General features: G+C 33.8%; 3 protein-coding genes, 1 long non-coding RNA gene and 1 pseudogene across 4 annotated transcripts; 2 read left to right on the forward strand and 3 right to left on the reverse strand.

Moving 5' to 3' along the window:
* The first annotated feature begins 10,779 nt into the window (after positions 1–10,779).
* Positions 10,780–15,074, forward strand: LOC122296785 (annotated as a pseudogene).
* A 6,139-nt stretch (positions 15,075–21,213) lies between these two features.
* On the forward strand, positions 21,214–22,354 carry LOC122296329 (basic leucine zipper 63-like). Its single transcript, XM_043105930.1, has one exon. It carries the CDS (start codon positions 21,420–21,422, stop codon positions 22,044–22,046), a length of 627 nt encoding a protein of 208 aa, XP_042961864.1. The 5' UTR covers positions 21,214–21,419; the 3' UTR covers positions 22,047–22,354.
* Positions 22,355–23,630: 1,276 nt separating this feature from the next.
* Positions 23,631–29,093, reverse strand: LOC122296330. The gene is made up of 5 exons (XM_043105931.1): positions 28,877–29,093; positions 28,678–28,751; positions 25,145–25,248; positions 24,033–24,087; positions 23,631–23,948 (listed from the first exon to the last, which is right to left on the reverse strand). The coding sequence occupies exons 1-5, from the start codon at positions 28,982–28,984 to the stop codon at positions 23,816–23,818; spliced, it is 474 nt and encodes a 157-aa protein (XP_042961865.1). The 5' UTR covers positions 28,985–29,093; the 3' UTR covers positions 23,631–23,815.
* Positions 29,094–41,395: 12,302 nt separating this feature from the next.
* On the reverse strand, positions 41,396–44,630 carry LOC122297679. Its single transcript, XR_006238853.1, has 2 exons — positions 44,188–44,630; positions 41,396–44,107 (listed from the first exon to the last, which is right to left on the reverse strand). It is a non-coding gene; the product is annotated as an uncharacterized LOC122297679 (long non-coding RNA).
* A 25,476-nt stretch (positions 44,631–70,106) lies between these two features.
* On the reverse strand, positions 70,107–70,643 carry LOC122296786 (double-stranded RNA-binding protein 1-like). The gene is made up of 2 exons (XM_043106579.1): positions 70,616–70,643; positions 70,107–70,522 (listed from the first exon to the last, which is right to left on the reverse strand). Exons 1-2 carry the CDS (start codon positions 70,641–70,643, stop codon positions 70,107–70,109), a joined length of 444 nt encoding a protein of 147 aa, XP_042962513.1.
* Positions 70,644–72,089: the final 1,446 nt, after the last annotated feature.

A 72,089-nucleotide genomic window follows, 5' to 3' on the forward strand; every position in this document is an offset into this window, starting at 1 on the left:
AGGTGTTCAAGAGGTAAGAATTTTGCAGGGTCATTCACTTCGCATCATCCTTGTTGCACTGGATCACCCCGGCCGTAACAATCCAGTAGAGTATTCATTAATTAGGTTAAAATATGAATAATTTTATTTTGCCTAATTAGGTTTAATATAAGCCAACATATAATCATTTATTTATATTAACAAAAGATTTTTAATCAGGCCTAAATGGTTATGTTAAGGTCACATGAGGTTTATTGGATAATTCTGAAGAGGCCACATGCCCAAAATTTATTATGATGGATTGATGATTTTTATTAGACCGAATAATTAGATAAGTCCATTTAATATTAATGCAGCAAGTATGTCACGATTTATATCTTTTTTCACAATCTTTTAAGTATTTTCTTATAGGATATTTTCTCAAACTTTATAATATCACCTATCATTTTTTTCTTTCACTTTTTCTGTCTTATTGCATTTTTTTATGTCATATCAAAATTTTTCCATTCTATCGATCCCTCTTATATTTATTTTTCTGTCTTAAAGCATTTTTTCATCTTTTATTCAAGTTTCTTCCCTATATTCATTTTTCCATCTTATTGCATTTTTTTGTCATATCATTTTTCTATCCTATCTTCATTTTATCAGCAAGTACCCGCCCAATAGCAAGCACATTCTCTCTCTATTTCTCTCGCCAAGGTGGCAAGTTTTTAGCTTTCTGAGGTGTCCACCCTAGGTATGAACACTTTGCTTTCGTTGTGTTGTTGCTCATGGCAAGCAATTGTATCCATAATACTTGCTTGATGGTGAGCATTTTGCTTTTGGTATTGCTCGCCTGCCACTTGAGCTCTATCTCTCATTATGTTCCTCACCGATATGGTCACTATCCCTCCCTAAGTTGCTCGCTAAGTGGCAAGCAATTGTGCCCCGTAATGCTCGCCTAGCGGCGGACACTTTGCCTACGATATTTTCTCGCCTACCACCTAAGCCCCTCCTTATATTCCGTAATACTCATGAGCATTTTACATGAGTGATTAATATTGGCTAATGGGAGAACATATGCCAAGAAAATCGTGACCGATAAAGAAGATGTATTAAGCAGCAAAAGTGAATTGTTCCTTACATAGCAAAATGACCAAAAAAAAGGTTATAAAATGTTTTTCAACATAAGAGGATTATAATACAAAGCAAAATCATCCACTCTTTTGGACAGTCATGATGCTGAACCTATCCTTCTTAAGGATAAACTCTATGCAAATCCCCATCCTCATGAGACAAGTCCTCCATAGGAAAGTTTGAAAATTTATTTCCTCATGTAAAGTCAAGAACCACTATGGCAGTGCTATTGGGGATTGATATATCTCAACTATTAGGAGGTTAGAGGAAAACATTTCCTCATATGTTTTGTCATTTGTCATTAATTATTCTTGGACAGAGGTTGTCTATACATGAAAAGACTCGCAAACTTACGTTGGGAATTTGGGATATGATTATCTATAATAATAGTGACTACCGTACTTGAAAAGCTTTTAGTTGTGGTTCTACTCTGAAGTGTCATCTATAGAAAAGTAAAGGGGAAAGGGTATGTTCAACAACTTAGTAAGTGGAAGAGATAGTTCAACAGATGAGCAGATTATATTGAGTAGATATTAGTGTACAAATATATTCATCCGATAATAATGAATGTGCAACAACGAACTAATACACATTTAATATGTAGAAATAAGCCTTGCAAATAAAGGTATAATACTACTAAATGCAGTTATATCATAAATTAATTATATTTCTTTGAGCTATGATTACATAAAGATAATACCAATTCATCCAACAATTATCAACTGGCTCAGTTTTTATTTTTATCTTGCCTTATCCAAAATTTCACGTTTAACATTATTTGTTGTTTACGGTATCCTAAAACCTGCATGCTTGGTTTTGTTGGGATTATTCCACATCGGTTTGGAAGGGATTAATGATCAGTTTATAAGTATAAGGGAAAGTCTCACTCCTTGAGCTAACTTTTGAGATTGAGAGAGGCCCAAGATGACCCAACACTGGTATCAAAGACAAGTTTACCAACAATCCACGAGAAAAACGAGTTGTCACTACTTTGACCCAAGGCATGAGCAAAATTTCTGTCTGCACCTTTTCTGCTCACAAACTAGACTCCACATGCAACCCAACAATCTTCTACTTGGAGACTGGTTCTCCATATGCCAGCCACTGTTTCCAGCACAAGCACTATCATCTCTGCAGCTCATAGCTCCCGTATTCAAGCTAGAATACGCACTGAAGTTTAGCCAGACTTCTATCTCTCACGTGCATCACCGTCAGTCAACATATCAACTAGGCAACTCACAACTCCCATTGCACTAGAAATATCCGGTCAATCAACCCTGGCAATCTTAGCCAACTTCCACTTGCTAGATTTCCCTTCTTGCAAGATTTTCTTGTTCTTCCATGGCTCACAACCTTTTGTTAGCATGATATAGTTCAAGGCAAGTGTCCACCGTGGAGGTCTGATCTTCTTGGCAAATATGAGAGTATCAATTATAGGTGTAGATGTTCCTGGAACACTAGATGCTTTGCTCCCATGTCTCACACCTCTATTCTGCACTGTGGTCTTGGGAGATTTCCTCAAGCTTACATGAGGAATAGCAAAACTAACTCCCTTTTGCTTCCCCCATCTAATTCACAATACCAAGCCTACCTTTTTGCAGTCTTGTATTTTCTTACACATCACAGGACCTTGATATCAAATACAAAGTGTTAGATCTCTTAATACTCACCAGGACCAGTGCACTCTTTGTGACCTTCCACGCTCCTCCAAAAAACGCTAATGTATGACCGCTGTCGTCGAGCTATCCCATAGAGATTAGGCTTTTCTTCATATCTGAAACTTGCTTGACTTGCCGCAAAGTCCACAAGCTCCTATTCAAAAGTGCAATGCACACATCTTCTACTCTCACTACATCCAGTGTGTCTCCATCAACCGTATACATTTCTCCAAAACCACCATCAATATAGTTTAGCATGATCTCTCGATGTGAGATGCTACAAAGCCCCTGAATCCAACACCCAATCTTCAACCGAACTATGCACTGCAAGAATTAGAGTGTCATGTATTTGTTCAGCCATTGCATTCACACCATCATCAATAATTTTCTTATTCCAACAGTCTCTCTTGATGTGCTCGGCTTGCCACAACTCTAATAAGTGATCTACTACCCTGACCTCATCCTACTCCAACCCTTATTCTTGGACCTGTCAAGTCCTTGGCCTCGATCATCAACACTTGAGGCCAAAACCATACCAAAAAAATCCCCAAAGTCTTTCCTGCGTACCTCCTTAGCAAGAATCATGTCACATATGTCATCATAATTTAGTTTTATCTTGCCAACTGAACTACTCACCGTTATCTTCATGGCCTCCCAACTATTTGACAACTATGCTAATAGAATCAACGCTCTAATCTCATCATCAAACTCAATTTCTACACAAGATAATTGATTTGTGATTGTATTAAAGTCATTCAACTGTTGGGCCACAAACATATCTTCTGACATTTTCAAATTGAATAACATCTTCATCAGGTGCACATTGTTATTTGCCGATTGTTTTTCATACATACCAAACAGAGCCATCATGAGATCCATTGTGGTCCACCCCTTAACAACATTGTGTACAATCGATTTTGACAATGTTAGACAAATAACCCCCAAAACCTAATGATCCAACAAATTCTACTCAACATCATCCATACTCTCTAGCTTTAGTCCCAACAAAGGAAGGTGGAGCATTTTCACATTGAGATAATCCTTGATCGGCATCCTCCAATATCCAAACTTAGTGCCATTAAATTCCTCGATCCCAAGTGCTCTCACTTCGTCTCCACCCATTATTTTCTCTTAGAGGCAAACTGGGCTCTGATACAAGTTGTTGTGAAACCAATGATGACAAATAAATAAAAGTAACAATCACACAACACAAAATTAACATGGTTCAGTAACTTTCATATGTCTATAGAGATGCAAGGGATTTTATCCTAAAGGATATTACAATCACATACAGTGAGTTACAAGAGTACCACTCTAGCTACTTGCACAATCTCAATTCTCACTCTCTAAGACTTTGTCTCTCTCTTAATATGCTCTCACACATTTGCCTCTCTTTGTTCACTTTGATTTTCTGGACATATACATAAGAGGACAAATATTACATATATATAGTGAACACAATGCTAGAAACCCTAAATAGAAAAATTGGGTTCTTCGCTCAAACAGGTGTTGAGCGCGCCTTGAGCAAACAGCCAATCAAATATTGGCTCAAACAATTTGTCGAGCGCTGCTTGAGCAAACACTAGGGTTAGTGCTTCGCTCAAGCCCAGCATCGCACGAACCTTAAGTGAACAATCTATTTTATCTTCACTTGAGCCCATTGTCGAGCACACTTTGAGCAAACTCACAAGTTGACTGCGCTAAGTCGAGCGACAATCGAGTGAACTTTCTGCTCCACATGCAACCCAACAAGTTTCCCCCCAAGTAGATTGTGCATCCTTTACTCACTTCATCATCTAGGGTTGTTCTCTCATAGGACTTAGTGGTCTCCTGCCACGAGGTGTGCATCCCCCCAAGAACTACACCCTACATTGAGTTTATTGCACTGTCCCATAATCATGTTTATGATAAAACAAGATTTGAGATTTTTAATAATGCTTCCATAGACTTTCTTTTGATATTATAAAGTACGTTTTATTTTATAAATTGAATTTTTATGCTTGATACTTCATTAAAGAAGAAAATTTTAAAAGCAAGTCACATTCATGTCCCTCTAATTTCTAAAATTGACATTATTCTTAAAGGGACTAATTGTTACGTCACCACTCTTTGAAAGGTTTGAAATTTAGAGTCATTTACACAATTACTTCTCTTATATACAAGCCCTAGTGATTGTTCATCAAAATAAAATGGATTACATTTCTTTACACAGTTTAGTGATTGAAATTATTACGAAGATTCATAAAAAAATCCGTGGCATTTTTCTGTATTGTACATGCTTACATGGGGTTCTACCAATTCCAAGGAAAGACCGCATCGTTCTTCTCTTCCATTTCAAGTGTTCGTACCCAATATGTACAGGAAACTAGCTGTTGCCGTCTAGGGACTCGAAATGTTCTGGGGAGTAAAGACTTTGGGATGTAGATTCTACTTGAAACATGGGGCTCTAGTATTTCAATTTGGCGTTCAAACTTGGGGATTCGAATAAAGGAAAGTGGCTACGACTTCGAAAACAGAATCACATGGAGGCCACAATTATAAAGAAAATGCAATTTAGCTAAACTATTTTTATTTAATAATTAAGAAAGTAATTATTAATAAAATTATTATTTTTTATTTTTTTAATTGTCAAAGATATTAAAAAAAATATTTTAAAAATGATAAATAAAAAAAATTACATACTTATACATGCAATAGCCCAGCGGTAAGTGCTGGCCGCCCGTTACCACCACCCAACCCAATTATAATATCCATATTTTATACATATCAGTAATGAACACTATTTTCCATTATCAGCACTATTTCTTTTATGCTTAACTCTATGACATTATATTTAATATTTAATATAATCATGATATTTAGAGAAATATAATATTTGTAATTTTAAGATATATAAGTTTCGTATATTGTTTCGTATACTTGTAAAAATTATTTTTTTAACAATAAATCCCACCTTTTACAAAAAATGTACACATGATCTTAAAACTTTATCTAACATTACTAATGTATTTATATTTTTTCTTATCAAAATATTTAAATGTGGCAGCACTAGCATGCATGTGAATGGTGGTTGCGAGGAGAAATTTTTAAGTTTGCAACTACTCAAAAGATGGCTCTATACTTTGGTAAGAGTATTCACATTGGGTTCTCAATAAAATTTCCTATAATTTAATTAAAAATGACATTTCCTAAAATATTTCTCTAAATTTTACTAATATTTCAAAAACCCCCTACATCTCATTTCCTATCATTTCTCTATTCTATTAAAATAATATTTCTCTATTCTTTCTTTATTATTTTTTTCTTTCACTTCTATTTACAAATTTAAATGCTCAATATTTTTTCTTATGTTTTGAATTATTACTCTAGTGAATATTTTAAACAAAAATTTAAATTATTTTTTGTGGGTATGAAATTATTTTTTATAAATAATTTTTTTATATTTTCGTAATTATTTAAATTATTTTTAAAATTATTATTTAAAACTATAATAAATATGAGTATGATAGAAAATATAGATGATTGAAAGTAGATAAATATAATACAAAATATAAATGATTAGAATAAAATATTAATAAAAAATAATTTAGAGATATACAATAATTTTTTAAATATGGGAAATCACTGTACATTCCACAAATACTTTCTTCAAAATAAGGATTCAGATGTAGACATGATTTTAAACAAATCCCTAAAATTTTCATCAAATTATGAGGAAAAAATATCATTTGCAGTACCGGTTGGGGATGCTCAAGAGAGCTGGTTTTATGCCTTAGAGCACTAGCTAGTTCAATCTTTACCCGTCATTCTTCACCATTTAGACATAATTGTATTTAGAGAAATGATAAAGTCATAAAAAATTTGTACACATATTTTAGACCAAGTTTTTTCTTAATTGTCTTTTTTTATATACTTGGTAGTTAAGAAAGTGTTTTAAAATATTTCTTATTTTTATCATTTTTGGCTAAAAGGTTATAAAAATTAAAATTCATATGTTATTCTCAAAACTTAAATGTTATATTAAAACTATCAGATTAATTATGTTTATTGTTATGCCATAAATCAAATATTAAGACTTTTAAGATTAATTTTATATTATATCAAATGTACGTTATTTTAATTTTATCTTACCAGATTAATAAACGTGAATAATAGAATTAAAATCTCATGTTATATTAATTAGTAATTTAACATATAATATAATATAAAAATTATAAATAATATTTTATACATAATATAAAAAATTAATTAAAAATCTCTATACCGATCCAGCTCTGTTTAAATCAGTTTTCAAAATATGAAAACTGGTACGGAACTCGTATAGAACCAATTTCGGTTATTAAGAGCAAGTTATGGACCGGAACAGTTATGAACTGGACTAAACATAATTGTTCGATCCGGTTCGACCGTTTACCAGCCCTTTTCTACACCCATAGTGCTGGCCACTTGAAGTTATTAGAACGATTCATCTACCATTCATCACAAATTAGAGCTATGTTTCTCATTATGTAGTTATGTATCATAAATATATTTCCCCAAATTAGGGATGTGCTAGCTGCTAATATCAATTAGGATACTTGGCGAATGTCATCAATAAGATGAAATGAGAATTTTGTAAATGATAATAATAATATAATTTGTAAATAATAGTAAAATAATTTGAGTTAAGTATTTTTTTAAAATTTTAAAAAATGAAAGAGAAAAAGCTGAACAAAAAAATAATAAAATTAAAATATTTTTATAGTATAATTTTTTTAATATTATTTTTGTATGAGATTTGAGAAAGTTAAATTATTTTTTATTTTTTTTTTGAAAGTTTGGGAAAGTTTTAATAATTAATTTAAAAAATTGTCCTGATTAATTTGAAAATATTTATGTTTAAGTGATATTTAAGAGGTAAATGAGATTGGATGGGATATGATATGGAAAGAGATGAGATGAAAAATATTTCTGAACATCGCCTTAGTTTTACCCCTATAAAAATCATGCTAAGACTTAACTACAAATGATTGGGAAATGAGATGAGATGAGAGTTATAAATAATAATAAGATAATTTGTGAATAGTTTAAGTTGAGATATTTTATAGAGTTTTAGGAAAGAAGAGAGAAAAACTTAAATAAAAAATAATATTATAAAGTTAAAATATTGTTAGAATATAATTTTTTTAATATTATTTTTGTTTTACAATTTAAAAAGTTGAATTGTTTTGTGTTTTCTATTTAGAAATTTAGAAAAATTATAATAATTAGTTTGAAAATATTGTAATAAGTAGTCTGAAAGTGTTTGTGTTTAAATAATGTTTGGAAAGTAAATGAAATAAGATGAGATTAAATAAGATGGAAATTGTTTCCAAACATCCCCTTAGGCTTGATTTGGTTTCACAAATCTTTCATCTCATCTCATCTCATATCACTTTATCACATCTCATCTCAACATCCAAATAGCATTCAAGCACAAACACTTTTCAATTTTAATTTTCAGGTTTTCATCTAATTATTACCTAATTATTACATTTTTCTCAAACTTCCAAACATAATACAAAAAACAATTCAACTTTTTTAAATTTCAAAATAAAAATAATATTTTAACTCTCTTTTCACTTTATAATTTTTTTATTCAGTTTTTTCTCTTTCCTTTCCCAAAACACTTTAAAACATCTTAACTCAAATCATTTTATTATTATTCACAAATTATCTTATTAATATTCACAAATTTCTCATCTTATTTCATTTGTGTAATCAAAAGAGACTTTAATTACCCATATAACAATTTTGCAATCTAACCTTCCACAATGCCTTTCTCACTAAGTTTCCTAGCCGAAGAATATATATATGGAAAATGCTTATTCCACCAAGGAAAGCCATCGAAAAAGGCTATCCATGGTAGTTTTTTTTAAATTAAAATTAAAAAAAAAAACTTAATGGTTAAGGAAGTATTTTTTAATGAGTTTATGAATTTTTTAAAAAAAAAATGTTTAAAGGGATTTAAGAAATGCTTGAAAAAAAAAAATACACCAAATTAAAAAAAAAAAAAAAAAAGTGCATATTACACTTCTCAGTAGAAAATCTCGAGACCACTTCTCGGTGGCCTTAGCAATCCCCATATACTGAATGATAATCAGAATTACTTAAACTGAGCTTATTGATATCAGATTATTCAGAGGATTTTAATTCTAAAATTCGAATAAGTTCATCGCGATCATTGTTATCAAGTTTTAATTGATTAAGCTTTTTTTAAATTTATTGGATTTTTTGGTGCATTCTTCAAAGAAATGACCAAATTATTTTAAAAAGTGTGTGTGTGTATATATATATATATATATATACACAGAGAGTGAAGTCCACTCAAGATGTTGGACGTGTATTCCGCAACAACCATTTCAACAATGTTAATATAGAGAACTATATTAACTATCTAACTCTAGATTGCAATAAAAATACCAGTATGGGGGCAACCCCTTAACATCATGCCAAGAAACATGATGTGAGGGGAGTTATTCCTGGAACCGCAGGGCCTACAAGCCCAGTGGCCAAGAGGATAATATGTGCCGACCCAGGAAGCCCAAGAGAAGAAGTGGTTAAGCAACCCATGCAGGTCAAGCATTGGAAGGCAGATATTTTTGACACCACTACTAACCGACAACCCTAGCGTGTAAGTTCAGGGACAATCTTTATCCCTAAACCCCGACGGCTGGACAAACCTAAAGAGTGGGCACACTTAACCTAGGCCACCCCACATTTAATGAAGTCCAGAGGTGGGCACACCACAACATAACTCCTGGGTTGTCAATGGTCACCATGATCGAGTCTGGTAGGTCTTTTGCACAGTAAAAAGTTGGTACAAAGACGCAACCCACGTACAGAGCGACATCTCCACGATCTCATTTCTTGAAATTGCCCTAACCAGGTATATATATCCCCCCCTTTTGTGAGAGAATGAGAGAGAAACACTTTTTACACTCAAGCTCCTACAATTCCCAAACAGAAAATCACATATTAACTTAAGCATCAGAGATGTCTCCCACCATCTCGAAACTTTCATTTCTTCATAGTTGCAAGTGTAAGTTGGGCCCTCGTAGAGTTGCTCGGATAGCAAAGCACAACATCAACACATGAGAACAACCCAATCTATTGGGAACCATTTTTATTTGTTCATTGTATATTGCTTTCTATCAACTTAGGGCTAATGAGATGAGATGAGAAGTTTTTAACTTTTCATAATTTCCATCCAAATATCATTTAAATATAAAATACTTTTCAATTTTGAATTTTTAACTTTTTTCATCTAATCATTACAAACTTTAAAATAAAACACAAAAAACCAATACAACTTTTCAAACTTTAAAAGGTAAATAATATTCAAAAATTATATTCAAATAGTTTCTTAATTTTATAATATTTTTATTTAACTTTTTTTTTCTTTTTTAAAAATTAACAACTGCTCTAATTTAAACCAATTCATTATCATGCACAAAATTTCCAATATATAAAAAAAGTAACACTAGCATGCCGCTTGCAGCTTACAACTACAAGTGATTGCTAGTGTAAAATTAGTATTTTCTTTTTATTTAATTTTTTATTCACATTTTTTTTTATCATTTTTAAATACTTTTTTTTTAAAATAAAACAATACACTAAAATTCAATTTTTTAATCATTAAGTAAAAAAATTAAAAAAAAAATTCGTAAGTGGTCGAATGGAGCAATAACTATTGGGCGACATGGTAGCTATTTTCATATAAAAAATATCCAAATGAGCCTTTATATGGGTTTTCTTGAACGGTTTCCGTCTCATAATTTGCAGTTTCTTCTCTATTTAACGAAGATATTATCTTGCCCAAAAAGAAAGTCCACTAGACTTCCAACTGAATCGAACTGTATACAGGCCCATAAACGACTTCTAGCTGGGGAGGATTCCGAGAACATGTACTCTCGAACGTCTCAAATGCAAATAGAGCGACTGATGGCTTCCCTGTAAATATTGCTAACTCTATGCCCTGTTGCATAATTTTACCTTCCCTAAAATAATACCAACTTTCATTTCCCTCCCGCCAAATCGACACAACCCTCACCCCAAGAAAATGGACCCAAAAATCCCCGCCAGTCCAAGCCGAACACATCTCCAAATCCGCCATGAAAGTCCGGTCAGTGAAGCTCAGGGATGCTCACAAGTTGGCCGCAAACAATGGCCGCGGCTCCTTCTGCTCCGTCCTGTGGGACGAGCAAGCCCTTCACCTCGTCACCTCCTCCTCTTCCGATCCTTCCATCTCCATCCACGACCCTCTTCTTCCCCCCAGTGCTCCCAAGATCCTCGGCCACCACCGGGATGGCGCCACGGCTCTTGCAATTAGCCCCAACTCCACCTGCCTCGCTTCTGGATTCGTGGATCACTCCCTCAAGCTGTACAATTGTCCCGGTATCCTGTTAGTGTTTTCATTTCTTGCACCGTGTCAGATGGATTGGATGGGTGAAACGATTGTATGGTTTGGAAAATAGGTTTGCTTGTGTTAGCTTGACGTCTAAAATGATGGATTTGCTGGGTTTGAGCTTGTCTAAATCTTCTTTAAAATATGCATTAGACATCTACTAGGTGATCTGTATTGAAAACATTACTAAATTCCAAATATATTAGACTACGTTTTCCTTCATAACGGTCCCATGGAGTGCAAATAATAATATAAGATGCACCAGACCACTAATCATTCCCCTATTGTACATACTCTATCATGGTCAATTGTTGGCCTGGAGTCTTCGGCCAAGTATGGTCATTTTCAAGCTTTATTTAGCTTGTTTTAAAACAGCTTGATGAAGACCCTCTTAATTTTCAGGTGGAGAGTTTGAGACAAATATTACTAGATTTACTCTGCCAATACAACGCTTGCATTTAATAGATCAGGTGGCATGTTGGCAGCTGCTGGTGATGATGAGGGTATTAAGTTAATAAACACAATTGATGGTTCTATTGCAAGGGTTTTAAAAGGACATAAAGGACCTGTCACTGGCTTAGCTTTTGACCCTAATTGTGAATACTTGGCATCTATTGATTCCACTGGGAGTGTCATATACTGGGGGCTCCATTCTGGAAGAACATCGCACACTCTTAAAGGCATAGCTCCTGACACTGGTTAAGACCTTTCTGTCATGAATGTAGTTAGCTGGAGTCTGGACGGGGAAACCTTGGCTGTCCCAGGTTTGAGAAATGATGTGGTGATGTACAATAGAGATACATCTGAAAAGCTATTTTCATTGAGATGTGATCACATACAACCTATTTGTTTCTTGTCTTAGTCACCAGGTACTGATCTGGTTTAGACAAGCAGGTACTGATCTGGGATGTTGATTGAAAGAAGGATATTGACAGGCATAAATTCGACGAGACTATATGCTGCATGGCATGGAAGCCAGTTGGCAATGCACTGGCTGTTATTAATGTTATGGAAAGTATGGTGTATGGAAATCAATTGTTCCTTTGTCAATGAAATCACCTGATGAGGATGTGCCAAATTTACAATCAAAGATTGGTAATGGGCTCCCTTTGTTTTATGAAGAAGAAGAGGGTCTTAGTGCATCTGGTAGCCTGAGTGATCTTGGTGAAGATGGTCATGGTGAATCTGAACCTCCTAAAAGGAAAAGGCTACGAAAGCAATCGGCATATGAGGAAACTTTTGACGAGGATGGTAGTGATGAATGGAGCTTGACTCCAAAGGTTGAATCCCGTAAGAAAGTGAGTCATTTTCACAAGGTCGGCTTGCATAATAGGAATGATGAGCTAAGAGGCTTAATGACAACTGCTAGGCTAAAAATGCAGGAGGCATTTCATCCAGGTGCTACACCTGTGCAGCCTGGAAAAAGACACTTTTGTGCTATAATATGGCTTGAAGTATAACCACAATTGAACATGATGGATACTCCCATATAGAGGTAATCTATGCCTTTGGTTGTTTAATTTTCTGTTTGATAACTTCAGATTTGAGTCTTTCCTTTTTTTCCTTATTCCTAGTTTACACTCACTTTTAGTATGAAGCATGTATTGAGCTGGGAGGGCCTATGCTTTGCTCTAATAGTTCAGTGATTTTGGATACAGATAGACTTTCATGAAATTGGCAAAGGGCCCTGAGTTCCATCAATGACTGATCACTTTGGCTTTACAATGGCTGCATTAAATGAGAGAACGTAAGTGTTTTTCGCAAACCCTTGCAAGGGTGAGAAGAACATGAGTACTCTTATGTATCGCCCTTTTAGTACCTGGGAAAATAATAGTGAGGTATGATGGCAGTTGGCTCCCACTCTTCAGGTTCAAGATTCTTCTATGAATGTGGAATGACTCTAACTTAAAATATATTATTTAATGATGATTTGATTTTGCAGTGCTAATAAAGAGAAGTTAGATGACAATTATCGGGTGGTTGGGTTAAATGCAAGCAAGCTGTTCTGCATTGTTTGCAAAAATCCAGACTTGTTCCCGCAGGTATAATAGCTCAAGAATTCTCCTGCTTTATCATTTGTCTTTTTTTTTTTTTTTTTTTTTTTTTTTTTGGCTAGGAAAGTTTTTTGAGGGACATCAGCTCTAGTAGTTTGGGGGTTTGAACGCCCAACCATGGACCCAATGGTCTCTAAGGACCATGGGTGGTGCCATTAGGCTAGAAGACCATTGGCTTTGTCATTTGTCAGTTATTGACTTGCTCCCCCTTTTTAAGTGATGCCCAAGCCAGTTCTCCCTCTACTAAATCTTTCATTTCCTCTTGCCTCCTTGGACCTTGGAGCAGATGCCCTTGAAAATGAGTTTATCCTCAATAATATGCATCTCTCACAGGTTTGTCCTTTCTTCCACTTCATGTTTAACAGCTTCTTTTCATACAGTCGCCATTGTCAATTTATATTAGAGTTTTGTGTGTGAGAAAAAACTGTGCGCTTTATATTCTAGATGATTGGGTTTGCTTCAAGATTTTTTCCATTCAGAAGGTTATGTAAAATTTATCTGCAAATGCTATTCAGCTGCTGAGGTTTTCAAATGTATATACCTTGTAGATTCAAATGAGAATAGAAGAAATGACCGGTGCTGGTTTGGACACCACTTCACTTGATGATGAGGCTTTTGGTCTCGAAGTAGCTCAAGATAGATGCATCTTGAGGCTTATTGTGTCCTGTTGCAATGGTGAGTGTTTACAATTTATGATAGCATCCAAAGATAATTCTTTGTTTTTTGTCACCTAGGCTCTTCTAGCTTTTATATAATTAAGATTCTAAAAAATAAAATGAAATATCATAGCTGTGCTTACTTGTGGTCATTTTGTCAGGCGATAAGCTTGTACGGGCTACGTAACTAGTGAAACTTATATCTATGGAAAAATCTATGAAGGGTGCAATCAAGCTTGTTACTTCACTGAAGCTTTCTAACTTGGCTGAGCGGTTCAATGGCATATTGGAGGTAATCATTCATTGTCTGAAGGAGTGCAGCTCATTATTGGTCAACGGATCGTTTCAATATTCATCTTATGCTTCGCTTATAACAGGAAAGGTTGCTTAATGAAACTATAGGGATGAAGGAAAAGCCTCTCCCAAACTCAATGGCTGATGCACGCATGATGGCTGATATTGCAGTCGGCAAAACCTTAACTTCTGCTGAAACTAGTAAAACATCAGAAACTGTAATTACTTTGTTGTCACCAAAATTGACTGCTCCTCTGTTTACTAAGAAGGCCAAATCACAAGAGGTTGCTAAAGTTGGAACCAAGAAAGCAGAACATGACCAAATTCCGGTGTTAGGTGAGCTTGGAAAAGAAAAAAGAAAAGACCATAGAGGAGATAAAAGTTCTGCGGAATTGAGGAAGGCAGGGGAAACATCTCAAGTATAACCGAATCGCTCATCTAATCCATTTGTGAAGTCATCAAACAAGCAGGAAATGACGAAACTAGGGGAAAATCAAGCGCAATCTCATCGCCCATCTAATCCATTTATAAAGTCATCTATCAAGTGAAGTCCTTTTGTGTTTGACCCTTCCTATTAAGCCCAGAAGAGCGCTGTCACATTGAAGATAAAGATCAAACCATGTAATCGGGCTTAACCCCAGCTGGAATTTCCCACACCTGCAATTTTTCTTTCATTCTATTTCAGCAACTATACTCGGGAGGAAGATTGTTATTAGGCACTATAAAACGGAGTACTGTGGAATGCCTTTTTTGTATTTATGTATCTGAGAGATATACGGGCTTCACTGTCTCTTGCTAGTTGCTGCCCCAACAATTCATGGTTTCATTGTATCATGACAAGCAATTTATCGTATTGTATATAAATTCGAATGAAAGTGCAGTCACTTTTGAATTGTTGTCTGTATCAACTGGTCTTCTATGGAATTAGAAAACTGATATATCTAGTTAGAATGTGATAAACATGTTGGCTTGATTAGCCATTACCTAGACCTCGACTAGGCTCGGGTCTCCGGTGAATAACCTGCATGATGGATGGAGTGAAAAGAATGGCAATGAAGGCCAAGGTGGTATCCCAACTTGGCATGACGCCTAGGCTATCGCCGTCATGCATCAGTTGGTGCTTATAGCTTCGATGCTGTAAAGCCCTTGTGGATAAGAAAAAGAAGAATGGATGGTGTTCTTCTACAAGATCAAACGTCTTTTATACGATACTGTCTATAATGAAGTGTCCATATTTCAAAGAGTCATAGATGTTTTTTTGTTACGACAACTAAAGATTCTTATTGTCAAGGAAAAGATACCGGGAATGATGGTATTTTTGTTACAACGTTCTCGGCTTTTTACGAGGGAACAAATTCTATAGTGGAAATGCATGGCTTGTAGCAGGGGTTGAAATTACGTGAAAAATTAAGATTAAGGAATAGATAGAAACAGATTTTGGTATGATCAATTATTGGTGGAATGGAACAGGGGGTAACGAGGGATTATTGGGACCAAATAAAGGTAGTTGCACAACTGTTTTCTTTAAGAACGTGTCACGCTTCCGTACATTTACAAGACCAGACCGGACTGAACTCATTGTGGGCTTTAAGTTGGGATAAAAAAGACTTAGAGGGTTGGGGTCAGTGGCTTTATGGGCTGGATGTACTTAATTTTTCTGTATTTCTTTATATGGGCTAGGGTTGTGTTAGTTAATTCCAGTTGTTTATATCCTGTATAATTATTGCTAGCTTGGACTTAAAAGGCCCATGGCCTCTATTTAGCTTTCCGTAGGGTCTCTATATGTACTGAGTTGGATAGTGTAAAGAATCATTATGGAATATTAAAGAAACCTCTAATTTTATATACATCTTCTTCTCTCTCGTTTCTATCTCAGTCCGTCCAGAGAAGCTCTCCTTGAAGAGAGCATAACAGAGTTGTTTTATCAAATAGTGAGTGTGTTACACAATGGAACATGTATATAGGGAAGTTAATCAGTTTGTGGATCTATTGGCCAAGCAAGGTGCACGAGGAAGAACTGAAGAACATGTGCGAAATGGTAACAGCGTAGTTTATTCACTGTAGTCTGATCGCCTCGTAATCATCTCCACACCTCCTCGCTACGCACATCCATTGCCATCTTCACTCTTGTTTTGTTCGCCCATAGTATTGGGCTTAGCCCCTACTCAACGGGCCGATCAGGTTCAAGCCTGGTTGCGAATATGAGCATTAATCCCGACAAACTTAGAAGCACAATTCTACTCCCCATTCTAACCAATATAGGAATTTGCATTTTGAAATTTTCCTTATCGTTGAAAAAAAGAAACAAGCAAAGAAAAATAAAAATTCTCATTAATGGTTGAAGAAGCTGCATTCGTCCTAAATAAAAAATAATTAATTAATTAATCGGCAGTTAATGATTCTGCAACCAGCATGCATAAAGCAAATATCAAGCTTATTAACTCATTTTATATACAAGGCAATGCTATACATGGGAAGAAAGGGAATGAGAAAATGTTGCCTTCACTCCTAGCCTACGTAAATGATCCGAAAAGGGAAAAAAATGCAAAATCTAAACACCACTTTTACATGTAAACACCCGTATCCACAATCAAGGTAGTGGTGCCACCGCCATTGCCAAACATGGCACTGGATTTGCCCAGAAAATAAAGCATCCTTCTTGCATAGATTGCAAGCTTTCCAACATATACTCTCAGTCATAAGGGGCACATTATACTTCTTAGATTAGGACTGTTGGAAATTCTAGTCAGGATGTTAGGTAGATCAGATTGAATTTTAGATCAAGATAGACAGAGTATACAGATCTTACGAGATTTAGGTTGGGTTTGGGCAGTGAGTTAATATCAAATATTTTGTGAATAATAGTGAAAAAATAATAAAAAAGCAATGATCATAAAATATTGAATAGTAGTATAGAATAATAAAAAGTAAGTAAAAAATAATGAATAGTAATGAAATATTCTTAGAAGACTTCACTACCCAAACTAGCCCTTTTGAGTATTTAATTTTGTCAAAGAGACTCACACAAGCGTTATAAGGCTTATACATCATGTCTATGTCTCAATAAATTCTACGCAGATTTTTGGGTAGAGAACTATCGAGAGACTAATGCTACATATACATTGGTAAAATACATAAGCATGGCCTAATCGTTTTAAAAAAGAATATGGTCCAATATTAAAAAGTTGGTTTTTTTTTTTTTATGTGAGTCTCATATTTATTTACTTTTTATAAAAAATTATATGACGCTTATATACTTCACAACTATAAATATCATTTTTCTTAAAAATAAAATGACTATATTAATTAACATTTTTCTAAGTTCTATATATAGCTAGTGAAGTGTCCACATATATACATTTCCGTAGAGCTATTAATGCCTTTGTCTGCCCCATTGTTACGAAGTGTCTGCAGCGATATTGTTACTTTTACGTAATCAACATAATAAATTGGTGAACTTAATATCACCAAATTAATTGTGTAGGTACGTAGCCATAAACTTAAGCCTTTACTTCCTTAAACGAGAAGGTTTTATATCGGATAGGGTAATATTAATTCAATTTTTATGCTTATGTAACAAATACGAGCTTAGAAAGATAAACCCTTTTTCTCTAAACGAGTAATGCTGCATTTATAAAAGAATTGCACAAAAGTAATTATACAAATTAATATAGTTTCATCTGATCGGTTAGATTTATTTTATAATAAAAGTAATTTTTTTAATCTGACAAACTACATAAAATCACATTAATTTGTGAGATTATTTTTATATAATCCTTCTGTGGTTAGAGTATTTCCCCATTACTTTCATCATTCATAAAGAGCCATAAACACAAAAGCAAAATATATGTTCTAATTTCTATGGTGTCATTTTGGATCCTAATTTGATACATCTTCTAATGTTTTGATCTACCATATACTCTTGCTTACCATCGATTGAAGTACCAAATATCATTAACATTTGAGTAATAGCCATTGTGTACATAAAGAAAAAGGAGCAACTCCTAGTACTTACGTTAATGAATGTCATTAATGGCAATCTTCAATATGAGCAACTCCTATATACTATATTTTCATTTTATGTGCTAATATAGCTAGCACTGTCTATCAAATTTTAGATCCAACTCCAATTTTTTAAAATAATAAATTCAACGGTTTATAAATAATACAACATTAATATAATGAGATGGATGTAGCGCAATATCTCATACTAATAATGATGAATGTAGGTTGTGTTTGAGATCCCGCATTATTTGAGAGAGAGAAGTCATTGCTTTTTACAATGATGCCAATGAGACTCCAATTATAACATTGATTAGTTATTGGAATACTATGGAATCAGATGTGGCTTGAGTCTCTCTTGTAAGATAATAGAGTAATACTATGTACAACCGTATAATATACAAACGTTATACAGTCGTTTTGAAAAAGGTGCTCGATTATTAAAAAAAAAAAAAATTTATGTAGGTCCTATATTTATTTATTTATTTTTTAAATAACTGTATAACACTTGCATACTCACAACTACAGGTCTGGCTTGCCTCCTGTGCATTAAAAATAAATAAATAAATAAATAAAATAAAATAAAGGACATCTCCTGTTTAAAGAATTAATGGCCAGGATTGCTTGATGTAACCCACCCTCCTAATTTTTTCAAAACCGCTTATAAGCGATCAAGCTGTAAATCGCACAAAAGCAGCCTTCTATTCAACTGTTACCACGTAAGGAAATGTATTGTAATTAGAATAGGCTCCACCATAGAGAATCAAGAGGAAATATATTCTAATTTTGTAGCCTTCTCTTCCGTCTTCCTCTTCGAGTATGCCCCTCTCTTGAGTCTCTTCTGTCTGTTTGCAACACCCCAATCTCAACCCAACGCCGACGAAGCCGTCATCTTTTCCATCTTCCTCTTCCTTGCTGCCCCTCTCTTCCTTCTCTTTGCACTACTCCTCTCTTCCTCGCTGCCTCTCTTTGCACCACCCCAATCTCAGTCCAACACCAACATATTTACATTCCAAGCAGTTTACATTCTAAGCAAAAATAGAAATCCAAGAAATTCGAAACATAACCTACAAAATGAAAAGGCATAGCTTTGTCTCCTTTATAGAAACTAAAAAGTGTTGCAGACATGTTTGGGATTCAAAGGCAGCCAGACTGCATGAAGAAAACAACAACAATAGCACAAAATACAAATTTATTAATAAAATTTACAATTATCTATATATTAAAAAAAATGGTGGTTGGGTTACTGGCAAACTCTCAACAAGCATAAGTCTACTGAAAATAGAAAACCTCACATAAATAGCCACCAAATTTGCATAAACCCCAATGGTTGCAAAAGAAAAATAAAGAATTATGCAGCATATACATAACTGTAGAATAGAAAAAAAAAAGGGTAGATATGATTTGAACAAGAATGAGGAGCTGAAACTTAAAGATGAAAACATGTGCCCCAAATATGTTCAATCATGAATGTCGTAAAAAAAGCTTGGTGCTTGATACAGCTTCTTCACCTATAAAGGCTATTTATTTAGTCTGAGGGTTACGTCTGAGGGGCTGAGCTTTATCACCGATGCGAAGGGGGCTGAGCTTCGAGGGGGGTGCGAGGGGGTTGAGACATGATGTCGACGCGAGGGGGCTGAGCTTCAATAAGGGGCTGAACTCACAAGGGGGGCCGTCGTTGTTCTGAAGAGGGCTGCGCGAGGGGGGCTGACGTTATTGTGAAGGGGCAAACTTGTTTATGATGTGGTGTGGGTTCAATGTAAATATGGTGGAAGTAATATGTGTCACTTAACTACTGGCAGGTTGTTCTCTGGTTAATATTAGCCCGACCAGTTTTAAGGAATTCTCTAATTTTTTTTTCCTATTTTCTTCCCTCACTGTGCATTTGCATTCATTTCAATGAAATCAAAATCTTGCCACTTAGTAACTTTCATTTCTGAAGTGTCCAACATATTTCATCCCCTCTAATTTTAGAAATTATATTTACTGTTCTAATTTCAGGATGTATAAATCTTGCACATTTTTTAAAAATACATAGATAAATTTAAGATTTATTTAAAAAAATACATTTTTAATATTAAAACTCATTCTTTTAAAAGGAATATGCGAAATTTGTATACTCTAAAATATACCCAACATTACTCATATAGTTGTTTTGTGAAATTTTTATTAAAAATAAGTTTAAGGATACCAATGAGAATGCACTAGCATTTGTTATGTTATTTATTATGTGTTGGTATATAATATATTATTTATTATAAATATTATAAAATCAAAAGATACAAATATATTTAATACAAGCTATTATATTTAATGAATAAATATGTTTGAGGGGATGAAATGTGTTAGACGCATAAGAGATGTAAGTACTTACATCTGGTCATTAATTCTTTAACCAGACTCCATAACTGCAACTATCACTTCTCAAGATATTAACATAATAATATAGTATTTTTCTCTTAGTTACTTAGAGACCTTGTAGCCAAATGTATGTGTGAATTCATTTACCCGCCCAAATTGTGGGTCCTAGTTGAAAGATCTCTAAGCTAGACTTGGACATTTAATGAGAGGTATATCATTAAATTATCTTATTCTTTCTCATGGGTATCATTTGACGTTTTGTTTTGACACTAACCAATGAAATAACTCGTTGAAATGCTCTCATATGATCATTGTCTTAGAAAACATCTTCGGCTAGATGAACATAAATTACCGGTTTTAGAATAATGTCCATCGATATGAATACAAACATGATTGGTCAGAAATTAAGAAGAATAATCTTGTTTGGTTCTGGCCTTTCTGCAGCAGTCCAAGTTCTAATCCCAGGTTTGGTTGGATTAGTTGGGTCTGAACTCGGAGTATAGGAGCAATCCAATTTTCTTTTCTTATGAATTGGTAGATTAACATGATGATGAAGAGGATTTTGTCTCTTCAGTTTCTCCAACGTTGTGTTTGCAAAAACCTATAAAAGGGTGCCTAATGTTGGTATGCCTGCAAATATTGAACTACCTTGAACATGAGATGGCAAGAAACTTTCTATCTTTTTCTCTTTTCTCTCAATGCATCTCTCTATCCTCCCTTCATAAAGCAACTTTTTAAGCACTACACTAATCTCTTAAGCCAGCTGTAATTTTCTTTATTTTTGTCATGACTCCCACTTAAATTCCATCTATAAAACCCCCTCTTCCATTGTAACTCTCTCTCTCTCTCTTCAATTCACCTGAAAATTTAAGCCATGGAATCAAATGAAAGCAAGGGATTCCATGATCTACCTCATGCAAATGTCCTTTTACATTTCCAGAGTCTTTCTCACAACCACAACCACAAACACAATCACATCTCGAGCCTCCTGAACATGCAGCCAGATGAAGCTGAACATGACCATATCCTATCCCATGCAAACCTATCTCGAAATCCAGAGTCCATACCATTTTTCGTCACTAGATTCTTCCCTGACTCTCAAACTCATGCCCCACTCCATAAATTATCTCCAAATGCATCATCTCATCTCAGTAATGACACCACTTCTGACAAAGCAAAAGAGCTCCAACAAAGCACCATCAACGAGAGGAAGCTCAAAAGAATGATATCTAACAGAGATTCTGCTCGAAGATCGCGCCTGCGGAAAAAAAAGCAACTTGAAGTGCTCCAATATCAGGTTCAACAGGTCCAAATTTCGAATCAACAGCTCTCCCAAAAGCTTATCCAACTCTTTGAGTGCAACCAACAAATCCTCCAAGAGAATGCTCAGCTCAAGGAAAAAGTCTCTTCCCTTCAACTAGTCCTCACCGGCGTGCTAACGCCTCTAGGAAATGTGGGAGAGGACACTTGCAATGCAAATCGATCCACCACTGATATTTGAGAAGAAAACTGGTCTGGAACATATATTCTAGAGGTACAACATAGTAATAGCCAAACAACATCTTTGAAGGACATGATTTGGATCACTAACTTTTGTTGTGATGTTTGTGATCATTTTTAGATATATAGCCTAAAGATATCTTAGTGATTCAGAGGAACATTAGCTGTCTGTGGTGTATGTATCTTCATTTGCTTGGTGCATATATAAACACTTCGCAGTTATGTGGGTATGAATTATGAGGTCTCTGCTGTCCCTTTTGCCAACCCTGTTTTGGCTTCATCAAAACATTTCTTTTGTCTCCATCAAAACATTTCTTTTGTCTGTCGATTTGGGTGAACGAATAGCTTTAATCATTGAGGTGATTCCAATGGAATCTTGATTACGAAAGAGAAGCAAAATTCAAGAAAAGCAAGGGACTATCTTGCAAGTTGCAATAGCACAGGTAGTTTGTGAGAATAATATTTAAAAAGTTGAAAAGATATTTGGATCCTCAAAATCTTTACCCTTTGAACATTGTTAATGTGGTGTAATATATACTGACGCATGCATTGTAGATGCAAGATTAGCAAATTCATAGGCTTAATTGCTTGATACAAAATATAGATTTTGATGCCTTTTTTTTCTCTCCCAACTCCCTAGAGATCTCTCGTTTTAGCTTTCGCAATTTGTACTTTTCATTTGAAAAAAAGGAAGGATTCCAAAAAAATGATCTTTCTATTGATCGTTGAATCTCTTGTTGATTGATCAATAAATTATATTTCGGATCCTAATTAAAAATTAGATCGATATGATTTCTAGATTGATTAAGAACAATCTTTCAATTGGTTAAAATTTATTTCTTTAACGAAATTAGATCTTGACCCAAGGCCAACGTGCATGAGGAGAGGGTATCACCCCCTCCGATGTGGCGTGATGCCGTTGAACTATTCTCTTCCCGTTCAGCAAGTTGCCCACACCTCTCCCTCCATCCCCTGGGTTATATATGATAACAAAAATCTTCTGAAAACAACCAAACACAGCAGTTTTAAGAATTGTCTTTCGTCCACCACGCTTCATCGTGTAAATCATGAAATCACGTCATGGGTCCGATTTGTTTGCTTGTTTAATCGATCAGGTACTCAAAACTCAAAAGCTCCAGCGTCTCTCACCCACTGGAAGAGATTAAAAAGGTTTTGGAAGAGAGATTAATATTGCACCATATAGAACAGAATCATTCTTTATCAAATTTGAAATTCAGACACCCATACGAAAAATGAATCTTTTCTTTCAATTGTTTTGGTCAGGAGACCCACCTACAACTCAAAATGGATTAAGAACACAACTCCTACAACTGTTGGCCTTCTGGTCTGTCAAAGGTGAATAATACAGGCAATCTAAGCAATCTTTTTTTGAATTGTTATCCAACTATTCAAGTTCAGCAATGCTAGAACTGTGTCATCGACATGAAGCAAATTTGGATGCTTTATATAAGCAATATAGCCATTATTATGCTAATGTGTATGTTAAATATAATTCCTGCCATATTTCTCATCAATTTGCAGCCTTCACCCTTTTTAAGTGTTCATGATGGCTAATAAGCTCAAGTTTCTGGAAGCAAATGGATTGATAATTGCATAACTGTGTACATTGCTTACATTAAGTGGGAGTCTGAGGCAAAGTTGTGGTTCATTTCCGCCGGTAGGTTCTTTCGTCCACAACATGCATTCAAGCATACACAATACCATATAGGTAGGTCAAAATGGCTGGGAATAAGGGAAACAGATCTATCGTTAGCCATTCTTCTTCAAAGGGTGCTTCCCATTGGAGATAGTGGTTGGGGATTCATCTGAATAAGCTGAACCTCTGCTTCTTTGATCTTCGAAACCCTGCACAGGGTCTGCATATGATCGAGTGCAAGGCCACCTATAGGGACTAAAATAGATCAGCTTCTGCTACCCAACAGGAGTAAGTTCAAGTTCAGAAACACATGGTTCAATTTAGGAGTACCTGCTTGACTTTATGACCTCATCATCAATTGTTATATCCCCATCATAAATGTTGCCTGTAAAATGACAGAAAAAACTCAAAAACAACGAGAATGACAAAGATAATATCAACTAAAATGATAAAACATAAAGAAATTTATGTGCAACATAGTTTTCCACCGCAGTACAAAAGAATTGAAGTTTATCAAAATAACTTTTGGCTGTGGTATGGAAAACCTATAGAAATTGAATCATTGTCTTGTGTTCTAAATCTCATTAGAACTGAATCGTTGGTATTACAATACGAAAAACTTACATAATATGACGTCAACCTAGAATTTTTTTTTTGCAAGTAAAAATAAAGATAGCATGAAACAAATATCAGAGAGAAATGACTATCAGGAAGATGCTGTACTTGGCTTGAAATATGAGAAAAGTAAAAAGATTGCCCACTGGCCTTACCTACACTAGAGAAATTGTTGCAACAGCAGGTTAAGAAGATAGCCAATACATTGTATGATTTCCTATGTGATGACTAATAATGAGATTTTGATACAGGTTCAGAAAAAAATGGCTAAATCATGGTTATGTACAAAATGGTGCAAAAAAAAAAAATAGGTCTATATAAGTAATATGCAGTTGGATAGTGTTCACAAAGGTATGTGGTACAGGGTGCCAACCATATGGCATGCAATAAGCCAATCATACAAATTTCAAAGTCCTGGGAGATAAAGTGAGCAATTTTTACAGTTTTTTAAAACCAGAAGAAGATTAACAGGGAAAGAAATTAAGCAGAAAAGATGGTTAATAACATAAAACTTTGAGATGCGTCTTAGATTAATCAAACGATATGTACAAGGGAAAGGATTAGCTATATTAAAAGTACACAACAGAGAGCAAGATAGAGAGAGCTGTTGTATTGATAAAAGGCGTATAAGAAAACTGGCCATCAAGAGCATCTTCTTGCTAACAGATATACGGAGAGAACTCAAAAAATGCAAACCGCTTGCCAAAATCTCAATATAAACAAGTCATATAAAGTCCTGCAAAGCACATGAGTATACGAAAAAAACACAGAATGATCCATATCAAACTTTTCAGAGAAAGGTAGCAGTTATAGCACACATTGCTTACCACCATAAAGATTCTTCTTTGAGAAGTATTTTGCCATTAGCCGACAAGTATAGTCAGCTTCATATTTCTTGAACCTCTCAATGTATTCTGTGCTGTCAAGATACCTGACAAAGAGCAAGGTCTATCTATCATCTAGCCTCTGATACACATCTACAAATGGTTACTCTATTTCTCTGAAAATAAGTGTCCTCATTGAAAAAGGCCTCTTTTCTTGAAGAAGAAGGATCAACAAATACATTGATAACACACCTTTTTGTATTTTATTTTGTAATTTCAATTTCAAAGGTCTAAGAGGATAAAACATATATTTCAAAACAGCGGATAATATAAAAAAGTGCATAGTTGTATGCATTTACTTATAATAATGGGCATGTTTTCCTTTAAATATAATTCAATAGGAAAACAAAGGGGGGCATCTTTTTATTTTACAGAAAAGAAAACAAAATAATAACATTACGATATCACTTAAGCACAAAGATGTAAGTAGAATACCATGGAGCAGAAAAAGCATTTGCTATCATTCTATAGATATCCTTGAACTAACAACTGAATCTAAGCTATACTGAATGGTTCCAAGTAACTCCACGTTCCAATTGCAGGATAGACAACTCATGTAAATTATCTAAAGTATGCCATTTCTATGTGCTTACCTGCGCAACATTCAATCACCAGCATCATCTATAAATGTAATCAAAAGAAATCCCTTGTGGGCGATATCAATGATTCCAACTAATGGATATGATTGAATTGCAATCGGAAACAATTTTGCCCAACCTTAAATATAGGTTAAATCCCAAGGAGGAGCACAAAGGAAGATAGTTGATCCCCAACCAATCTAAAGCAGAGATCAAAGGTAACAAAATCATTGAAATCTTAAACCTAGAGGTGACAATTAAAATGCTTCAACCATCTTTTGAAGAACAAAGAAATTCCCATGTACTGAGATTGGAGACAGCTTAAGTTTTAGTAAATTCTATGTAGATTTCCAACCTACACTGCCTGTTTGGCATTTTCGGCCAGTTTGACAAATAATTGTTGAACAGTTTAATGCGTACATTTGTCACATTTCATTAGAGTCAGCATGTCGGATACCTTTATTTATTTCAGAGCCACACTTAAAATGAGGTTAGCTGGTTCAAAAATGATCTACTTGTCTAAGGGGGGAAGATTAACTCTAATAAAAAGTACTTTGTCTAACCTTCCCACTTATTTCTAATCTCTTTTTCCATTGCCAGCAAGGGTTGAAAGAAAAATTGAGAGTTTCTTTCGGAATTTTTTATGGGGTGGTAAAAGAGTTGAAAAAAAGTTCCATTTGGTTAGTTGGAAGAAGGTTTGTCAACCGATTGATTGTGGTGGGTTGGGGATAAAAAATTTGAGATTGTTTAATAGAGCATTACTTGGGAAATGGCTTTGGTGATACCACTTGGAAAGTAATGCCTTTTGGAAAAATGTTATTTATGTAAAATATGGTAGTTTGTGGGGAGTTTGGTGTTCTAAAGATACTAGAGGTGTACCTATCAAAAAAAAAGATACTAGAGGTGCGTATGGGATGAGTTTGTGGAAGTTCATTAGAAAAAGATGGGGGGTATTTTCAAATCATATTAGATTGAAGGTGGGAGATGGGAAGAGGATACTTTTCTGGCATGACTTCTGGTGTGGGGATTCTTCACTTAAGCTGGACTTTCCCTCTCTTTTCAGAATTGCAAGGGATCAAAATGCAGCTGTAGGAAATTCTTTCTATTGCATTGACAATAATATTCAGTGGAATGTTATCTTTATCAGGGATGTTAATGACTGGGAAGTGGATGATGTTAAGGCTTTTCTGGAAACACTTTACTGTTCAAAGTTGATGCTAGGTAGAGAGGACAGCATGCTGTGGATTCCTGCGGGAAATTCTAAGTTTTCAGTCTCCTCTTTAAACAAAATATTAACCAAGCACAAGAATTGTGAATTTCCCAGGAAAAACATATGGAAAGTGAAAGTTTCTTCCAAAGTTGCTTTTTTCTGTTGGGTGGTATCCTTGGGCGACGTGTTGATCACTGAAAATCTTACAATGAGAGGTATGTACACTGCTGATTGGTGTGTCATGTGCAAGAAGGATGGGGATCTGTTAATCACCTCTTTCTTCATTGTGAAGTGGCCAGGTTCTAGTGGAATGAGGTTTTGAATCAGACTGGTTTACTTTGGGTAATGCCCAAGGAAGTGGTGGATTTCTTGGTAGGGTGGAAGGGATTGAATGGTAGCAAGAATACTGTTCATGTTTAGAAGATGATTCCTTCGAAGACAAAGAACGTTCATTGGGAGAACTTAGGGATTTTTTCTTTAGTACTTTGAGTTTGTAGGCTAAAACTTTTGTAATGGAAGATAATTTCCAGAATCTGTTTTAGTTTTCCTTTCATTTTTGGAAAGTAGTAGGTATTTCCTTTGTATACGTCCTGTGTACTTGGGCTTATGCCTATTTCTTGGGAATTAAATCTTTTAATACTTATATAAAAAAAGTTGCATCACCAGCATATTTCATAGATTCTAAGAGGTTTACCACCAAAGTTTTTTAAACATTGTTTAATTACAGTCATGTCTATCTACTGTCATGGTTCATAAAGATTTGACCCACATATTATTTGTTGAGCAAAATAACAATGCTCGATCTTACAACTTATGAACGACTCAATCTTTGTATTTTTCACACAACACACTTTCTAGTACCATTGATACACATAAAAGGCTGTTTTCACAATTTAGTTTGCAGACACATACCATTCAAATTAGTTAGTTTCTCATTTCCCTCCCTTCAGTAATCCAATACAAAAAAGGCATTTGCATAAGTTTATTTCCCTGAATCATTATAAAATATATTAGTCAAGCTTGTTTTGTGGGCTTCCTCTATGATCCATTTGTTTGCTCAGAATGATAGAAAAGCAACGGAACTCACGTCCTTGAACATCAGAATTTTCACTATTTGAGAACCTTTATAAGTATTTGAATATACTCCTATGCAATAAAATAAAACAAATGCTACTTGGTCAATATATGTTTTAAGGCTGCATTTGGATGCTGACATAATTTCAGATTATCTGAATTGATTTATGAATAGTAATATTTTATAGGTCCCATTAAGATCTGTTTGAATATAAATAGATTGAAATATGTGTTTAAATAAATGAAGCAGATGAGTTTACATTTTTTATAAGAAGTTGAAAAGGTAGTAAGTCTCATCAATGATTGGGTTGAGATGAGTTTAACAACCAAACACAACTTGAGTGGGTTAAGGCAAATTCTTTATTTTGTCCCTACGCTTGCATTGATTTCCTGAGAAACCAAATAGATCTTTAAGTGAAACCCAGTTGCATATGAGGTCTATTCTTATTTACACCACGCATAAAAGAAAACGAAGAATGTGTTCCAGACGGGATTAATCTTAAAACCAGGAAAAAAAAATATATTCTTCCCAAAACTTTGTATGGATATAATTCAATAAATGAGAAAGGAAAGTCCGACAAGTAGAAATATAAGTACAAATATAAGACACTAACTCGAAGTTCTCCGGCAAGTCAGGTTCTTTCTCGTCCACAGTAAGAGTTCCTCCATTATTCGTTGCTCCCTCAACCTTACAAAGAGAAGAAGCCCTAATAGAAATCATTACACAGAACACAAACATACTAAATAAACACACAGAGAGAGAGAGAGAGAGAGAGAGAGAGAGAGGGGGGGGGGGGGAGGGAGAGAGAGAACCTGGGGCTTCTGTGTGTGAGAGGTGGTGGGGCTGGTGGCGGAGTTCTCGGAATTGGAGGCTGAGGGAGGTGACGACGGAGGAGGTGAGCCCGATCTCACGCTGGCCATTGCTTCAGATTTTGGAGGGCAGAAGTGTAATGGGTGACTGCAAATTCCTTCTTTTGTTCCACGTTGTCTTTCTTTCCATATAAAAGTCAGACCGATGAACGGAATTACAGATGGAAATTTATAAATGAGATTTTTTTATTTTTTATTGACAAGTACACGGTGATGGTGCGGATATTTGTTTAACAATAAATTCTAAGTCTTAAATATATAAGTTTTCTATAGATTTTTTATATAAAAAAAATGTTTGAAATTTTCATAATAGGTCTTGAGTATTTCTTTCGATTTTTTTTACCTTAATAATTAATATTTTTTATTAATGTTGTGAAGTTTTTTCTAATATTTAAGAGTATTTTAAAAATATATGAAAAAATTAAAAATAAAAATTAACTCGTTGGGATCCAAATTTGGTTCTCAAGTCGGTGGTGTAGAGCTAAAACTGTTCACTCATGTTCCTGCCCGAGAATTTGGTATATCTGGACCAGAATCCGAGTTTCAAAATCATGCTGAAACTCGAACTTGGTTAACTCAAACTAGAACGAGAGTTCTGGCTTGCATTCGATTTTAAAAAAAAAAACAACTCATAGCCTTTATGTTCAGATAATTTTTTTTGGTTAATGGTAAATTTTATTTACATAATTTTTATCCCAGTTCAAATGAATTCCAACTTATCATCCATCAAGATTCATGTAATTATATTTAGAATTTTGCTACATACAAGCAAAGTCGTGTATTAATCTGCGTACAAATACTGATTTATTCATATTTAAAATTTAAATTAACACTGTTTTCAATAAAATTTATTTTTTGACCAATCACATCAAATTGGTATATAGATTAGTTCACAATTATGCTTACAATTATATTTTTTCATATGGAGATATCATAATCCTTCAGGGTAACAATAACAGAATCATAAAATGTTAAATAGAAAATAACTTAGATCTTTAGGGAATATGCAACCCCATTAAATAATTCTTTTTGGGGACATAAAATCGAAGGATTGTTGCTTTTGATGGATGCTCAACTCCCAAACCAAAGTATGCAAGGTGCTGTATGGATCCGAAAACCAGAACTGGATAGGAATTTGAGAAGAGAAGTGATACCCTTAGAGCATTGGCAATGGCCTCGCCATTGCCATATGTAAGTCTAAAATAGCCAGCATTTATACAATAATCATCTACAATGGTCTAGTCAAACTTTAAAAGTTTGACATAAATACTACAGTAATTGTTGGGTCCTCACCAAACTTGAAGAGCTACTGTACCGAGTCCATTGTATAGTTTATTATTTTTCTTCTACCGGCTTTCTCTTCTTTCTCTCGGTTTACCGTTTTCCCCCAAAATCACAATATTTCCTCTGCAGCTTCTCTCGAACGAAGTGCTCCCCCCATTCGGCCTTCTTCGCCCTGTAGCCTCGAATCAGGTCCACCGGTTGCCTTCTCCAGCAGACGCCGTCGTCTCTGAGCTGTCAACGATAAGTTTCTCTTCCTCTCTCTTCCTCTCTCTTCCTCGCTCTTCTCTCCCTCTTCTCCGATTTACTGAGTATTTTTTCGTGCCCTATTTTGCCCAGCCAGGTTTAATCACTTGACCGAATATCGGCTTGCTCCACAATTGGAAGGCATCGGTTTGCTCCACCATTCACGCCGGCGGTTCGAAGACCCACGAATCCGACGCTACCGCTGCCACTGTTTGGGTAATAGAAATAGTTTTTTTTTTTTCTTTTTGAAGATAAAATCGTATACGATAGTCCACATTGCTTGTGCTCTGCATTTTGGGATTTCGATTCGACACTCTCGGTTTTCCTTCTATTATGTGCATGTTTTGTTACTCAGAGAATTTGAAAACATAGGCTATGGAACTCCACTTTGGAGAACGACTGAATTAGGCATCATTTACTGTTTTTATATTGTTTATTACTTATTATTTCTGGTGTTGTTTTAACGCTTTCTTAGCAGACAGTCTGAGTACTGTTGAATTTTGACCATGTATGATTTTAATAATAAGAGATTAGGATTTATTCTAGTGATTTGAGGGTGCTTTGGACTTCAAAATATCTGGATTGATAAGTTCTTTAGCATCACCCTTCTAAACTGGATTGGTTTCTAAAGCATGACAGTCGAACGTGGATGTTGCTGCAAAATGATTATATACATTTTTTTTCTAAGAGAAAAAAAAAATGTAGATGATTATATACATTCCTATTTGATTTGTTTTGGATTATGTACATTGATTAATCTATTTTGTTTGCTTGGACTTTGGTGCATCTTCAGATGAGATGTATTGTCTTATGTGATAAAATGTTGTCGATGATTTAGTTTTGGTTATTGTCATACTTTTGGTTCCTCTCTGATTTGATCTTTAGTTTTCCTTGTTGACCCATTTTTCATAGATAGCGAAATACACTCATCAATCGTGATGAAAAGGTCATGAGGGCTAAGAATTATGTGTGATATGAAATTATCAACATGTGGAGGATAAATTGGTGCCAGCATTCTCACGTAATTTTTGCATTCATAATCTGTATTCCTAACTCTCCTTTCGACTTATTGTAGAATGCCCCTTACTTGTGTAGAAAAGATGGCATTGTTCTTCACTGCTCGCATGTAAGTTAAAGGACTTTCTTTGGTCATTTCTTTCCTTCAGTTCACATGTGCTTGTTAATTTGTGCAAAATGTATATATAATTTCCTATGTTTAGGTCAAGGAATCTCCTTCCCTCTGGGAGAGTTGGGCTATCTAGCGTTCTGGGGTTTATGGGATATTTGGAATAGTGTATTACTGGGGTTCTGAGGTTGGAGATCTGGTGTGCATGTTGTTTGCCCTATACATTGAAAATCCATTATGACAATATGTTTCTTTTATGCATGGGTTGAGTTTGTAACTCTACATGACTGATCATGGAGTAAAGAGATGAGTTGGCTGAAATATTTAATTTGAACTCGGATTTTACTTCATTTGTTCGTGTAGAAAAGATCAGGATGCTATTCTCTCTTCCCTTCATCTGATACCCTAATCAAGTTTAGCTCCTCTTTTACTTTTCAGTTATATTCCTTTGTATCCTAGCAACTTTCTTAGCAGGATTCATCAATATGATTGAACAGATTAGAGCAGCAAAGCCAGCAGCCTTTTTTGGGTATGAACTCTTTGAAGGAGACCTCAACCACCTTAGAACTATCAAAGCCACACGAACTCAGATTGGTCCATGGATTGATCATTCCTCTCTGAAACTTAAGCATATTGGCCAAGGGCCCCTTTGGTGATGTTTTCTTAGCAACTCCGCAGATTGTGTTGGGAATTTGTAGACTGTGTTGCTGCTGTGTGTTGCTCAATATTGTGTTAGCAATGTGATAATATATATAATTGCAAATCTCAACTGCTTTGATTCAAGAAGTGTATTTGCTATGTATTTATATTTGCTTTAAGAAGCGTATTTGTATATATAATTAATAAAATATATACTGCTTTGCTTTAGAAAGTGTATTTGTAAAATATCAAAAAAATAATAATATTATTAAAATATATAATATTATATTATTATTTTACCTTTAAGATAGCTAGTCCAATGTGGACTCATCTAGCTAAAACTTGATAGTATAGTCAAAAGATAAAATTCTAGCTAAATTTTAGACTTGGCACTGGCTAGACCATTGCCAATGCTCTTACAACCGGTTCACCATCTATTTACTACTCTTAATAATATAATATTTTTTTAATATTTAAATCAATCAAATCAAAACAAAAGTCAAATTAAAATTTAAAAAACATATTACTTTAATCTAAAATTGTAAACAAATTGTAAAGGAGTTGGTAGTCTATCATTTTTCATTTGAGAAACCTCCAACTCCTGATTAGTACAGCTTCCAATAAAATAAAAAATTTTTAAAAAAAAAAGGTGTACCGAGTCTTAAATCGGGATTCTGAGTTTAAAACCCGGTGCCCAAACCGGGTTTCTCTATGTGGGTACCGGCCCAAAATAAACTTGTAACCGAAACCTTGTTATCTAGTTCCAGATGAACAGGCCTATGTAGAGCCACTATTTATATAAAAGTAGATGCCATATAAAAGAATGTTTTTATTTTTTATATTTTTTGAGGTGAAATCTACTTTTTTATTTTTATATATAGAGAAATTGCACAGAATTTATCTATTTAAAATTGATACAAATTATTTCTCTTACTACAAAAGAAAGTCATGAGCTTTTTTTTTTTTTTTTAATTAGATAAGATGGGTTTTTTTTTTCAGTACCATAAAGTTTTCCTCTAAATTTGAATGGAGGCTTTTTTTTTTCATCCATAAAAATAATAAGTGAGCATAAAATATGTGACATGCACATGTTTCTTTTAAGTAGGGCTGTTCATCCGGGTTCCGACCCGGAAATCCGGGTATATCATTTCCGGGTCGGAACCCGGATTTAAAATCCGGGCCGAAACCCGGATCGGATTAATCCGGGTAATATCCGGGCCGGAACCCGGATGAATCCGGGTTTTGTAAAACCCGGATTCCGGGTTCCGGATTGAAACCGCTTTTTTTTTTTTCCCTACTGTAAAACACGGAGCCGTTACTTTTGTTTGTGTTGCTCACCATCTTCTCGAAGTTGACGTTACCGTCTCCGTCGGAGTCGACGAATCTTATCATCCGTCCTCGGAGCCGAAGCGGCAGAAGGCCACGAACTCGGGGAGGGAGATGAAGCCATCGTTATCAGAGTCCAGCTCTGCCATGATACGACGGAGTTCTCCCTCATCTGCAAATGCGGTACCGAGGGAGCTGAGGACGGCACCGAGCTCCGACTCGGAGATCTTGCCGTCGCCATTGGTGTCGAAGCGGTTGAATACCTTCTCGACCTCATCCATGTTCTGGAGGTACACCGATGGGATTCGAGGTTGGGTTAGTCGACATGGTTGCTGAAGGTTCGATTCCGTCAGATTTTCTCGAATGAGAAGGTTCTGAAAAAGGATCGGTGGATTCTTTGTATATAATATGGAGAGAGAGATTTGAGGGGACGCGAAGAGAAGATGAAAGGTCGCAAACGTGTAATAGGATACGGGAGGAAACGTGACGCCACGAGTCACACTCACGCGTTTTTCCGCCTTCTTAACACGGAAGGTAGCAGAAACCCAAAAAAACCCGATACCGGATTTAAAACCCGGGTACCGGGTTAAAAATCCGGTACCCGGACCGGATTCACCCGGGTTTTAAAAACCGGGTACCGGACCGGGTGTTTTCCGGGCCGGTGCCCGTAACCGGAACCAGGTTATCTGGGTTCCGGACCGAGCCGGAAAAAAATCCGGCCCGCTTGCCCAGCCCTACTTTTAAGTTAATTAAATTAAAATATTTTCATCTGTCTCTTAATTTTTACATGCTCAAGAAATATATACAATTATTAAAATAAATTAGGAAACTTCCTCCAACCTAGTTTGAAATAAAATTTTAACCTTTTTCTTATATATTAAGTGTGTAGGGAAGGGGTAAATAAGATGGAGTACTTCCAATAAGAGGAGAGGAGGATATTCTTGTTGGGAATGTGTCCTAAAAACAATTTGCAATTTTGACATTTTAAATTAAGTTAAATTATTTAATTTTGAGAAATTAATCTAAGCATTTAGCATGTTGTGTTAAGTCTATAAATTATATCCAAAACGTTAATAGATCGAAATCATAAGTCTCTATGCTAATCACACATAAAGATTAGCAATAAAATTTGCAAGAATAGAAACTCTATAAACAGAGTGCTATACATTGGGTGCCCACACACTTTTAGATGCAACTTTTTCACTGGAATTAAAGAGAAGGTAATGAGATTACTTTTGGGTGCCTTTGATTAAAATAATACCACCACTCTGTTGTGCATATAATACCAGTATCATTTTTTTTCTTATTAGCACCGGATATCCTGAAACAGCGTCTCGACTAATTTCAAGAGTGCACAACATTAGACCAGTAACTATCTGGTTTGGCAAATTGTGCGCTTTGGAATAATCAAATGAAAATTGAAATCCATAACATACAACATATTTGTGGATTATCTCCCGGATACACTATTTCAGATGCTTACAAAAGAGAAATTTTATTTATAGTTCTCACTTGGAGACTGCATGTACATACCCTTTATTAAATAAGAAAAAATATTATTTTAATAGAGATATTTTTGTAATTCTAAAAAGTTTTAAAAATAAAATTGTCTAGGCATGCATTGGAGTCCCCTTGGAGACTATTTTAGAAGTTGTGGCTGTCAAAAATATTTTAGAATATTGTTAAAGATCCAACCATTGATTTAAAAGTCTTAGGACTATTGGATACTAATTTGGTTAAACATTTAACCCTCGTGATCATAACATTCCACCATACTTCTGGATCTGACTTCCACGGCAAGTAGGGGTGTAATTTTAGACAGGCAAACTGGTGAACCGGCCCTATTTGACCCGTTCTTATGTTGTGCAAACTAGCCGGAACCGGTCTGGTTTCGGTTTCCTACTTTTCGGGACCAGATCGGTTCTGAAAAAGTTAATATATAAAAATTAATTTTATGTAATTTTGAATATTATATGAAATATTTTATGTATATATAATTATATATGAATTTTTTATATATAATATATATAAATGTATATCATATATGAAATAATTTTATATTATAATTTACAACATAAGATCTTAACCTTAAATATGAATATTTGTAATTTGTTTGGTCATATGTTGTTAATAACAAAAAATATATTAATTATATTTTTTATGGCATAATAAATTCTCAACATATTCTTTTAAATCTTTGATAAATACATAATAGGATTAGTAATTATATTAATGGTATATCACTAGATGATACTATAGTGATATAATACTATAGTGATATCACTATAATATATATATATATATATTTTTTTTGAATGGAAAAATGGAATAATATATATATATATATAACATCATCCTCACTATATATATATACACTATAGTGATATCACTATAATAGTATAATATATAGTGAGGATGATGTTAGTATAGTTAACTATCATAATATGTTAGTATTAAGTATTAGTAACTTAAGAGTATTAGTATCAATATTACAGGGGTATCCTATTTGACTGAGGTGCAACTCAGTCATTTGTGTCCACTACATTTGTTAGGGTAAGTGGTCTTCAGGGAAAACTGATGTAGCAAATGTTTCTGTAGCATTACCTAACGAAGAGACAATTTTCACACCAAGATGGTTCCAAGTCCCTTAGAGATAGGCGAAACTCTCTTGAAAGCAGATCTATTAGTATTTGATTGATTGTGTTTCGATGTCATCTTAGGCATGGATTAGTTATTTAGGCATTTAGCAAGTGCAAATTGCCGATAGAATATAATACCATTACGAGTGCTTGGAATGGAAGATGGAGTATTCCAGAATAATAAGTTGCAATCAATGTCAGGAATAATTACCTCACTACAAGCCAAGAAAGAGTTGGCAAGCGAGGCTAAAGCCTATTTAGTACATTTGCTACTTGAGGAGAAAGAGCCTAAGGAGGTACGAGATATACCAGTAATGAGGGAATTCCCAGTTCGGATTATTGTCAAGATTGCCACTTCCTATAGAAGTTTAGTTTTCGATTGAGTTGGAACCTGAAATAGTTCCTGTGCATTAACCACCCTATAGTATGGCTCCAACTAAGTTTAAAGAGTTGAAGAGTCAATAGCAAGAATTGTTGACAAAGGGATTTATGAGGCAAAGTATATCTCCTTGGGGAGCGGCAGTGCTATTTGTTAAAAAGAAGAATGAGATCCTTAAGATGTACATTGATTATCGAAAGCGGAGTAAAGTAATCATAAAAAATAGATATTACCAAGTATAAATGACTTGTTTGACCAATTGCAAAGAGTTGCAGTATTCTCTAATATTGATCTTAGATCTGGTTATCACCAATTAAGAATTAAGAGGGCGACATACCAAAATCAGCAATTTCTAACAAGGTATGGCCATTACGAACAACACAACAACATTCATGGATATTATGAACATGATGTTCTGACCATTCTTGGATATGTTTGTGGTGGTGTTCATAAATGATATTCTAGTATATTCCAAGAATGCCTAGGATCATGAGGATCACCTAAGGATTGTGTTAGAAATGTTTTCTAACAAAGATTTAAAATCCAACTTTGTTTCCTTTCCAGATGCATGTATATTGAGTTTTAGATTTATTTTCACTTACTGAGATTTTGTAAAATCTCACTCTGGTGTTTTCACCTACGGTCTTGCTCCTCGACGACCACAGGTTTTGATGCAGAAGAGTTCAGGTGGTTATGGGCATGGGTTTTGATTAGGTGGTGTATTTAAAACTTTGTAATAAGATTGGATGAATGTATTATCCTTTTGCTCATGGGTTTGTGAGAAGTGGCTTATATATATTATGGCTGGGATGTAATTTAACTTTTTTGGTACCGTTAATTAGAATTAATTATGACCCTTTTATTTTATTTATGCTACGAATATAATTGTACACCATTTGAATATAATTGTACACCATTTATTTTAAGTATGTGCACACAGTCACAATGAGTGAGGGGTGTATGACCCATGTGGCCAACATCCCGGTCCTTACCGAGGTAAAGGCTAGGGGCGCCACATATAAAAGGGAATGAAGACAAAAAAAAATGGAAACATGTTTTGAATGGGGAAAATGTTGTCATTCAAAGAAAACCTTCCTGCTCTCACGATATCATTATTACAACATTAATGCAGAGCATTTATTAGAAAATATTTTATTTTATTTCTTTGAAGTGATAGAAGACTAGTAGTATGGGTTAGTATTGCATAAGATTGCAAATAATCAAACCAAAGTCATTTCTTCCTTGACATCCCATCTTTCTATAAACACGAGTTTAGTGTAAGAATTTTGAAAGCAGAATAACTTATAATTGGGAGTCAAAATGTCTCTTTTCTTTATTTTCATTATTCTAGTCCTAGTTTTTAACAATGTTGTAGAGGAATTCTCATATTACAAGTTGGCACTCCAATGGCCAAATTTTCTATGCAATTTAGGTGTTTCTTGTTCTAAGAAAAGTGATTAGATTAGAATGAGCTATCATAAATTTACCATACATAGATTGTGGTTTCTGACAATGTCTTGAATATCGTTCTGTACTAACCGGTATGGCCAAAATTTACCATGCCGAAATAGTACCCAACATGGGAGATACATGTGTTTCGTACTGGGTCAAATTTAAGCTATTTTGGTCAAATCCGGCTGGTTTCAGTGTACCAGACATTTTAGTGTGTTTCAGTCGATACCGATTTATTCATACATATATGTTATCGATATCAAAATATTTCATTCCAATGCTTTAACCGAAACGGTCATCGGAACGACATTCAAAACTTTCCTAAATCCTTGTTTAGAAAATGAATTGACAAGTAGCTAGGTAATTAAAATACATTATAATCTGGTTTGCTCCAAAATCCTTTCATTTGGTTCATAATTATTATATATATTTCTTAGCATAACTTATAGGTGAAAGAAATAGAACTCACTAAAACAAAATTGGCCTAATCTTGTGGCTCAAATGACTTTAGCTTCTGGAGGTACGATGGGCAATTCATGACACCTGCTCTGGCCTAAACTCATCCACATACTTCAAAATTGCACTTATTCTTAGAAATCGTAGTCGAACTAATCTTGGTTTACAAAACTAATGTTTGTTTTATAATTTTTCATGTAATTACCTAAATAGTTTGAATGCAGTGAGAAAATTAAGATCTCACCTAAGTATGTTTCTCTATACTTTCTTCGTACTACACTATTTTTACAGTACCCATTTTTAATTGTTAAACCAATTGATAAAAGCAAATAACCGAAACAACAAATGATTTTCTATGACTCTACTCTAGTACAAACAAAGTATAGAGAAGCATGACTCTATAAATATAAGCAATTTGCTATAGATAGTAAGTAAGAAATCTTAATTTTCTCACTTATATTCAAACCATTCAAGTAACCCCGTGAAAAAATTATAAAACAAACATTGGCCTCCTAAACCAAGATCAATGCAACCGGGTTTTCTAAGACCAAGTGCAATGCTGGACTATGCGAATGGCTTTAGACTAGAGCACGTGCCATGAGTTGCCCACTCATACTTTTAGAAACTAAAGTCATCCAAGCTAAAAAGGTTAGGCCAATTTTGTTTCAGCGAATTTTTTATTTCTTTCACCTATAAGTTATGCCAAGAAATACACATAACAAATATAAAACAAATGAAATGATTTTGGAACAACCAGGACTATAATGTAGTCTAATTCCCTTACTACTTTTCAATTCATTTCCTAGACAAGGACTTACTATGTAATTATTAATAGAAAGACCACAATCCATGTATGGTAAATTTTTTATAGCTCATTTTAATCTCCTCACTTTCATTGGAACACAAAACATCCAGATTGCAAAGAGAATTTAGCCATTGGAATGCTAACTTGTAATAGGCGAATTGCTCTACAACAATGCTAGAAGCTAAGACTAGAATGATGAAAACAAAAAATAAACGCTTTAATTCCCAATTACAAGTTATTTCGATTTCAAAATTCATACACTAAACTCGTATTTATAGAAGGATGCTAAAAAAGAAATAACTTGGTTTGATTGCTTCAAATCTTCTACATTACTAACCCATACTACCTACCTCATACTACTTCAAAGCATTAAAATAAAACATTTCCTAATAAACGGTTTTCTACATTAATGTTGCAACAATGATACTATGAGAGTATGTAGGTTTTTGTAGAATGACAACCATTTTCACCATTTAGAATATACTTCCATTTTTCTTTCTTGATTCATTTTATATCTCCCTCATCAATATTAGCCATATATATTCTAGAAAAAATGGTTCATTTGGATGCTAAAGTGATCTCAAGTCATCTAAGATAGTTTTGTACAAATGGATATACTCTCTATCCAAACACACACAACTTATTTCATCTTGAATAACTCCATTTTTTTTTTTTTAACTCAACATTAATGTTCATTGATGGAACTGTTATTATTATTCCATCACTACAACAACAAACAAATCATTGATGAGACCCACTACTTTGTCAACTTTCCATAAAAATAAATAAATAAAAATTAAACATATATCAACCAACTTCATACATCCAAATACATCTCAATGAGAACCACAAAATGCACTCAAACATTTTAATTCACTACTATTTATAGATAAACTCAGATCATTTGAGATACTCTTAGGATCCAAATGGAGCCTAAGTTTCACCAAGTGTGATTTTAGATCTATTTGCATACCATTGGAGACTATAATATGCTAAGTCACTGGATTCATATTCCTTATGGCCATATATTCACAGATAAACCCAGATCATCTGAGATACTCTTAGCATCCAAACAGAACTATATTCTATAGGAAACTATCCAACGTCTCTCTCTCTCTCTCTCTATTTTTTCTTTAATTTGAAATTCATAGAAGCAATATTCTACAACAAATAAACCTTATTTAATAGATTAATATCCAAATAATGATTAACTCAAGTTCAACAGCCCACGACCTCCCTCCCTATGCTTGCTTTTTATTTATCTAAATTTGGGATACTTAGGACTTTGCAAGTTGCTCATAAAAGGGTGGAAAAGCATAAGACTCAAGAGTTCCACATGTAATGAGGGAGGTCTGGTATACTGTCAATAATATTGTATAATCAAGGAACATGTACCAACTCAGGAAAAATAAAGGAATATGGATCAAGTCTCATGCTAAATTTGGAACTGACATTCTCATGATTGAAATTATGCACAAGTCTCTTGCTTATAGTCATGCAAATTACAGATGATCTACATTTGCCAATGTCCCACTCTACGAAAACATAAGATATAATTATTGAACCCAACAATACTATAAACAGAGTATTGGTCATCTACGATTGATTATATGCAATGATATGTCTATAATTATATTAAAAAAAATGCAATTAAAAATTTGCAATCATATGTTGAATAATTTATCAAATTTTGTTTTCTTTAGTGAGAAATCAAACTAGATTAGGACTCAACAGTCCCTCGTCTTCGTGTTGTTACACGACTATACAGCCCCTTGTCTTCATAAATAACACAGCTATACAGCCCCTTGTCTTCACTAAAAAGCCCCTTGTCTTCATAAATAACACAACTATACACCAAGATAGCACATAATATAAATCAATCCAAATGCATACAACCAACACCAAGACACACACTCCATCCATCTATCACTTGAGCTCAACATAAATCCATCACACAAACATATAGTCATATAAACTTCATATTATATTCAATATGCATAAAATCTATCCACCCAACCACCTTCACAAATACTTTACTCAATTCATTAGCCTCTTGGCAATACATGCTCATTTCCAAGTTACCACCCCACACAAATACACATCCTTCATAATAAGTTCCCAATCAATACCTCACTTCCTCATAGTTTGTTGTAACCAACACATTCAATATATAAAATCTGTCCATATCATTTATACACCAATCACAACACAATTATAAAGCTTTATAAGCTTCATTCATGGCTCCACAAAATCCCCACCATATATCATAACTTTCGTATGTCCAAGCCATCAACTATAACACCATCAACCAAATATACAACCCGGCCAACATAATTACATGATTCCATATATTTAAAGCCATGATCTTTCTCTGCCCAACCACCAAAACACCAGCATATACCATCTTGATTTCACACTTCAGTATACGTAATCAAAATTAAAAAATGTGTGTAATAACCGGGGAACATAAAATGCTGTCGATTATCAGTTTTCTTGGACAGAAATTGAGTAGAGGAAGAAGAGAGGTGCTTACGGTGGTTTTACTGGTGATGGACGGTCGTGTAGGGCGGAACTGGGCTGAGGAGCAAGAAGACTTGCTCTGTTTCAGTTGATGAAAAACAGAACTTGCTGGACGTGCTGCGGCTTGTCGAGAAGGCTGTTTGAGTAGCTAGCTTCCGACGTGAGGTGGAGGTTTGGGGTGGCATCCGGTGGTGCCAAAAGCGGTGGTTGAGGGGCTACGGTGGAGACTTGCTGTCAGATGGTTTGGCCGTGGGTGGCAGGGAGGGAAAAAGGGGCTAAGCTTCACGGTGCTTAAATGTCCCCTTGGTTGGGTGTGGGGTGACACCGGCAGCTGGTGGTGCTTACAGGGGTCTGTGGAGTAGCTGACGGTGGTGGTTGTCAGCACTGCCTGTGGTTGTCTGCAGTGGAGGAGTGGAGCCAACAGCTGGATCTCACGGCAATGCAGTCACTGTGGCTGGTTCCTGGTCGTGCTATTGTGTCTCTGAGCAGGTGGCGCACAAAGGAGCTTCCAGGGGCTGCTAGGCTGAGTTTCCATCAATGATGGGTCCATGGGCGGCAGCGAACCTAGGTTGAAGATAGTGGCTGTACAGTAGATAATGAGGGAGAGAGGGAGAAGCCGAGAATGAGAGAGGGAGTTTCTATGTAGGTGTCTTGCAGTGGCTGCTGCTCACGGTGGGTGGTGCCCGCGTGCTCGTGGTGAGGCCGTGGCTAAGGGAAATGTGAGGGAGGGAGAGAAACCCATACTAACAGAGAGAACATGTGATCTAAACTTGCTTGGAAAGGATAAGAAGAAGGGTAATGATACCTTACCACTCAAGACTACTCGTTTACTACCCACATTTTTTTTTTTTTTTACTTTTCTTATTCTATGTCCCTGCCTTCTACTTACTATTGCTGGTTTTGCTCATATATCAGAGATTTGACTGTCTGCTTTGTCAGAAGCTTTTTGTTCCTCTGAAATATGAAGCCTCTTTATTCAAATCGAGAACAAAAATGTTAGGTCTGAGATTCGAGAACAAACTGAAAGGAAAATGAAAGGAAAGGGTCTAAGATTTCAGCTTTGAAATTTAAAATGAAAACAGAAGAGCTTGAAATTTCATAGGGCTCTGACTGTCTCCTCAGTCAAAACATATGAGCAGAGAAAACGATAGCAGGTGGAAGTCTGGGCGTACTGCGTAGGATAAAAAAAAAAAACCCTCAGTAGCAAACGGGTAGTCTCAGGTATCATTACCTTAACAAGAATGACCCCATGGCGGCATGGCATGGAATGGCATGAGTCTTTATGAAAAAAAATGAAAAAAAAAAATACTAAAGAAAATAGATAGGGAAATAAAAATAGGAAATGGACTGAGACGCGTTGTTTGGACAGTGAAGTGAAACATAGAAATCTGAAGCGTTCTCGTACGGTCGAACCATCTTACATCCAAACGTGTTTTACAAACTGAAATGAGTTGTTCTCAGCGAATGCTTCCTTTTCTTTTGTTTTTTAGAACTGAGATGAGTTGTTCTCAGCGAATCTGTCTATTTCTGAGTTATGTTTATTGAAGAAACTAGGCATCATTTCTATCACATGGAAGTAAAAGCTGCACTCAGCCCCACCGAAAACAGAGACCCATTCCGTCTCTTCCTACCAAAATCTCTTCTCTGTTTTCCACAACAGAAAGCAAAGCCGTCCGATAAAACCCACCAACGTGATTTTGGTCCCTTCAAATCGCCAGTCCAAAAACTCCAGTTCCTTCAACCTTTCGTCGCCTGCCGGCAGCACAACAGCTAGAAGACCTCCAAATCAAGTAGTTTTATTCATTATAATAGACAAAGCCAAGTACTTTTCAGCTCTGTAAAAGTTACCGACTTTTACAGCTTCAGGTCTCGTGAGATAAATATTGATCCAAAAAAATTCGGAATTAAAGAAAAGTGAAGGCAAGAAACGGTAGAACAAGCATAGATTTAAAAAAATTCTTAAGAAATTAAAATCTGCGAATTTACATTTATCCTTTCTTTTTTCCATTTTCCCGAGAAACAAACAGAAAATTCAGGATGAGATTGAATGGTAACCTGTTACCTATGAGAGACAGAGGCGGTGTCGACGGAGACGGGCGAAGCAATGGATTGTTTGAGTGGAGCTGCTGCAGGTGCATGACGGTGGCGATGCCGCTGCGGGATGGAGGAGTTGTCGGCCGTCGGATTGTGGGGTCGGACCTCCGTCAGGTTGATGAAGTTCGACAGCCCTAAACAAATTGGCACGGATGAACGGCCCCGATCTGATCAATCAGGCAAACGACGTAGAGGTCGAATGCGGTTTGGTCTGAAATGGGAAGAGAAAAAAAATTATGCCAGGCATAATGTAAAATGAATTGAGAGACTTTGGCGTGATTGAGATTATACCCAGATGCTTCAAACCACTCCATGGAGAGAAAAGACTGGGGCCCAGTGGAGGAACCGCTTGGGGAGATGAAGTTTTGGGGTTTTAGAGTGTGACGTTAGAGAAGAAGATGTGGTGTAAATAGCTGATTTTGTAGAAGAGACGGGTGATGATAAAAACGTGGGAGCGCAGATTGCCGAGGCCATGACCATGCGTGTGGTCGTTTGCAGGCCTGTCTGCTTATTTTGAAGTCTAGTTTTTGAGTAAGGTGAGGGTACTGCGACGGAAAGAATGAAGACGACGAAAGTAGGGGAGTTATCGTTCGGCGTAAATAAATAAATAATTTTTTTTTTTTAAAAAAATCTTGGGAAAACATGGAAAGGAAAAAACAAAAAACACATGGAAGGAGAGGGAGGCGGGCGCATAGTTTTTATTTTCATTTCGGCTGAGATGGTCGGAATTTCTCGTCCGGAACACCAACCGAAATGGTTGAAGAAAATATTTCGTATCGGTTAAAATTTTAGTCAGTCTATTCCGGCCGGAATTAATGGTTCAGTCCGAAACGGTAAGATGAAAATTAAAAACGAGACAACTAGCTTTTGAATTGACTGGTTGACCGTGTAGTTGAAATGCTTTACGTAGAATCTTGAGAAATGGACTTGTTGGGCCAGTAACTGAGTAAAACGTAGATAAAATATAATAAATGATTAAAAAAATCATAAATAAAAAAGTTTAAATATAATAAACTATAATAATGGATGGATAATAATTAAGAACTTGAATTCCGTAGGTTTATAATTTGGAAGATAGTAGAAGTTCTGCTGAGTGATATTATTTTATTTAATAACTCAATTTATTTATACGTTAAGAATATGATTTATTTTTATGATATTTATATGTTATCCAAACCTTTTTTTTTTGTATTGATATATAATTTTTTATATATATAATTTATTTATATAAAATTTATATAACTTATTCTGTTCTAATAGTTCAACCGAATTGCTCAACAAAACATAATTCAAAACTTTATTTTAGTGAGGGAAGGAAGAAAAAAAAATGGAAAAGAGAAAGGAGAGGATGTGAGTTCAATATTCAGTGTGAAAGAAAAAGGAAAAAAAAATGACAGAGGTGAAAAACGAGAGAAGGAAGAAAGACGTTAATAATAATTTTAATCAATAAAATAACATTTAGAAGATGAATAGTAACAGGTCAAATTTAAAGAAATATATTAAAGCTCAAATTATTGAGTTTTGGTTATGGAAAATGTTAGTGGAACTCCTCAATTTTACTGTTTAATTTTACTGTTTATATATTTTAATTTTTTTAATTTATTTATGTTTCCTTAATGACTAAAGAATTGATTATTCTTATAAAAAATTAATTATTAGTGAAATTGTATATTCTTTTCTTAATAATTAAGAATATTAAAAAAATATTTACCAAAAAAATGATAAAAAAAATCATCCTCGTATGTGTACTAGTGCCCAACGGAAATTGTTGGGCAGCCCGCTAGAACCATCATTTGACTATTTCAATGCAAACCAATTTTGACATAATTAGCTATAATTTGATGAGTGCATTTAGCTAAGTCAATCCTAGTGTTTTAAGGTTAGGCTTGTTTGGACAGTGAGATAAGATGAAGTTATTTTAAATTAAAATTGAAATTTAAATAAGATATTATTAAAATATTATTTATTATTATTATTATGATTTTGGGATTAAAAAATTTTGAATTAAAATTTAAAAAAATTATAATGATGAGATGAGATAAAATGATATGAGACAAAACACTCTCTGAATCTAAACGGACCACTATAAGCTCTACAACCACTGATATTTTGAAAGGGGTGAGATTTATGGTTAAAATTTTATTTTTTTTGCAAAAATTTCTTATTTAATTTTTTTAAAATAATGCATCGCTTTTACATGCTCACAAATATCATTTCTTAATGAATATATTCGAATGAGTGAGCCATAACTTTAAATTTTGGTTTTATAAAAATTATAATTAAAAAATTTTTATTTTTAAAATTTTTAAATTAAATAACTTTGTGAAAAAATAAATTTAGAAAATTTTCAAACTATAGGTGATAATTATTGTGGTGTATTTTTTATTGACAATTGACAATTTTGGAAATTTTCAAATCCAATAAGTTTGTGAAAAATAAACCTGAAAATTATAAAAGCTATAATTGAATTTTAGAACGATGTTTTTTTATTGATAATTAATAATTTTGGGAATGTTCGGATTCACCAAATTTGAAAAAATATAAATTTGAAAATTTTCATTTAATAATTCATAATTAATAATAAAATACCATATTCATCGATATTAATCAATCATTAAAAATATTTTATAATCATTGATAGGACATATTGTTTTTTAAAATGAGTTTTGTTACGTACAACGTACAACTGTACAAGTAAAGTCGCGCATTAATATGCGTATTAATACTGATTTCTTCATATTTAAAATTTAAATTAGCACTGTTTTCAATAAAATCTACTTTTTGACCAATCATATTATATTGGTATACATATTAATGTATAATTGTGTTTGTAACTAAATTTTTCCTTTTAAAATCTCTATAAAAAGTTAAAATCATCACATATTATTTTATACATATAAACATATCTTACAATGAGAATTATATTTTTATAAAATCAATTCAAATATTTTAACTCAAATCATTTCATTATTATCTATAAAATTCACGCAATTTCTCTTCTTATCTCATAGTTATCCTTCTCTTTCCTTCGTTGGTACTACTGAAGAGCTGGAAAAAAGCTCAAATCATATGTTGTTTCATTTATTTGTTTGTTTGCATTCACCGTTTCAACATTTAAAAGGCCATTTTTCAAGTTTCTCAAGATGTGTGAGGCGTCCCCAACCGTACAAATTGATAGAGATCTACAATTCCTTGTAACCTGCTCTTGGCGTTTCTCCTTTATTGGTTGACGTTCATCTTTGTTAAGACTTGCCAAAAACAAAAAAATCTTTAGATTTTCCATATGGTTGAATATGATTGTGTTTAATTCACAGAAAATCTTGAAGAATAGTTTAGTTGGTCAGAGTATGAGTTTGCTCTCCATTGATTACCATTGATTATCAATTCAAATAGTTTAGTTGGTCAGAATCGTTAATTTCAGAATTACGTGAGATTAGTTAAGGTACGCGCAAGCTGGACCAAATATCTACATATTAAAAACAAGAGATAAATCATAGAATTTCTTATAGAAGTGTGCGTTACTTTCCTAAGGATCCAAAATACAAAAACTCTCAATATTAATTGTATAAAAGCTGTTTTCAAAACTTTCCTAGAATTGCATACAAATGCTGGTTTTAGGAAAACTTCAAAAATAAAAGAAAATAAAAGCTTAGTTTTATCAAAATGTAAAAGAAGTTTGTCTTTTCTCCAATTTTATTCAAAGTTTGTAACAGTAAACAGGGATACCTAACTTATATACGATATCGTATTGTGTGAGCCAGCAATGAGTTTGGGTTTATTGCAGCATTAATGCATAAAGCTTTTTATAGTAAATAATTTGTTTTATTATATTTGAAAAGGCAAGTCGATGGTACAGGTCACTGTCAAATAATGCTTTAAATTCTGTTATTATCATCTTTACGTATTATTTATACACTTTATTGATATAATTAATTAAAATAATTATTTTATATTAAAAAAAAAATAATGCAACTAAATCACATTATAAAATACACAATAAATATATAAAAATGATTAAACATAAAATTTTTATTAAAAACAATGACGTAATTAATTATGTTAATAGAGTGCATAAAAAATAAAAAAAATAAATACACCTAACATTTTTTATGTACTAAACGAAAACTGGAATGTAGATAGGATGTGTGCTTTACTTAAAAAAATAAAGAAGGATGTGTACTTTAGCCTGTGCCAATTAAATATTACTTTTAGATTAGTTTCGGTTTCATATTATTATTATAATTTTTTTAAATTTATATATAAAATATAATAAATAATTTAATTTTTTCTTAACTTTTTTTAATTTTAAAATAATAATAATAATATAATATAATATCATCTTAAAATTTAAAATTTTCACTTACTTAACCGAACCAAACAATTAAAGCTTTGCAGTAAATATTTTACCTAAAACCTAGGCAGTTCCATACTTTGCATTAAAGCCATGTTGTTGGGTTGTCATCATATCACGTACGGAAAACTACATTAAATGAAAAGGAAAAATAAAATAAAATAACAGAGCATGCATTTGTTTAAGGCCGTGGATATATTTAGAGTCGGACAGATATATATTTATCCATTTCTCGCATTTAGTCTCATCCAGTACCTATTTATTTGGTTTAATAAATTTTACTAAATTGACTTATTGAAGCCTCATCCTCACGTGGATTTAAATAAGTGGTAAGACATGAAAGCATCAATGAAATGAAAGTAAGACATTAATGTAAGTGACAGATTTTAAATAGGATAGGTAGAATTGGTCCAACCTAGCTACTATGGCAATGCACATACCTGATTATCCCATATTTAATTAGATAAAAAGCAAGTAGAGGTCGTGGGCTAGCTCTTGTCGAAGTTGCTTGTCTGAATCTCAACTTAGAGAGAGAGACGTGGGATAATTTCATATAGAATATATAGTTTCCTAAGATATACATTTTTAATATTGGTAAGAGAGATATAAAGTGTAACAAAAAAAAAAAAATGAAAAAATGTTCTAAATGATGAAAAGGGTTGTGATTCTAAGAAAACCTATTCTCACAATATTATTAGAAAATGTTTTGTTTCATTACTTTGAAAGCAGAATAACTTGTAATTAGGAGCTAAAAAAATCTTTTTATTTTGTTTTCATCATTCTAGTCTTAGCTTCTTGCAATGTTGTATAGGAAATGAATTTATAAGTAGCTTAGGTAATTAGATTATAATACAATCTTGTTTATTCCAAAATCAATTCATTCTGTTTATACTTACTATGTATATTTCTCGGCCTGCCTTGTGGTTAAAGGTATAAAAAAAATTCTTTGAAACAATTAATATTTTACCAGCATAAACTTGTTGGCTTGGACGGCTTTAGTTTCTAGAAGTACGAGTGGGCAACTCAGAGCACTTTTTCTTAGAAAACGCGATGGCTAATTGTACTTGACCCACACAATACTATGTGCGTGGTAAGTGCCCACTTTTAATGTAAAACTTTAAGAGGAAAAATGGAAAAGGACAAAATTATATCCCATTTTGATAAAATTAAGCTTTTATTTTCTTTTTAATTTTGATATAATATCATATTAATTTTTCAAATAGGGATAGAGCATTACTATATGCAGTTCGTACATATAAATCATTAATACAATAGCACAAAACAAAGAATAATTTAGGCTTCGTTTATTTTCAAAGATAAGATAAGATAAAATCTTTTGAGATATATTAAGATAAGATAAAATTAGATGAAATATATGTTTGTCTTTAGATATGATGGGAACCATAAGTATTTGTAGTATTTTTTATAGTATTTTATTTGTTTATTTATTTACCAATAATGTAATTTTTTTTTTTGGCTTCTTCCTTTTTTTTAACCATTTGGTCAATTTTTTTTTAATTTTTTTTTTGCTGCTTATTTTGTTTATTTATTTACCAATGGTGTAATTTTTTTTTTTTTTGCTGCTTCCTTTTTTTCCTTTTTTATTTTAACCATTTGGTCAAATTTTTTTTTTTTTTTGGCTGCTTCCTTTATTTATTTATTTTGCTAATGGTGCAATTTTTTTTACTGCTTCCTTTTTTAAAAAAAAAAAAAACCATTTGTTCAATTTTTTTTTTATTTGCAGCTTCTTCTTTTTTTTTTTTTTTTTTTTTTTTTTCCTTTTTTTAAACCATTTGGTCAATTTTTTGTTTTTTGTTTTGCTACTTCCTTTGTTTATTTATTTACCAATGATTTATTTTTTTCTACTTTTTTCTAACCATTTGTTTTTTTTTTTTTTGCAATTGTTTTTTTTTTTTATTTTGCTGCTTCCTTCTTTTTAAAACCGTTTGGTCAATTTTTTTAATATTTTATAGTTAGCTATTTCCTTTGTTTATTTATTTACCAATGATGCCAATTTTTTTTTTTTTTTTTTTGCTGCTTCCTTTATTTATTCACCTTATGTGTAAATATTTTTATTTTTAATCAAATATTTTGCTACACTTTCGGTACAGCTTTTACTTTTTTTACAGTGTGTACTCATGTTAATATATTGTTTATTTAAAATATATTATTGGAGGGAACAATATTGAAATAAGGTGAGATCCAGAGATGAAAACTTGAAAAGAAACTTGACATCTTTTGAGATGTAAACTAGTAGATCAAAATATGTGTTTGTTTTTGTAAAACCTCTTGCAATATGAAAACTTTAAAAAGTTTCCAAAGTTTTGATTTTCAGTCACAAAAGCAAACGAGGCCTTATCCAATTACAGCTATTTTTATGTTGGGTTATAACCCCACCAAAAGTATACGTAGCTTTTTTTTTTTTCCCACTTTCTACCTAGGTCTCTACAAAAGGGCCTGGATCACATCCAAACCAAAAGACCCGATAGAGCTTGCCCGAATAAAATTGGATTGATCGGGTTAGGCAATAAGTTGGGCTTCACAGCTCTCAAAGTCTGTTCAAACAGATCACCCGTTTTTCCTTCTCCTCAACTCTTCTTCTTCGTTGCTATACCACCACCCACCATCTGGGTTTCTCCTCATTTTCCTAAAGGAATCTGAGGGCCCTTTCCAAACAAGCATAAGGTGAGGAATCTAGAAAATACCTCCCAACTTTTCAAAACGCAAGGAAATTCCGATAAACTATGGAAAAATATAGATCTTAGTTCCTTAAAGATAAACCCTAGAGCTCTATACCAAAACCAAAAATACACCAAATAGCCACAAGGACATGCAAGGGAAGCAAAACTCAGATCGAATTTCAGATAATAAAAAAGAAGTAGAAATGATAGTGTGCCACCCCAAGTGTACCGCTCTAAATGACCGCTCATTAATTTAATTTTTTTAAAATTTCTTTTTACTTAAAGATTAAGAAAGTGGTTTTTAATATATTGATGTATTTTTTTATTTTTTAAAAATATTTAAATATATTAAAAAAATATGAAAACAAAAAGAACATAAAAATAAAAACTCACAATTGTGCTAGGCGGCACGCCCAGCGATTATTACCAAGCAGCAGCCTAGTATGTCTCAAAAAGAAGTATACAATATATTTAAGAAGTTGAAGCTCGCAAAGTGGTATTTAGAACTCATGATGATTGACAACAACAAGATACCAAAGTTGATACAACCAGAGTTGGGATTCTCCAGAGTTAGGATAAAAACCACAAGCATGCAAGTAAGAAGAGTAGGTTTGACCCGATCCGAAATTTACAAGTCGAGTAAGTTCGAGTGAGTGTGACCTCTCCTGTGGGTCGGGCTGGGTTGGACTCAAATATGGTTTGGGCGGGTCACTATGTAGGCCTACTTCTCCCTCTCTCTGTCGTTTGGCTCCTTCACGCACATGTGAGCCTCTCCTCTCATAATTTTAGTTGCCCTTTGACCAAAAGCCACCGGGGCCGAAAAGGGCTACATTTCTTGATCCTCACTCTTTTCCATTTCCTTTATAAATATTAAGACTGGCATCCAAGAACTCATCTTTCTCTCACACCAAATTTATTACAACTCTCTCTATTTCTCAGTGCTATGGAAGTGAAAATCACACTTTTGCTTGTTGCTCACTAATTCTGCTTTTACAGATACATTTTTGGAAGGCAATGCATACATCTAATCCCCATTTTGGCTTTGACTCTGATTTGTGCTTTGAGCTGGTTCATTATGCTTCTTATTTTGTTTTGCCATTTCCTTGTGCTAGTTTTAGTACACGAATTCTCATATTACAATGTTGCAAATGTTGCAGATGAATTCTCATTGTTGCCCAGATGACTAACACAAGAGGGGTGTGAATTAAGTTGTATTAAAAAAAATAACAATTATAAATCAAATATACAATATAAAATATAAATAAAATATGAAAAAGTAATAAATATAAAGAGTAAGGGTAAGAGAGAAACAAACTCAGTATGTTAACGAGGTTCGGCCCTACTGTCTACGTCCTCGCCTCAAGCTATCCCTTGAGGATCTCAAATTCACTATTCAACCTCCTTCAGGTGGAGATAGAAACCTATTACACCTTTGAACAACACCGCTACAAAGGATCCGTGTAGAACACACTCTACACTTGCAATCACCTTACACGTGGTGATTCAACTATTCCCCGTGTAGAACACTTTTTACACGCATAAGAGTTATACACACCCTTTTTCTGATACAAGAGTTGACAGTGGGTAGGTTATAAGAAAATACTCCTTAATGAGTGAAATAAGAACAATACAGCACAAACTATATCTCTCAAAATGAACAAGAATTAAGACTCAATGCTTAGAAAAGAGAGAATGAAAACTTTGAATGAATGTTGTATGCTCTAGATGTTGTGAATGTGAAGCTCTCAAATGATCTATTTATAGGCATATGAGACTTCATATTCAAATTTAAAAAGATTCACATGTCAAAGACAACATCATTCACTTTTTCAAAAAATTCAAATAAAAGGTTCTTCTTTTTCAATTGTCAAAGACAACATCATTCATTTTTCAAAAACTTCAAACCTAATCTTTTACTTTTGGCATATGACAAAAGGAGCACACTTTACTTTTCAAATATTTCAAACCTAATCTTTTACTTTTTGCATATGACAAAAAGAGCATACTTTACTTTTCAAATTTTTCAAACCTAATCTTTTTACTTTTTGCATATGACAAAAGGAGTACACTTTACTTTTCAAATATTTCAAACAAAAACATCTACATTTTGTATAAGTCAAAAAAAGCATCAATCACTTTTGAAAATATTCAAATGAAACATGCACATGTGAAAGATGACAATCAATCATCTTTAATATTTGCAAAATTCAACCCTTTAATCAAGATATGCACATGTGAAAGATGACAATCAATCATTTTCCAAAATTTTCAAAATATTCATGCACATGTGGAAAATGTATTTTAATGTTTTATGATAAAATATTAATTTTGAACCTTAATCCTAATTTCGAATTTTTAAGAGATTTACAACATTACTCTATCACTTTAATGTGAACTTGTTCCCTTCTTGCTCATACTTGTTTCCTTGATGTGCTTGACTCCATTGTGTAGACAACTTGAGCTTGAGATTCCTTTATTCTTTGAATTCATTTGTTATCATCAAAATCTATGTGTAAATATATAATTACACAAAATTTGAAACCTTGGGTTCAACAATCTCCTCCTTTTTGATGATGACAAATACTTGGTAGAATCTAAAACCTATATTAATACTTAAGCTCCCCCTGAGAATGTGCGTTAGTTTTTCATGCAAAAGTATAAATATAATTCCAAGCATATATAATAAGTTTAGCAATTCAAACAATGTTAATGTTCTAGTCTAACACTTCTCCCCCTTTTGACATCATTAAAAAGGATCCGCAACAAGTAAATGGACTGAAGAAAACGGTGCGTTAGTAGAAACTGTAGATAGTTAAAAAAAATAAAATTGGATCCGTCCGTGACCTGACAAGTGTGGCTGGAGATTTGAAAAAATCGCCTGATGTTGTTGATAAACTAGATTGAAGGCTCCGAGTTTCTAAAAAATGTCATTTTCACCGATCGGGAAAAAAAATCACATTGCTCTTTGACTTGGATGATAGCTTGTCTGGTTCTTTATGCTATCTCTATAAAATCAGTCTTAAAGTTCATCCAATCCGCATCAAGTTTTCTTCTCATCTCTATAACTCATCTGCATTCCTTCAACATTCTCGTTTTAAGTCTTCTATTCTTTTCTCAATGGCTCATTCTTCTAACATTTCTCTAGATCTATCCATGAGGCATTCTACCCCTCAACCTCCTGTCCTTTCTGCAGCTGCCATTGGTGCCATGTTGCAGCAAGAAAATAGTAATTTGACTAATAAGTCAGATTCTGATGCTATCTATGACTTAGTGAGTTTTGGGACTCGATATTCTTCATCTATTGTTGCTTTTTTCTAGCAGCTACAAGCTAGAAATCATGAAATTGAAAAGCTCAAAGAACAAATTGTTGTACTTCAACAAATTGTTCAAGAGTCTCGTATAAGGGAAGGAATCATTCGGAAGAAGAATAAACAATTGAAATCTTTATTAAATTCTTCATTCCGCTTGCCGGTTCCCATGGATAAGAATGACATGATATTGTATGAAGAGAATGAGCGTCTCAAACATGTAAAAGTATTTAAAAAATCTATCTCTATTTTTATTGACTCTGGTCTATCTTTTAAGAGATATTCATAGCATGCATCATACCTATTTCTTTTCTGATCATACATAATCTATTTTCTGATAAAGATTTTGTGAAAATATCTGCTAACTGATCGTGTGTGTTTGTGAACTCTAGTACTATATCGCCTTTCTGCACATGATCGCAAAGAAAATGATATCTTATTTCAATATGCTTAGTTCTAAAATGTTGTATTGGGTTCTTTGAAAGATTTATAGTACTTGTATTATCACATTTGATTGGAATGTGATTATAAATGAGTTTAAAATCTTCAAGTTGTTGCTTCATATAGAGAATTTGAGCACAACAACTACCCGCAGCAACATATTCTGCCTCAGCAGTAGATAGTGCAACATAATTTTATTTTTTACTAAACCAGGAAACTAGTGCATGACCTAAGAAATGACATGCTCCACTAGTGCTTTTTCGATTTATTTTACAACTAGCATAATCAGTATCTGCATAGCTGATTAGATCGAAAGATGTGTGCTTAGGGTACCATAACCCTAAGTTAATTGTACCACTAAGATATCTAAGAATGCGCTTAACTGCAATTAAATGTAATTCTTTTGGAGATGATTGAAAGCGTGCACACAAGCACACACTAAACATAATATCTGATCTACTGGCTGTCAAATATAATAAGCTACCAATCATACCTCGATATACTTTCGAGTCAACTGGCTTACTGGTTTCATCTTTATCAAGTTTAGTTGATGGGCTCATTGGTGTTCCAACTTCCTTAGCACCCTCCATCCCAAACTTCTTCAATAATTCCTTAATATATTTTGATTGATTGATGAATGTCGCACTTTTTGCTTGCTTAATTTGCAATCTGAGAAAGAATGTAAGTTCTCCCATCATGCTCATCTCAAATTCTTCCTGCATAGTCTTAGCAAAAACTTGACACATATTTTCATTAGTAGCACCGAATATTATATCATCAACATAAATCTGAACTAAAAGAATATCATCATTTTCATATTTAATGAAAAGAGTTATGTCGATTTTTCCTCTTAAAAAACCTTTTTCAATCAAGAAACCACTGAGTCTCCGTACCAAGATCTAGGAGCTTGTTTGAGTCCATATAGAGCTTTTGTGAGTTTGAAAACATGATTTGGAGAAATATGATTTTCAAAACCTGGAAGTTGCTCAACATATATTTTTTCATTTATAAAACCATTTAAGCAAGCACTTTTAACATCCATTTGAAAAAACTTGAAATCTTTATAACAAGCATATGCAAGTAGCATTCGAATAGCTTCTAATCTTGCGACTGGTGCATATGTCTCATCATAATCGATTCTTTCTTCTTGATTAAAACCTTGGGCTACAAGTTGAGCCTTATTTCTAGTAATGACTCCGGACTCATCTTTTTTATTTCTAAAAACCCATTTTGTTCCAATAATAGTATGATTTTTGGGTCTAGGAACAAGTATCCAAACATCATTTCTTTCAAATTGATTCAACTCTTCTTACATAGCTAGAATCCAAGATTCATCAAGAAGTGCGTCATCAATATTTTTGGGTTCAATCTGAGATAGAAAAGCAGTATGATTGCAAATATTTCTAAGAGATGATCGAGTACTTACACCTTGTGAAGGTTCTCCCAAAATTTGTTCCACTGGATGATCTTTTACAAATTTCCACTGTTTGGTTGCATCTTGTATTAAATTTTGATGATATTTTCTGATGGTTCCATATTAAACTTCTTCTATTGTGTTCTCTTTGTTGAGATTGAGACTTTCCGTATTATTTATACCTCATGTTTCTTCATCAATAGATTTCTTGGAGAGTGAAGAATTTGATTCATCAAATACTACATGCATAGATTCTTGTACAGTTGAAGTCTTTTTATTGAATACTCTATAAGCTTTACTATTAGTAGAATACTCGAGAAAAATACCTTCATCAGATTTTGCATCAAACTTGCCTAAATTATCTCTGTCATTCAAAATAAAACATTTGCATCCAAATACATGAAAGTAACTAATATTGGACTTTTTCTCATTCCAAAGCTCATAGAAGATTTTATCTAATTTAGATCTTAGCATAACTCTATTTATAACATAACATGCAGTACTTACCGCTTCCGCCCAAAAATAACTAGGCAAGTTATTCTCATTAAGCATTGTTCTTGCCATCTCTTGAAGAGATCTATTTTTCCCCTCTACTATCCCATTTTGTTGAGGAGTTCGAGGAGCAGAAAAATTATGCACAAAACCATTTTCATCACAAAATGTTTCAATATTTTTATTAACAAACTCTTTTCCCCTATTACTTCAAATACTTGAAATAATATAGCCCTTTTCATTTTGAATTCTCTTGCATAACTTGGTAAAGGCATTATGTGCCTCATCTTTATGAGCAAGAAAGATGACCCAAGTATATTTAGAGAAATCATCAACAATAACAAATGCATAATATTTTCCTCCTAAACTTACAACTCTATTTGGTCCAAAAATATCCATGTGTATCAGTTGCAATGGTCTATTAGTGGAAATATATTTCTTGATTTTAAAAGAAGTTTTTGTTTGTTTACCAAATTGGCATGCATCACAAATTTTATCTTTAAGAAAATATGTTTTTGGTAAACCTCTCACAAGATAATTTTTTGAAAGTTTGGAAATAAGTTTCATATTGGCATGACCTAATCTTCTATGCCATAGCCAACTAGTTTCATTTTGAGCTGAAAAGTAAATAGTATCTTGTGAGGTAATTTCTTCAAAATCGATTGTATAAACATTATTGCTTCTAAAAGCGATAAAACAAATATTACAATCATGATCATTCAAAATAATGCACTTATCCATTTTGAAAGTAACTGTAAATCTTTTATCACATAATTGACTTATGCTCAAAAGATTATGTTTTAGACTTTCAACAAGTAGAACATCTTCAATTATAAGAGAAGATTCATTACCAATTTTACCTATTCCCACGATCTTCCCTTTTGAGTTGTCTTCAAATGTCACGTGTCCTTCTTCTTTAGATCTAAGATCAAAGAATTTAGTCTTGTCTCCCGTCATGTGTCTTGAACATATACTATCTAAAAACTATTTATTTTTGCTTGTGGATGACTTCATGCATACCTATAAAAACAATTAAAATGATTTTTTTTGGTACCCAATTTCTTTGGGTCCTTTATTTATTAGTATTAGAAGAAACAAGATTTTTAAGTACCCATATGGCCCTAATAGTCATTATATGATTTCTTCAAATAGGACAAGCATGATAATTATGACCATTTCTATTACAGAAATTGCAAATAGCATGTGACATACATGAAAAACTTGAATGATTATAATAATATCTTTTTTTGACAAAATTATTTTTATGAAAAGAATTTTGAATATTGGTCTTTGATGTAGAAGGATTATCAAAGAAATTTTTATAAGGTTTATACTTTTGTTTTGGCATGTATCTTAAGTCTGTCTTATCAAAAACACATCTTTGACTACCAATAAGTTTTTTAAAATTTCTTTTTCCATTCGTAAAGTTTTCAACAATATTTTCTAAATTGGTTTTCTTCTTATTCAACTCAAGATTTTCATTTTTCAAAATAATATTTTCTTTTCTTAAAATATCAATTTCGTTTGTTAAAGAAGAATTTTTCTTTTTCAAAGTAGTATATTTGATACCCAATTTTTCAAATTCCTCATATACCTATTCTAAAACATTTTGCAATTCTTCATATAAAGGATCTTCAATATTATCAAGATTTGTTACCTCAATGTCATCTTTAGCCATAAGACAAAGATTTGCTGATTCTCCATTACTTGCTTCACTATTTGAGCTACTTGAATCATCATCTCATGTAGCTTTCATTGCTTTCTTGCCCTTGTTTCGATTTTTCTTTAGCAGAGGACAATCTGACTTGATATGACCAGATTTATTGCCTTTATAACAAATTAAAGTGTCACTTTTATCTGAATCTTTCTTGGAAAACTTTTTGAAGGATTTCCTCGGAAGAGTTTTATTTTTCTTTAAGAACATCTGAATTCTTCTTGTTATCATCGCAACTTCTTCATCTTTGTATTCATTTTCTTCAACTTCATCACTTTCACTTTCATGAGGAACAGATTTAAGTGTCAAGCTCTTCTTTGGTTTTCCTTCTTCTTCTTCTCTTTTCAATGTGTACTCATGGGTGATAAGTGACCCGATGAGTTCATTCACTTCAAGCTTCTTGAGGTCTCTAGCTTCAAGAATCGCTGTCACTTTTGATTCCCAGCGTTTTGGTAAAGAGTTGAGAATTTTTCTTACTATCTCCACCTTGGAATAAACTTTGCCAAGAGCTGTCAAATTGTTTATGATGTTAGTAAAACGAGTATGCATATTAGAAATAGATTCATCATCATTCATTTTAAACATTTCATATTCATGAGTAAGAATATAAATTTTTTATTCCTTTACTTGCGAAGTTCCTTCATAAGTAACTTCCAAGTTATCCCAAATTTCTTTTGCTATAGCACAAGTCATTATTCTATTAAATTCATTTCCATTGAGAGCATTAAATAATAAATTCATAGCAGTTAAATTTAAAGTATAAAGTCTATCGTTTTCACGATCAAACTCTTATTCTTCCTTTTTGACATTTACTCCATTAACCACTTTTGTTGGAATATAAGGTCCATTTACAATACATTTCCAGATTTCTCGACCTTGAGCCTGAAGGAATATTCTCATTCTAACTTTTCACAATGAGTAATTATCTCCACAAAAGAGTGGAGGCCGACTGCTAGATTGACCTTCACCAAATGAAACTGCAATGTTAGCCATAAGATCTTAACTCAAAATATAGTTAATCTTATAATAGAGCTTTTAGCTCTGATACCAATTGTTGCCCAGATGACTAACACAAAAGGAGGGTGAATTGAATTGTATTAAAAAAAATAACAATTATAAATCAAATATACAATATAAAATATAAATAAAATATGAAAGAGCAATAAATATAAAGAGTAAGGGTAAGAGAGAAGCAAACTCAGTATGTTAACGAGGTTCGGCCCCACTGCTTACGTCCTTGCCTCAAGCTATCCCTTGAGGATCCCAAATTCACTATTCAACCTCCTTCAGGTAGAGATAGAAACCTATTACACATTTGAACAACACCACTACAAAGGATCCGTGTAGAGCACCCTCTACACTTGCAATCACCTTACACGTGGTGATTCAACTATTCCTCGTGTAGAACACTTTCTACACGCACAAGGGTTATACACACCCTTTTTCTGATACAAGAGCTGATAGTGGGTATGTTATCAGAAAACACTCCTCAATGAGTGAAATAAGAACAATACAGTACAAACTATATCTCTCAAAATGAACAAGAATTAAGACTCAATACTTAGAGAAGAGAGAATGAAAACTTTGAATGAATGTTGTATGCTCTGGATGTTGTGAATGTGAAGCTCTCAAATGATCTATTTATAGGCATATGAGACTTTATATTCAAATTTAAAAAGATTCACATGTCAAAGACAACATCATTCATTTTTCAAAAACTTCAAACCTAATCTTTTACTTTTGGCATATGATAAAAGAAGCACACTTTACTTTTCAAATATTTCAAACCTAATCTTTTACCTTTTGCATATGACAAAAGGAGCACACTTTACTTTTCAAATTTTTCAAACCTAATCTTTTTACTTTTTGCATATGACAAAAGGAGCACACTTTACTTTTCAAATATTTCAAACAAAAACATCTACATTTTGCATAAGTCAAAAAAAGCATCAATCACTTTTGAAAATATTCAAATAAAACATGCACATGTGAAAGATGACAATCAATCATCTTTAATATTTTCAAAGTTCAACCCTTTAATTAAGATATGCACATGTGAAAGATGACAATCAATCATCTTTCAAAATTTTCAAATTTAATTTTCAAAATATTCATGCACATGTAGAAAATGTATTTTAATGCTTTATGATAAAACATTAATTTTGAGCCTTAATCCTAATTTCGAATTTTTAAGAGATTTACAACATTACTCTATCACTTTAATGTGAACTTGTTCCCTTCTTGCTCATACTTGTTTCCTTGATGTGCTTGACTCCATTGTGTAGACAACTTGAGCTTGAGACTCCTTTATTCTTTGAATTCATTTGTTATCATCAAAATCCATGTGTAAATATATAATTACACAAAACTTGAAACTTTAGGTTCAACACTCATATTACAAGTTGACACTCTAATGACCAAATTTTTTATGTAATCTACGTATTCATTGTTCAAAGAAACCTGAGGAGATTAAAACGAGTAATCAAAGATTTTTAATACACGGATTGTGGCATTTCTGGGCAAATAATTCCATGGTAAATCTTTGTCCAGGAGATGAATTGACAAGTAGCATAGTAATTAGACTATGTTACAATCATGTTTGCTCAAAAATCCTTTCACTTGGTTTAAATTTGATATGTATATTTCTTGGCATGACTTGTAGGTGAATGGTATAAAAGATTCATTGAGATATTATTGGCTTAACCTTCTTAGCTCAAATGACTTTAGCTTCTGGAAGTGCGAGTGGACAACACATGATACTTGCTCTGGTCTAGAGCCATTTGTGTACTTCAATGATGCAATTGATCTTAGAGAACGCTTTCTCGATGATCTTGGTTTAGGTCAACAAGGTTCATTTTATAATTTTTCATGTGGTTACTCGAACAATTTGAATGTAGTGATAAAATTAAGATTTCTCAGATGCCATCTAGTGCAAATTATTTACATTTATAGAGTTAAACTTCTCTTTCATCCATTTGTACTAGAGTAGAGCCATAGAAATGCATAAATCATTTGTTGTTTCGATTTTTTTTTTTTTTTTTTTTTTTTTTCGGTTGGTTTGACAATTACAAATGGGTATTGTAAATAAGAATATCCAAGCTAGTGCCACTTGATTTTTCATACCAACTGATTTACAAGTTATTTTCCATGCTTCTAAGGTTGTAGACTGAGAGCCAATCCATACAAACTGATAACTCTCTATAATAAGTTGTATCAAGCAAATGGCGCTTATGGACAGTTGAAATGCAACATGAGAAAAGGTGGGTATTAGCTGGTTGAGGTTCATATTATTTCTTTTTATACTATATCTCGGAGCAAGTCTTTTTATAATCTTTATGATTCGTTTTATTTTATATTATTTTTCTAAATGAATGAATGTTACAGACCTGGGAAATGTACGTCAACCTTGAAAATTTTGTGAACGAAATGTAACTTGTATATTTAATTTATATTTCAAACTTTTTCAGATGAACATCACATGTAAAATGAGAGGATTCCATTTGGATCAATCAAAATGCGATTGGACTGCGTTCAATGCTCCCAACAGTCACATTACTCTTGAGAAATGGCAAAGAGAAATAATTTTTCTTAATTTAAATTTTATTCTCCCAAGTCACAATCGTTTATATGGCATATATAACATGTTAATAAGTAATTGTTTTGTATGAAATATGAAATTACTTAAAATGTACCACATCAATAAATGTGACTAAGTATGAATATATTGAAGTAAAAAAAGTGTAATTGTTTCTCATGTTGCAATTTAAATGTGCATAAACTTTTAATGATGCATGCTTTCAAATAATTGTACGTATGTATCGATTTGTAAGGTTGGGGACTCGGTGGACATCCTAAGAAATGTGAAAATGAACTTGTAAACCTGTTAGTTTGAAAATTCAAGTAGCAGTATGTTAAGGACGTGTCCCACTTCTCCCCTGCAATCGTTCAATCACGTACTGTTAAGATGCTCTAGTGTAATCCATCCGAGAAAACTCCGATGTTTAAGTCAATAAATATAACCAAAGAATTCAAAATTTAAAAGAGAGTTTGATCTCTTACTATCAAGGGTTATCTGGTATCTATAGGCTCATACACGATGCTTATCTTATTCAGAATTTATCGGTGTAGATCATCACTCGATACCTAGAATGATCTTTTTTATTTCAAGCTAACAATTGAAGACAAATAATGGAAACACCAAATAATATGAAATCCGTCCACTCGTACGTCAATTCTATTTTTTTTTTTAATTTCTTTCACCTACAAACTATGCAAAGAAATATATATATATATGTGTGTATATAGAAAACAAATATAAAGTAGATCAAAGGATTTTAAAGCTAATAGGACTGTAATATAATTTAATTACTTGATTATTTTTCAATTCATTTCCTTGACAGGGATTCCCTGATAGGGATTTGGTCATTTGAAATAGAAATAAAAAAGGAACATCTATTGCATAGATAATTTTGCTATTGGACTATCCGCTTGTAAGAGGCGAAATCCTATGCAACATTGCTAGCTTGCCTCGTTTGGTTATAAAGTTCAGATGAGATGAGATAAGATGTTTTGTTAAAAGTTAAATAAAATATTGTTATAATATGATTTTTTAATATTAATTTTGTTTTGAAATTTGAAAAAGTTGAATTATTTATTATATTTTATATGAGAATTTAAGAAACTTGTAATGATTAGATGAGATGAGATAATTTAGTATTTAGTAACCAAACCAAATTGTAGACTATGCTTGTATTTATAAAAAAGTGCCAAGAAGAAAATGATTTTGACTATTCTCCATTGTTTGTTTATCCAAAACATCTCATCTCACATCATCTTTACAACTTTTACAAAATTTCACACAAAATATAATAAATAATTCAACTTTTTTAAATTTCAAAACAAAAATAATATTAAAAAATTATATTATAACAATATTTTATTCAATTTTTAAAAAAATATTTCATCTTATTTCATCTCATCTGTATAACTAAAGATAAACTTTGTAAGTTGGTCATAAGGGGGGGGGGGGGGGGGGAACCATAAGACTCAGGATGTAATACACCTCAAATTACTCGAAGAAAAATACATTGAAATCATTCAATTTGAGGGAAGCACCTCCAAAAAAGAGAGGAAGAAAATGATGAGAGAAAAAGAAAATAGGATTTTCATTTAAGTTTCTGCATGCCCTTACAAGTTCGTCCTCCCACTACAAATACTCCCCTTACTAATTAATGGGCCAAAGGCCAACTTAAAAAGACTGTAAAATAAGGATAGTTAAACAAATCTAACAACAATAAATGGGCCATGGCTCGACTCGAGATTAACTTGAAAATAAAATAAATGGCCACAGGCCAACACAACCACAAGATTGATCCACAAAGTCCGCAATGAAATTTGACCCACCACTGTTCATGTACAGAAATGTGAGTTAAGAGTTCTATATGTAATGATAGAAGTGTGTGTTACATTGTTAATAATATTGTATAACCAAAGATGAGTTATTCTACTAAGCAACCCTACACTACACACTTGCCAAGAGAACCCTTATCAGGTGTGTGATGTAGGTTTGTTGAATATAATTGGAGGGTCAAATAGTACACTCGACGGCCTGACTCCAAGTTATGATGGACTAGGCCCAAGTCACGAGCTAAAAAGCCCGTGAAAGCTTGGTGTTCTGTTATCCAGCATAGCAGATAAACACCAATATGAAATCAGATCACTCTTATCATTTTGGGGTAATCTAAATTAATAAGCATTACGAGAGAAAAGTATCACATGAGCGTGATGTAACTGCAGTATTGATCAAACTCTACCTAACACCTATATATATACAAATACCGGGTAACCCTAAGGTCTCTCTCTTTTTTTGAGATACTTGAGTAGTTATGTTTGATTGTTCACTTACTTAAGTATCAGAGCAGTTGCAAGTGTACAACGCCGACATTTCTTGATACTTTGCAGGTGAACGGTTACATTCGGTGATGAGACACTTTATTTACAATGACACCATCTATGAGATTCTACCGTCTTTGATTTCAGTTTCTTATTGGATGTCAATGTGATTTGCACATGCCGACCATGACTCCTTCACAAGCAAATCGCAACACAGGAACATTACTGACCGCAATGAAAGCATGACTCCCAGTCTTGCATATTTCTTTTTTTAAAAAAATATTTTTTACTATTATACATATAACATTTTTATGTAAATCTTAAATTTATCTATTTCTTCTGAAGAAAATTACGGGATATAGTATTAATGTGTTGAGTAATGCTACTCAATCTTTCTAATTTCCGCCATATTTTTTTAAAAAAAATTTTAATATATTTTTAAAAAAATTTTGAGTTTAATTTTTTTAAACTAACTGAATTTTTTTATTCATTATTTATATATTAAATATTTGATAAAAAAAATAATAAAAAAAATGTGGTGTGTTGAAATTATATAAATAATAAGAAGACGTGTAGCTTTTTTTCTAGCATGTAAGCCGACAATTTGAAAATTTAGATTTATTGCAGCATTAATGTAATTTATTTTATTGGTTTGAAAATGCAAGGGGCAGGTACCGGTCACTATCACATAAAGTTTGGGATGTAACATGTTATATAAAATTAATGTGTTTGAAATGAATTCGATCAGTTGTTTAAATTTTATATCAAAATTATAATTTTATTATAATTATAATAATTTATGCATAATTATAAATTTAATACTGGGTATCATTTATTTCTTAATTTTTTCAATCCAATTAAATAAGATGATGATCTCTTTTAATTCTCAACTATTAAATTCAAATACAAATAATGATATATTTATAAGTCTTTTACAACTCATTATCAAACAACCAATCAAATTGTTTCATTCCATTAAAAGTAAATTTTAATATTATAAAATTACTCTACATTAAATGCAGAGGCGTTGTCAAGTAGTTACGAACTATTGAATAGTACAATTTCAAACTTTAATTTCTAGAATTGCATAAAATGTCAAGTTTTAAGAAAAACTTAATAAAAGAGGAGAAAAAGTTCAGTTTTATCAAAATGGAATAGAAGTTTATCTTTTCTCCACTTTCTTTAAAGGGAAATACTTAGACCATCGTTGGTAGCTCTTACTGAGGTTATTGTTGGCTCTTTTTGTTTTTTTTTTTTTAATAATTAAAAAAATTGTTTAATATTATTATAAATTTTTTATATATTTTTGTTAAATATTTTAAAAAAAGAGTCTAGAGCCTAGCGGAACCTAGCATGACCCTTCTAGGGTTCTGCTTGGTAAATGAGATGAAAATTTTGAGTTTAAGAAATATTATATTTTAATATTATTATTATTTTAGAATTTGAAAAGGTTAAGAAAAAGTTAAATTATTTATTATATTTTATATAGAGATTTGAGAAAGTTGTAATGATGAAATAAAAATTTTAAATTTGAAATAAAAATTTTTATCTACCAAATAGAACCAAGTAAAAATAAATGAGGACACCTAACATATATGCTATGGATATGTCAGTGGTAAATTTTACTGAATTGACTTTTTTTTTTTTTTTTGAAGGCATAACAACCTTTTGATCCTTTCATTCCAAAGAGCATAAAATACATAGAGGGAGTTCCTCCATAGTAACAATACAATCTGAAATAGAAAGAGCATCCTTTGCAAGAAGGTGAGCCATTGTATTCCCATCTCTCCTAACATGAGAGACTTCCCACCCTGCAAACCTTGAGAGAACCAACCTGGCTTCACAGAGAAACATGCTAGAGCTGCACCATACTTCCCGATTCTTCTGCAGTGCCTGTACAGCCTCGAGTGAGTCCCCTTCCAGTATAATATTTGCCAGCCCCAGATCCCTTGCAAAATTGACAGCAACCAGAGCTCCATAGGACTCTGCCAACAGAGGTTCTGTGTAAAGGGATTTCCTCTGTCTTTGAGTTGCAATGACCATACCCTGGCTATCCCTTACGACCACCCCAACCCCAACCGTGCCTTGTGCCTCATTTATAGCCCCATCCCAGTTAACTTTAAACCAGTCCTTAGGTGGTGGCCTCCAGTCAGTCCCACTAGTAGCCGTGATGTCCTTTATTTTCTCCTGTATGCTAACCCCTCCTGGCTCCCCTTGTTCCAATCGTGCTCTATCATCCACTTCTCTAAGGATTTTCTTTGGTGGCCAGAATTCTTGGTTAAAAAGGTATGCATTTCTCCTAAGCCACAACATCCGGGCAACTATAGCGAATTCTTTTAGTTCTTCCTCATTGAGGCTCTGAAACAAATATTCTACAAGATAAATCATGGGGATATGAGTTAGTGAGCACTTTTGTAGACTTCTTGAGCATTGTCCCCATACATCCCTGGTAGCTTCACACGACCATAGGACATGTACTGAATTTTCCTCCTCTCTCTGGCATATAGGACACAAAGGGTTTGACACCACTTTCCTTTTATAGAGGTTTGCTTTGGTTGGGAGGGCTTCCTGGCATGCACGCCAGAGGAACATTTTTTCATTTGGAGTAACTTCAAGTTTCCAGAGTTTCTTCCATATAGAGTTGGCATTGGTACTCGAAGAAGCTTGACCCTTGATGGCTTCCTCATTTGATTTTTCCAGGTGGTAAGCACTTCGAACAGAAAAAAGTCCTTTTGGACCCTTCCATATTAGCTTGTCTTCTGTTCTGAGAGTACTTATAGGTGTCCTAAGGATTATGGCAGCTTCCTCCTTGTCAAAAACATCCTTGACTAGCCCCTCTTTCCAGCACTTATTTTGAGGATCAATAAGCTCTGAAACAGTGGCATTTGGTCCAAGTATTCTCTGAGTGCTCGAAGGCTTGGTGGGTGCAGGCTTGAGGATCCACTTGTCTTTCCATATTTGAGCTTTCTCTCCTGTACCTATTCTCCAGAAGGACTCCTTTTCAACCACATGTCTGGCTGCTAGTAGACTCCTCCACACGTAGGAAGGTTTTGACCCCACCTTGGCTTGTAGGAATGAGGATTTGGGGAAATACTTCGCTTTAATCACCTGTGCTGCCAGTGAATTAGGATCCTGTAGAATTCTCCAACATTGCTTTGAGAGAAGCGCTTTGTTGAAGATTTCTAAATCTCTGAAGCCTAACCCCCCATCACTCTTCGAATGCCCCAACTTCTTCCAAGATACCCAGTGGATTTTTCTTTCTTTTTCTTGCTGACCCCACCAAAATTTGGCCATAGCCCTGTTGATTGCTTGTAGTAGACTTAGAGGCAACTTGAATACACTCATTGTGAAGGTTGGCAGTGCTTGAACCACTGCTTTGAGGTATATCTCTTTCCCTGCCAAAGTGAGAGGCTTGATAAACCTGCTGTTCAATTTCTGTGTTATATTGTCAAGAATGGCCTTAAATGTTCTGACCTTGTGCCGACCCACCACTGAAGGTAATCCCAAGTATCTTTCATATGGCATTGCTGTCCTCACCCCTGCAATTGAGGTGATATAATCCTGAGTAACTTTAGCTGTATTTTTGCTGAATATGATTGATGTTTTCTCAATATTCAGCCTTTGCCCCGAGGCCATCTCATAACATTTCAGCAATCTAATCAACCTAACCCATTCATCAGCTTGTGCTTTACAAAAAACCAGACTATCATCCGCGAAGAAGAGGTGAGAAACTTTCAGCTGACCTCTGGCTACTGGGATACCATGTAACTGCCTTCTTTCCTCAGCTTTAGTTAACAGGTTGCTCAAAGCCTCTGCGCATATGATGAAAAGGTAGGGTGATAGAGGAGCACCCTGCCTTATGCCTCGGGATGGAGAGAATTGAGGTTGAACTGTTCCATTCACAAGGAGGGAGTACTTTACTGTTTCCACACAATTCATCACCATTTCAACCCATTTACTGCAAAAACCCATTTTGTAGAGAATTGCTCTGAGAAAACTCCACTCCACTCGGTCGTACGCCTTGCTCATATCAAGTTTTAGAGCCATGTAACCTTCTTTACCTGCCATTTTACACTTCATAGTATGTAGAGCCTCAAAGGCCACCACTATGTTATCAGAAATCAATCTATGAGGAATGAAAGCTGACTGGGAAGGTGAAATAATACAGGGCAGAACTTTCTTCAATCTATTTGCAACCATCTTAGACATGATCTTATAGGTTACATTACAAAGAGAAATAGGTCTAAAGTCTGTTACCCTTGAGGCCTCCTTCTTCTTTGGAATCAAGGTTATGAGGGTATTGTTGATCCCTTCCAGGCTACCTTCAGAATTCAGTACATTGAGAATTGCTTCTGTGACTTGGTCCCCAACAATACTCCAGTTTTTTTGATAGAAGATGGCAGGGAAGCCATCGGGTCCTGGTGAGCTCAGTCCCTCCATGTGAAAAATTGCCTCTTCGACTTCCTGTCTAGTGAAGGTTTTGGTTAGTTGCACATTGTGTAAATCTGTGACTTTAGCTTCCAAAGAAAAAACACATTCAGATTCTAGATTGGGCCTCGAAGAGGTGAAAAGCTCAGTGTAGTAGGCTTGAAAGAGTCCATTGATTCCTTCTGTTGAGTCTACCAGCTGGTTCTGGTTATCAAGAAGTTCTCTAATGAAGTTTGTTTTCCTTCTGTGTGTAGCTGCTTGGTGGAAAAATTTGGTGTTTCTGTCTCCCTCCTTCAACCATTTCTTCTTGGCTCTTTGCTTCCACTTGATGTTTTCCTCCTCTAGGCCTGTATTTATGTCTCTCTGAAGGTGTCTTATTTGCTCATTTAATTCCCCTGAGTTTCTGTTTTGGAGCTGAGCCAATGCTTCCATCTTGTCTTTTAACTCTTTTCTTTTGTTTCCAAACCTCTTGCCACTCCATTTGAGCAGTTGCTCCTTACATAGCTGAAGCCCTGCTACCATGTGTTCCATTTTGCCTCTGATAAGTCTGGGAATTTTCCATGAGGTTGCTACTAGCTGGTGGCACTATTCATCAAGTAACCATTTTGCCTCAAACCTGAAGGGCTTATTGGCCGAGGGGGCTGGACTTGGAAGTTTCTCAAAAGTGACCCATAATGGCCTATGGTCAGAGTTAAGAGTTGGGAGTATGACAACCCTTGCTACTGAATTGACTTATTGAATACTCATTATCACGTGGGTTTACATCATTGGTAAGATATGGAAGTATCATTGAAATGGTATATATTATTTATTATTATTATTTTTTATAAGAATATATTACTTATTAGGATAGGTATTGTTGGTCTAACCTGCTAATATATATAGTAATGCACATATCTGATTAGATAAAAAGCAAGCAGAGTTCGTGGGCCAGCTGTTCAACTTGAATTAATGGATATGAATCTCAACGTAAAGAGGGGCAACAGAAGAGTCTGGAAGTGTTCGAGTGAAATATGAAGGGTTGGAGAAGTACAATCAATTAACTAAATAAGTTGAGTTGCTGGTGCGCCATGGGCTTGAGTTCATTTATGTTTCAGTTATCTTCTTGTGTTATTTATCATAGATCCAGCTATAAAAATTCACCAAAGATCTATGGTAGATAACACTAGAAGATAACTGAAACCCTTCTGTCATCCCTGTTCTTGGATCTCTTTGGATCTGTGCGTTCAGCGTGTATCTACTTCGTCAATATAGTCATATCTCCAGAAAACATGGAGAATGCCCCCCTGTTGTTGTAGATTAGAATTTGAAGCTGATGACTTCCCATTTTCATAATTTCCATTCACTTGTTGAGCCAAGGCATTTTCCCCAGCAGATATTTCTTTCTCGCTTGGGCTCACATATGATCTAACATTTTGGGGATTCCCAACAGCTTCCATGGACGAAATTCCCGTACCTACTTCTTACCACAGCAACTGCATCAATTTGATCAGATGCCTATCTTGTCTCCATAAAGTTTCTTTTTCAACATTCTATTTTCAAATCGAGCTTTCTTTGCCTTTGGAGGATTTGCAGCCTCCTCGATATCATTGACAGGTTTGGTCCCCCCTATCTCAATAGTACACGAAAAAAGTGGTACTTGGCCTTCATCATTTTGACACTTATATATTGGAATTGCGTAATTCATCTTTTGAGCATAATCTTGAATTAGATTTTTGTATAATCCTGTTTCATGAATAGGCTGAGAGATGCTTTGATTAGTTTCAGAAGATTTAGCTAATTCCAACAGAGCAACTTCAACAGCTAACTGCTCAGCTGCCTTACAATTGAAAAACCCAAGCAAATAATCATATCTAACATCATTCACTATCACAGTTGATCTGAAAGAAGGTTCATGGGAAGGGCCTTCTTTGATAGTTTCATACACAGGTGTAGGAAGTTAAACTTTTTGAGCATACTTTTGCAGACGGCTCTTGAATATATAGCAATTTAAAACACCTGCTTGGAAACCTTTGTTGGTGGGCATGATTGTCTAAATTCGAGGAATATTTAATGGAACAGAGAGGTCTGGAAATATTTATAAGGTTACAAATCTGAGTGTTAGGTAATACAACATAGTATTGTTTTTATTTTTATTTTTTTATCTTCATTCACTTTATAGCTCCCTTACCAACATTAGAGATGTATATTCTAGGAAACCATATATCCTATAGAAAAGCATCTCACGACTCTCTCTCTCTCTCTCTCTAAGTTGAGATTCATATCCATTAATTCAAGTTCAACAGCTAGGCCACGACCTCTGCTTGCTTTTTATCTAATTAGGTATGTGCATTACCATATATACTAGCAAGTTGGACCAATTATGCCTATCCTAATAAGTAATATCTTTGCCACTTACATTAATGTCCTCATGCATGCTTTCATTTCAATGATACTTCTTCCATGTCTTACCAATATTGGTATAAACCCACATGAGGACGAGGCTTCAATAAGTCGATTCAGTAAAATTTATTAGACTACATAAATGGGTACTGGATGAGATCACTAAATGCCAAAAATAAATAAATATATTTTCAACATGTAAAATTTGCCATTGATCTTTATAACAGAAGGTATCCATCGCGTGTATGTTAGGTGCCCTCATTTATTTTTACTAACTTTTAAGGAAAATGGAGAAAAGACAAACTTCTATTCCATTTTGATAAAATTGAACATTTTCTTTTCTTTTATTAAGTTTTCCTAAAACCTGCCTTTCTAGGCAATTCTAGAAAAGTTTGAAATATATTCAATAGTTCATAACTATTAATTCACAACGTCTCTACATTTCATGTAGAATAATTTATAATACTAAAATTTACTTTTAATGGAATGAAACAATTTTATTGGTTGTTTGAAAATGAGTTGTAAAAGACTTATAAGTAGTGTATCATTATTCGTATTTAATTTTATGGTTGAGAATTGAAAGAGAAGACATGATTTTCATTTATCTTATTTAGTTGGATTGAAAAAATTAAGAAATGAATGATACTTTGTATTATATTTGTGATTGTGGATAAAATATTATAATTATAATAAAATTGTAATTTTGTTATAAAATTTAAACGAGTTATTATGTTTTGATTTCATGTTAAAGGGGCTTACTCCTTTATTAATCGGATCTTAATAGATCAACATGTTTTGATGCAAATTCATTTATATGAAATCTAAATATACTAATTTCATATCTGTATTAATTTTATGAATCGTATCAACATGTTGATTGCATTCAACAACCTGTACCAACAACATGCTTTTTAAGAAATAGCCCGAAAATGTTGTTTTCCTCTGCAGAATGAATCGCATAAAGGTTATGACTAATAGAATGGTTAATGTGATCTTCTATATCTGTGTCAAATCAAAACTTTCCATCAAGTTTTAAAAAACATGCAAAGCCCCAAAAATGGGTTCCACCTAATCATACATGGGGCTGTTT

The sequence above is a fragment of the Carya illinoinensis genome, chromosome 15 (assembly GCF_018687715.1).
Source record: "Carya illinoinensis cultivar Pawnee chromosome 15, C.illinoinensisPawnee_v1, whole genome shotgun sequence".
Taxonomy (NCBI): Eukaryota; Viridiplantae; Streptophyta; class Magnoliopsida; order Fagales; family Juglandaceae; genus Carya; species Carya illinoinensis.

Excerpts from the sequence above, each read along its gene's own strand:
- LOC122296329 (XM_043105930.1), top strand. The coding sequence starts at position 21,420 with ATGGAATCAAATGAAAGCAAGGGATTCCATGATCTACCTCATGCAAAT.
- LOC122296330 (XM_043105931.1), bottom strand. The coding sequence starts at position 28,984 with ATGGCCAGCGTGAGATCGGGCTCACCTCCTCCGTCGTCACCTCCCTCA. Across the intron at positions 24,088-25,144 it reads AAAGAAGAATCTTTATGGTG|GCAACATTTATGATGGGGAT; the intron begins GTAAGCAATGTG and ends GTCATTTTACAG. Across the intron at positions 23,949-24,032 it reads GAGGTCATAAAGTCAAGCAG|GTGGCCTTGCACTCGATCAT; the intron begins GTACTCCTAAAT and ends TAGTCCCTATAG.
- LOC122296786 (XM_043106579.1), bottom strand. The coding sequence starts at position 70,643 with ATGCCCACCAACAAAGGTTTCCAAGCAG. Across the intron at positions 70,523-70,615 it reads CAACAAAGGTTTCCAAGCAG|GCCCTTCCCATGAACCTTCT; the intron begins GTGTTTTAAATT and ends CTATCAAAGAAG.